The sequence below is a fragment of the Gossypium hirsutum genome, chromosome A02 (assembly GCF_007990345.1).
Source record: "Gossypium hirsutum isolate 1008001.06 chromosome A02, Gossypium_hirsutum_v2.1, whole genome shotgun sequence".
Classification (NCBI taxonomy): domain Eukaryota; kingdom Viridiplantae; phylum Streptophyta; class Magnoliopsida; order Malvales; family Malvaceae; genus Gossypium; species Gossypium hirsutum.
The window spans coordinates 66,065,207-66,137,295 of record NC_053425.1 but is presented as its reverse complement, the minus strand read 5'-3'; the positions used below and the strand labels follow the sequence as shown (position 1 = coordinate 66,137,295).

Here is a 72,089-nt window from a genome sequence, read left to right as displayed (position 1 = left end):
CGAACACGAGGTGTTAATAGACTTAATTCATTACTTAAACAGCTCATACAATTCATTTTAAAATTTCCAGACAAGCTGGCTAACTGCATCACAGTCACTTTAAAAATCATATCTCGAGTTACGTAACTCGAAATCCAATTCCGTAAATTTTTCCTGAAACTAGACTCATATATCTATCTACTAATTTTTTTCTATAATTTTTGGTCAGGCCAAATAGTACAGTTTATTAGTTAAAGTCTCCCCTGTTTTAGGGTTTGACTACTCTGAACTCTGTGTATTACGAATCAGATATCTCCCTCTAAAGAGCTTCAATGAGTATGCCATTTGTCTCTAATAAAACTAGACTCAATAAGGAATCTGTACATATAAAGCATGACTTCTAATTACCTTTGTAAAATTTATGGTGAATTTACAAAGTCAGAACAGGGGATCTAGAAATCCCTCTGGCCCTGTTTCACAAAAATTTAAACATCTCATAAAATATAACTCATATACCTGTTTTGTTCCATCCATATAAAAATAGACTCATAATTCTTAAATTCCATATATTATTCATCATATAATTGTATCTCTACTATTTTTAGTGATTTTTCAAACTCACATCACTGGTGCTGTCTGAATCTATTTTATGGTAAATTTTACCTATTTCATGGTTTCCATGGATTAGCTAGCAATTTAGCATACATAACACCAAATATGATCATGATTAGCCATTCCAATGGCTAATCATTACCAAGCATTTCCATACCACTCAATAACCATATCATAAGACCATATATACAAAATGATTATAACGCTATACATGCCATACTCAAAATATACAAGCCATTATGCCAAGATGGTATACAGATAGTGTGAGCGAGCCTCCGACCGTTCCCGATTTCCGAGCTGGCTTGTCAAAACTACAAGGAATGAAAAGGAGGGAGTAAGCATAAATGCTTAATAAGTTCACATGCAAATAGCAAGTAACATAACCATATAAGAAAACATAAAACATCATTTGCATAATCATCACCAAGACATTCATATCACATTTTCATTTATCATCTTACCATATTGTTGTTATATCGATTTTTCAACCCGAGGGTTAAGTACATACCTGTTCAAAGTATCCATTTCACAACACTTACCAATACGTTCCTTTCATCTTGAGTATTCCTCCATTTCAGTAGAACTTTACCCGTTGAACACATCGGAATATAATTCGGATACATGGAAAGTTTGCACATAAGTGCCACATATGTAGCCAAGCTACCATGTAACCCGCCCATAAGTGAACTCGGACTCAACTCAACGAGCTCGGGCGTTCGCATCCATAAGTGAAATCGAACTCAACTCAACGAGCTCAGATGCCTAGTTACATCTCTCGAACTCGGACTCAACTCAACGAGTTCGGACATTCGCATCCATAAGTGAACTCGGACTCAACTCAATGAGTTCGGATGCTCAACCATCCTAGTGACATGTCACTTGTATCCTAATCTATTCCTAAGGTTCAAACGGGCTTTTTTCCTCAATCTCACATCTTTGCCGTCTTCCACGGAATATCGGAACCGATACTCGGTGATAGTTCATACTCATCAAGTAATTCACATAATTACATATTATTCAACAATAACCACAAAACATAACGTTTCATGATAATAATAAGCATCATATCATATAAACAACATTAAATTCCTTAAAACAACAATTATGTTACTACATTTACATATGAACTTACCTCGTATGCGAAAATGGCTACTTTTACCATTTCGTCCACAACTTGGTATTTTCCCCATTTTAGCCCGAATTTCAGTTTTCCTTACTCTATCATTTAAAATATAGTCTAATTAGGACTCATATTATTCAAATTGACCCAAAATCATATTTTGGAAAATTACAATTTTACCCCTAAAATTTTGCATATTTACACTTTTTCCCCTAGGCTCGGGAATTAAACTTTATTCCTTATTCTTATGTTTTATAACATGATGATCATTTTTCCCTTCTATGGCAACATCAAATTCTCACTCTAACATGTACTTATGACTATTAGGTATTTTTACCGATTAAGCCCTTTTGCTCGTTTTCACTTAAAACCGAGTAGCACAAGTTGTCTAACATAATTTAAAACCTCATATTCCATCATAAAACACCAAAATACACAAATTTCACCTATGGGTATTTTTCCAAATATGAACCCTAGGTTGAGTTATTGCTAGCATAAGCTTAATTGAGTTACCGGGACTCCAAAAACGTAAAAATCATTAAAAACGGGGCTTGGAATCACTTACTATGGAGCTTGGAAGCTTGAAACAAACCCTAGCTATGGAGAACCCTTGAAATTTCGGCCTAATGAAGAAGCTGGACAAAAATTGGCTTTTAATTTTGTTTTTAGTTCATTTTAATAACTAAATGACCAAAATACGCTTACTACTAAACTTTCCAAAAATTCCTTCCATGTCCTAATTTTGTCCATGAACGTAAAATTGGTCAAATTTCTATTTAAGACCTCCTCATTAATATTCCAAAACAATTTCATACTAAAAACTTCTAGAATGCAAGTTTTGCAACTTATTCGATTTAGTCCCTACTTTCAATTTAAGCACTTTAGGCATAGAATTTCATCACGAAATTTTCACACAATCATGCAATCATATCATAGACCTTATAATAATCATAAAATAATTATTTATATCTCGGATTTTGTGGTCACGAAACCACTATTCCGACTAGGCCCAAAATCAGGATATTACATGCTCATCATGTTTTGCCTCCGTTTCAGAGTATACCAGGATATCATCGATAAAGACGACTACGAACCGATCCAAGTAAGGTTGGAATACTCGATTCATTAGATCCATAAAAGCTGCAGGTGCGTTTTTCAGCCCAAACGGCATGACCACAAACTCATAATGTCCATATCGAGTTCGAAATGCTGTTTTATGAATATCCCCTTCTTTTACCCTTCGCTGATGGTATCCAGAACGAAGATCGATTTTGGAGAATACCGAAGCTCCCCCAGTTGATCGAACAGATCGTCAATCCTTGGTAGTGGATACTTATTCTTAATCGTCAGTTTGTTCAACTGGCGATAATCGATGCACATGCGCATCGTTCCGTCCTTTTTCTTCACAAACAGGACCGGTGCCCCCTAAGGAGACACACTAGGCCTAATGAAGCCTCTATCTAACAACTCTTGAATTTGAGCCTTCAGTTCTACTAACTCCTTCGGTGCCATCCTATAGGGTGCAATAGATACTGGAGCTGTTCCAGGCAACAAATCGATTCCAAACTCGACTTCCCGATTCGGAGGTAATCCAGGAAGCTTCTCCAAAAAAACATCCCGGAATTCCCTAACAGTTCTGATGGTCTCCCCAGTCAGATCCTCAGTTTCAGCTTGGCTTACCAAAGCCAGATATGCCTCGCACCTCTTGCGCATCAGTTTCTCAGCCCTCAACGCCGATACTACATTGGATAAGTAATCCCTTCGTTCTCCAATAATCATTACCTCCTCATCATTGACAGTCCTTAACACCATCCTCTTAGCTGCACAATCTAAAGTTGCCTTATGCTTGGTCAACCAATCCATCCCTAGTATCGAATCGAATTCTTCAAGCGGTAACTCCATCAAATCCCCACAGAAAACCCCGCCTTGAATCTCCAAAGGCACCTCCTTGAAGAGTCTCTCCACCTTAATCGAATGACCTAAAGGACTTATCATAGACACCCCACATACAGTCTCCTCGAAGTGCACACCCAGTGCCCCAGAAATGTTATATGCCACATATGAATGGGTTGATCCCACATCAATCAGAGCAGTATGAGGTACACCATATATAAAAAATGTACCAGTTATGACATCAGGTGCGTCACCCTCCTCACGGCGACGAGCAGCATACACCAAAGCTGGCTGGCGAGCATCCGCGTTACCAATACCCCTGCCAGGTGCCCCACGTCCACGGCCATTACCACCGCGACCTTGTCCATGACCTCTTGGCAGCGATGGTCCATCCCTCACAGGTTGAGCCGGTCGCACAGCCCCTTGTTCGGCCACCTGAGCCTGAGTGGCCCTCCTAGGACAATCCTTAATGCTATGCTCCTTAGACCCACAACGAAGACAAGCCCCAGAACGCTTCCAGGACTCTCCTTGATGCATTCTGCCGCAATCCCCACAAGCTTGCGGTCTACCTGTGTTCATCGGAACTGCTTGAACCAGTTCCTCCATCCTAGCTCTCTTAGCATTTCGATTTGCAACACCCGCTGGTCCAGCATCCCTCCTGAACCGATTCTGATCCCTATCACGATCCTTCCATTCGGTTTGTTTCACCTCCTCAGCTATCTTAGCCTTCTCTACTAGTGCAGTGAAATCTCGCTCTCTCTGCGGAGCTATGAGCACCCTTAACTCATCTCTGAGGCCATCCTCAAAACGAACGCTGCGTTCGTATTCGGTGGAAACGATGCCATTAGCATACCGACTCAATCGTAGAAACTCTGCCTCATATTCAGCAATGGTCTTATTTCCCTGAGTCAGATTCAAGAACTCCTTTCTGCGTGCATCCACATAGCTAGCTCCAACATATTTTGCCTTAAAGGTCTGTTTGAACAGCTCCCATGTTACCCTCTCAGCTGGGGTACCCTCTCTCACAGTAATCCACCACTGATACGCTTCATCCCGCAGCAACGACACCGCCCCTTTCAGCTTCTGGTCTACTGAGCAGTCCAGGTCATCCATGATCCGCTCTGTGGCTTCCAACCAGTACTCAGCCACATTTGGGGCCACTCCAGATACGCCCCTAAAAATCTCAGCTCCGTTGGCCCGAAGTCGTTCAAAAATGGACCCCCTATTCATGGGTCCGATGTTAGCTCCGGCCACCCTTTCCAAAACCCTCAACATGGCTTGAGACAAGCGTCATCCCCTACGGCCCGGTCATACGGCCCATTTTCATTAACCGGTGGTGGACGTGCCTCGCTAGTTGGTATGTGTTCAGATGACGCAGATCCAGCTTGAGTGCTACCTCGGCCTCGACCACGGCCTCTTCCCCGAGTAACCCTTGTACTCATAACGATTTATCTGATTACAAATTTTATGACATTAGTTTACTGGTTTCACTGTTTATTACAGAATCTCTAAGGCTCAGTACTATCTACAGTGTTATTTCCAGTCCAGTTCCATATAAATATTTAAAGCAGAAATGAACGCTTACAGACTTGGTACCGGGGATTCAGTGTGCCACTTCCTTATCAGTCCATAAAAAAACCCATGTTTTTGTTTACCGAAAATAAAAAGATTTCATTTGAAAACACTTTTATTTTAAAACTATTGATTTAACCTCGTTCAATAGAAAAACTTTGAACATCTTTGAAAAACTTATAGAAAAAAACCCTTTTTTTTTTGAAAAGATTTTCGGACCCGATCCAGAGCCGAGTTGTTGGAACCTGGCTCTGATACCACTAAATGTAACACTCCAAACCCGGCCTAGACGTTATGACCGGATCTGATGCGCCACATCGAAGCGTTCAAAACATTCTGTATTACTTAGTTGGAAAACTTAATTGGTGTTGTAAAAGACACTTTTAAAAGTAGGTTAAACTGAATGGAAGCTGTGCACCAGGTAGGAAACCAGGAAGAAGAGGAGGTGAGTCCGTCGGACTGCTTAAGTACCAAGCTCCCTTTGGATCCAATCCTAGACATGCACACCGCCATTGCCACACTCTAACATCTCGTATAATTTTGAGAAAACCGTTTGGTTATGTCCATCTTAAGAAAATGATTAAGGTTGAAAACGTTTGCTTAGCGGAAGTCTTGTATTCGTGTTATTTTGAAATCACTTAATGCTTTTGAAAACGCGTCCTAGAGCTAATCTATTTCGTTAGTTATCACAGTTCAGTTTTATCATAATAGAATTAAATAATAAAGAAACAACCCAAACCATAAAAATAATTAGCGGCCTTATTACAAAAAAAACCCAAAACCATAAACAAAAAATATGGAAAATCTAGTTCACCAGAAGAAAACGAATTTGCAGAAAATGTGTGGCCACTCCGAATCCCGCCCAGCTCCATGTCCACCAACTAGGGCTCACCTACAAGGATGGAAGAAAGAAGGGGTGAGTTTGAGAAAACTCAGTGTATACAAAAACCCATCCAGAGCCCAAATCAACTCGAGCCCATTAGGCCTAAGCCCCATTAAGATCACAGTACACAATGGACCGAAGCCTTTTTCAGAATACAGTAGCAAGGCCTTAGCCCCTTTCACATAACAGTGTGACCCATAGGCCCAGTTCAGTAACATAAGTAACAATAGTACTAATGAATGCAAGCCCCACTGGGGAGACTACTCAACCCACCAACCGCTACACTGCCCCGTACCAGCCCTACACTCCATGTAGGGAATATCTCAACCCACCCAGCCCTACACTCCACAGTTGCAGCAACGCTGCTCAAATATCAGTAAGTTGAGGCAAAGCCTCCAGTACGTGGATGAATCACTTTCAATACTTCCTCCATCAATACCCCAATCCCATGCAACAGATATTAATACAAGCATATCATGTAAAATACAGTATTAATCAATCATGCAGTTTAGCCAATTTAAACTCTAGGGGTATTTCGGTAATTATACTCTTTAGGTGTAATTTCGTAACTTACGCAACTACACAAGCTACTTCAGTAATGTTTAGCAGTTTTATGCAATTTGGTTCCACCATCTAACTAACAGGGTAATTTGCCCATCTCTTACCCACATTGGTCCGTAAGCCCATTGAGCCCAATTTTGGCCCATCGAGACCCTTTTTTTAAAGTACGCTAAAATGTCGGACGAACTTACTTACCACCTTGCGGTGCTAGATCTAACAATTTCTCTATGTCTTGAGAGCATTCGCATACTCACAAGCCCATGAAATGCCAGAATTTTGGCATTTCGGCTTTTGCCGAATTGAACTAAGGAAGGGTGTTTGGTACACACCTGATTCGCGACGACTGCTACCGAGATCCCTTTCGATGTCCTAGAATTGATTAGTATAGTTCTTATTTACAAACCGTAATCACTAAACCCAAAACTTGCTCAACCAAAGTCGAACCATGTTCTTAAAAAGCCTTTGAACCCTTACCTTTTTGCCAAAATTGATAGCTAGCTTCGAATCCGATTGTTCCAATGATTCACGCTTTGATCCAACACTTAAGAAGACTCTAATCACCGAAAGAAAAAATCAGTTACAAACCCTTAAAGCCTTATGCTCAAATCGATAGCCTCCCTAACTTTTAGGGATTTCGGCTTTTCCTAACATCGTAAAATAAGAACAGATCTGAGATGATAAGTACTTACCCCTTACTCCTACTTGATTTCCATGCAATCTGGTGCAGATTTATCCTTAGAACAATGGTAAAACCCGAATCCAAGGGTTGAAGAAGTTTTGGCTATAAGCCCCTAAACCAATGGTACTTTCGGCTTTTGGGTGGTGAAGGAGATGACGATATGAGGCTATGACATAGAAAGACCTGGCTTTGAAGAAATCGGCAGAAGCAATGATCACAGGATTTCGGCTTTTGCGACTTCGGCAAAGGGTGCTGATGAATAGCAGGTTTGATGGACGGCTTTGGAGAAGGAAGTAGAGAAAGAAGAACAGGATAGGTGAAAGTTTCGGCTAGAGAGGAAAAGAGAGAAAAAGAAAACCCTTGTGGTCCTGAGCAGAAGAAAAATGGCACCTCACAAAGCCCTAGGTGCCGAAATATTAACCTAAATCCTCTGCCGAATTTTCCCTCTTCAATTCCCTAAATTCGGCCAACTCCCAGTCTCTCACCCAATTCCTTAAATCTCTCCCCTTATCACTCCTTAATTCAAGCATTTGGACTGATTCAAACTTTCCTTTAGCAGAATCCACTTGGACTCCAACACTTACCCCTCCTGCACTTAAAAAAAATGCATCTATTTGTCAACATAGGGAATCGATCCCATGCCTTCCCCAATGCTCCACACGCCACCTTTTTAGGAGCCTAGTGGCGTCACCCTTGCCACTTTACTAAGGCTCTTTTTGTGATGCAATTTACCCATCACTCCACTTAAGGGCCACTTAGCCAGAACCCCTAACTCCTAAGTCCAAAAATTCAAAAATTCAACCAGGTTTTGGCTAACACATGGGCCTTCTATAAGCCCATTTACCTACTCAAAATATTAATTCCACATCCAAATACAAAATTTTAAAATCTTTACAAAATATTGAAAACCGCGAATAAATCCGAAAATTAGGATGTTACATTCCAGGATCATCGAAGTTGGTCATGACGGTCTGAAGATGGAACGTCGAGCAGAGCTCCAATGTGAACTCGAGATACGTTGGCTCGACAATCTCAAAGAAGAGCCCCCATGGGTCAGTCGTCAAGAGGGCTAGGACCACGTCAGCTAAATGAATATGTTCTAGTGTGGCCCAGTCAATGCAGTGGCCACACCTAGGGGTCGGGCCGTAATATCTGATACAATTTCTCTTGGGGTCCCAAGGGAACCTGGACGAACGGGTGCCTAATCTCTGTGGTAGGACCCGAGGATGATGCTGCTCCTTTCCTCTTCTACGAGGTGGGAATAGTGGTCTTCTTACCATGTGAGGATGACTTTGTACCTGCATTGAAAAATTGAAGGTCAACCAATACGTCCCAAAAATAGCACGGAAGCACAAAACTAAATAGGAATATTTCTTGAGACTTACGTAATGGATGAAATAAACAAAACTACTAAATATATCAAGTTATAGGACTATGGGAATAATGTAACGGGAATATAAATGAATGCATGTGGTAAGCATAAATTTCATGGAACAAGGAAAAATGAAAAAGTATAGCATAATGGAGTAACTAAAATGACAAAATTTTTATAAACAATCATGAGTATTTTAATATTCTAACTATGAATATTCATTAAAATAATTCAATAGAGCTGACAAAACATGAAATAAGCAACATATTTAAAGAAGATAGAGAGAAAAGAGTAAACAAATGCAAAAGGAAGGAGCTTAGGGTGTCGGAATCGGTGTTGTAGGCGGCGGACGGGCGTGGGGGGTAGAGCATGTGAAGTTGCAGCGGCTAGGGTTAGGGTTTTTTTTGGGGAGGGAGATGGTGAATAGTGAGGGGTTTATATAGATTTTGGGGCACATGGCTGTGGGACACGCTCGTGTGCCTAATTTTTGCCCATGTGTTTCGCGAATTTTGAATTTGGGCGCGTCTGACATTCGGCCCACGCTCGTGTTCTTTAGGCTTGTGGGTGCACACGGCTGTGTCGCACAGTCGTGTCTTGCTTTGTTCGCTTCTCCTACGCTCGTATACATAGGTCCACACCCGTGTTGGTTTTGATAGTGTTGACGACGAGTGGATGGCACGGGCGTGTCGCATGCTCATGTTACATTCTCAATTTCAACCACGGTTTTGAGGCACGGGCGTGCCTCACACCCATGTTGTTCTAACAGTTTCACCCCTATCTATATCGCACGACCGTGGCAACTTATCGCACCCTGTGTTGGGAAAAAAATCTTCCTTGTTTTTACACGGCCTAATGCACGCCCATGTGCCTGGCCGTGTGGTCTTTAGAAAGCCTGCGTTCCATGATTCGGTTAGTATGTTAGATGTTAAAAACTAAAATTTTAAAGAAATTAACACTGTTAGTGCTCGGGTTGGCTCTCAAGAAATGCTTATTTATAGTCTAAGCTCGACTTACCTCTCTTCTGTATGGTTGAGGTGGAGCGAGGAGTTTACACTCCTTATCCCTACTATAAACTTTATCAACATAAGGTTTAAGACGAGTATTGTTTACCTTAAATGTGCCGAATTTAGGATGATTTACCTCGACTGTACCATATGGGAAAATACTGAGTACCATAAGAGGAATTTTTTCATTAGGTTCAGAAGTGGTTATGCGAGGATCTTCTACATCTAGTAGTACGTTGTCTCCAACCTTAGTTGATTTGGTGAGGTATTGAGCTCGTCCTGGCTCGGTTTCGGCTTATCGGCTATTTTCAATTTCTGTGTCCACCATTCATTTAGCTCCTCAATTTGTAGCCTTCGTTCTTCATAGACAGGTCCATTGTTGTTGTTTGAACACGGCTCATATGCGTTCTTTGTAACTGTTTCCTGCACAGAAGGTTTCACCACATGATCAATACTAGTAGAATAATTTATACAACCACCTTCAATTTTTGATGTGTTACTCGAATTACGAGCTTGAAGGGTGATTGTGTCGTCTCCCACTCGAAATGTGAGTTCACGTGTACCAACATCAATAATGGTTCTACAAGTCACTAGAAAGGGTCGTCCTAAAATTAAAGGTGCGTTACTATCCTCTTCCATGTCTAGAACAACAAAGTCTACTGGGTATTTAAATTTATCAATCTTAAGAAGAACATCTTCAATGATACCCCTAGGAAATCTAATGGTTTTATTAGACAATTGAATGCTCATCCTAGTTTGTTTGGGTTTCCCAAGACCTAGCTGTTTAAACATTTTATAAGGCATAACATTAATGCTTACCCCTAATTCAGCCAATGCATGATGAACATCTAAACTACCAATTAAACAAGGAATCATAAAACTCCCTGGATCCTTCAATTTGTTAGGTAGCTTATTCTGTAATATGGCTGAGCAAACTGCATTCAACTCCACATGCGACGCCTCATCCAACTTTCGTTTATTTGTTAAAAGCTCCTTTAAAAACTGGACTGCGTTTAGCATCTGCGAAAGGGTTTCAATAAATGGTAAGTTAATATGTAGTTTCTTCAAAAGTTTAAGGAATTTACCAAATTGTTCATCTGATCGGTCTTTCCTTGTCGCGTTGGGGCATGGCACACGAGGTTTATATTTTGTACTAATCGGCTTTGGATCATTTTGGCCTACCTCATTCTTACATTTGTTTACCACTGTTTCTGATCTTGGTTTTGCAACTAACCCTTCCTCATCTGGAATGGCAATCGCATTGAGTTGCTCCATTGGGTTAGATTCAGTGTTGCTAGGCAGGTTTCTTGGTGGTCTTTCAAAAATCAACTTGGTGAGCTGGCCAATCTGAGTTTCGTGCCCCTGGATTGGTGCTTGTTGATTTTTGAGTGCCGTCTTGATATTTTGAAAATAAGTTTCTAACACCGAGATGAATTTGGTTAGCATCTTCTCAAGTTTCAGCTTTTTCTCCTGCTGGTACGGTGGTTGCTGAAAGCCTGGAAGGCATGGTTCCTCCAACCTGCATTGTAAGTGTTACTATAAGGATTATTTTGAGATCGAGGATTGCATGTTGTTGTCATAAGGTGGGTATTCTGAACTGCTTGATCTACCTCCACGTGCTTCGCACTGCATTACTGGGTGAACCTGTGAAGTACTAAGAAAACCATCAATTTTCTTATTCAAGAGTTCTACCTGATTAGAGAGCATGGTGACCGAATCAATTTTATAAACGCTGACTGCTTTTGCTGGCTTTGTCCTCATGACTTGCCACTAATAATTATTTAGTGACATCTCTTTTATAAATTCATAGGCATCTCCAGGTGTCTTATTATTGATGGTTTCGCCAACAGCTGCGTCAACCATCTGCCGAGTCAAAGGATTCAGGCCATTATGAAAGGTTTGAACCTGTAACCAGAGTGGTAACCCATGGTGAGGGCATCTTCTCAAGAGGTCCTTGTATCTCTCCCATGTGCTGTAGAGTGTTTCTAAATCCATCTGTACAAAAGAAAAGATATCATTACGTAATTTGTCTGTTTTAGCTGGTGAAAAATATTTTATTAAAAACTTTTCGGTCATTTGTTCCCAAGTAGTGATTGACCCCCGTGGCAACAAGTTCAACCACTGTTTAGCTTTGTTTATCAATGAAAAAGGGAATAACCAAAGGCGAATGGCGTCATCAGAAACACCATTAATTTTAAATGCATCACATAGTTCCAAAAAGCTTGCTAAGTGAGCGTTGGGATCTTCGTCCTACAAACCATCAAACTGAACAAATTGCTGTATCATTTGAGTTGTGTTAAGTTTCAGTTCAAAAGTATTTGCAGCTACAACAAGTCTAACTATGCTCGATTCAGTTCCTGTTAAAGAAGGATTAGCATTATGATACACAGTGCGCAGAGCAGATTCTGATTAACAGCAATCGGAGGAGGTAGCGGATTTTCTTGGTTTTCAAGCATCTCCTCGGTTGTGGTTGAAGTATCGTCCTCTTGCTCTTCCTTTGTGTATCATAAGCTACGCCTTTTTTCTCTTCAGTTTCTGTGAACTGTGTGATCGATCTCACTATCGAACAATAATGGTCCTGACGGGTTTCTTCTGGTCATAAACTAGAAAAACTTGTCAGAAGAAAATAAATGAAGAATTAGAAAAGAAAATAAAAATTTAAATTGTAACAAAAGTAAAATGGCTAAAGTAATAAAAATCAAGTGTTCCTAGTATCCTAGTTCCCCGGAAACGGTGCTTTGATTTGTGGTATTCGTAATAGGTTTTAAAGATTTACAAATGAATCGTTCTTGAGACTAACTTATTATCACGATTAACGCAAGTGTACCTATCAAACAATAGTATAGTTCGGCAAGACCGGATTGTCGAACCCAAAGGAACTACGAGTACTAGTAATTATTTCCTTTTTACCATCTAGCCTAAAAATTAAGAGGTTTGGTTATCTAAACTAATTATTAACTAAGAATGCACAGAAAGAAATTTTGGGAAAATATTTTTGGGAAAATTCGATTGATTAAGACAATACCTAAGGAAAAATCCACCTAGACTTCACTTGTTATTTGACTCTGAATCAGATGATTTATTCATTTGACATGATCCGTAGAAATCCCTAAGTTATATTAATATCTCTCTCGAGACTAATAACATCTAACCCTAGGTTGAATAATTGAAATCTCTTTCTAATTAACACCCTAGAATTGCATTAACTCGATCTATGGATTCCTTTATTAGGTTTCACCCTAATTTGGCAAAATCTTATCACCCTATCTCTAGGTGTGCAATCAACTCCGCTTAATTATGACAAATTTACTCTTAGACAGGGTCTATTCCTCCTCTGAATAAAAGCTTAACTTGAATCAATATCCTGGAATATCAAAACAAGAACTAAGAACACATAATTAAGAACAAGTCAAATATTTATCATACAATTCAGATAATAATAACAATACCCATTTTAGGTCTCATTCCCTTAGGTATTTAGGGGGTTTAGTTCATACTTATGAAAGAAAACATCTCAAAAGCATAAAGATAACAAAACATAAGAAAACCGAAAACTCCTAAAGGAACTTGAAGGGAGATCTTTAGTCTTGATGATGAATCCGGCTTCTGAGATGGATCAATTGACTTTCCTTGTGTAATTCCTTGCTTCCTACTCTGCGTCCCCCTTTTAAGTGCCTCCTCAGGTGTTTAAATAGCCTTTAGAATGCCTAAGAGCCCTCAAGATTGGCCTTTTCCGAATTGGACTAAACTTGGGCTTGGTAGGGACACGCCCGTGTGCGATTACTTAAGGCCGTGGCCAAGGCTGTTAAATGGGCACGGGCATGTGATCTACCTGTGTAAGTCATGCTACGATCTTACCAAATGGACATGACCGTGTGACACGTCCGTGTGAGGAAGTCCAGACCGTGTTGATTTCCCACGTGGGTCCATTTTCTCCATTTTCGGCCCGTTTCTTGCCCTTTTTACTCTCCTATGCTCATCTAAGTATAAAACATGAAATTAAAGGATTAGGAGCATCGAATTCACCAATTCTAAAGAGAAACCATCTATAAATGCGCTAAGCATGGGGTAAATATATATAAATTATGGTTTATCAATGACATCATGATTTAGATGAGTAAGAGCATAGTTGAAGGACACTATGACATCTTATCGAAAATGAATAAGAGCATAGTTGAATGACACAATGACATCATATCAGAAAATGAATGAGACCATGGTTGAAAGACACAATGGTATCAAATAAAAATTTAAGACCATGGTTGAAAGACACTATGACGCCATATTGGAAAATGAATACGACCATGGTTGAAAGACATGATGGAATCATATTGGAAAATGAATAAGACCATGGTTGAAATGCACTGTGGCATCATACCAGAAAATAAATAAGACCATGGTTGAAAGACACTACGACAACATATCAGAAAGTGAATAAGACCATGGTTGAAAGACATCAGGGCATCCTTCAATAATAACTAACCAGGTAACATGTTTCAGGTAAGATTTGTATCACTAGTATGAATATGAGATGAATGTTTTTAGCAGTATGATTTGATAGTGAATATTAATGTTTTGGTGTGATTATATGTTTCATATGTCTACAAATGAGTTAAATTATGATGTTGTGGTGTGTTTAGGGAATTTAGTGGTTATATGAGAATTTTTTTTAGTATTCAATGTTATTTCATTTGAATCAACAGGTGATTAAATTTTAACGAACACGTATATAAATTGAACTATGTTATGGGAACATGAAATAAAAAATGTTGGTACATGAATATGAAGTGAAAAGGGAACCAATTGAGAAATAGATTGAGGAATTATGTATTGAACTTTATATTAATATGTTTCATGTTCAATTGGTTGGATATGTTGATTAATACACCTACTAATCGTGTAGTGTGTTGTGATTAGGAAGGAAAGGTGTGCCTAATTTTAAATGAGTAATGCTTTAACAGTTTCATCATTTATGTTCCAGAAATCTAAGTTTCTTTATTCGAGCTTACTAAGCACTAGTTGCTTACGTAATTTTTTTCTATGTTTTGCAGATCATCGGAAAGCTAAAATGGTTGGAATCGACGTCAGAGGACGATCACACTATCCATTGATCTATTTTGGTTGTTTTTAAATATATGGAATTAGTTACAAATGGCATGTCTAGGGTCGTATGTTATTTTGGTAACTTGAGATGTTTTGATATTATGCCAAGCTTTTAATGCGCTTTAATATCCTACGATGATATTTGGTACATGATGAGGTAAATATATGTTTTGGTTATTTATGAATGTCTTGTGATTAGGTAATTTTTTGGTATATTGAAGTGTGAATGAAATGGTTGAATGGTAGGTAGTGATGTATTTTTGGGATATGAAACCATGACATTGAGATTGAATTTTTTAGATGTTTAATTATGGTACCAATGAGGGTACATTGGATGAGCTTTTGAATTGTATGATTTATGTGTGATTTTGGCATGTTTTTTTCTTGTTTAGGTGTGTTTTGAGTAGGTAAATTGGTTGGTAAATGGTAGGTTTGTGTCTCAAGTAAGCATATTTGGTAAACTAGAATTTTCAAGTCTGTTTTGGTGCACACGGCCTGGGACACGGGCTGCCACACAACCTACGACATAACAGTGCGTATCCAGTTAGTGAATCACATTGTCTGTCACTTGGTTTGCGACACGACTGTGTGCATCAAGTCAGAGAGTTACGTGGCCTAACACACAGCCTACAACACAATCGTGTGATCTAAGTCAGTAGGTTATAGGTTTAAGACACTGGCTCGGACACAACCGTGTGTCTCATTGTTCGAACACTACATGGTCTGGGTTATGTCACATGGCTTGGCCACAAGGCTGTGTGACCCTTGTTTTAAAAAATTTTACAACTTTTTCTCAAACTTTCTGAATTGATTTAAATTAGTCCCGAATTGTTTCTGAACTATTTTTAGGGCCTGAAAGGCTTGATTTTAGGCCCAAATGTATATGTATGATAGGTTTGTAATGAGTTTTAGGTAATTATTATTAAATGATGTTATTGATCTGTTTTGAAGTTAATTGTTCTATTATGTATGGTAACACTTTATAACCCTAATCCGACAAAAAATACAGGTTAGAGGTCTTACAACAGCCAAATTTCTCTTCACCTAAAGGTAGGCCATTTCGTTTCTTAGTTGGTTGATTGGAATATCCAAAATTTTCAGAGTTTGTCTCAGGTAATTGGAGGTTTGATGGTGACATACCGGGTACACTGAATCATTTTACTGAAAGGTTCAAGGATTGGAATAAATATGACTTTGGACATATAAATACCCGTAATAGACAGTTGATTCAAAAGTTGTCTAGTATTCAATGAGCAATGATTTTTTTGGTTCAAATAGTCTGGAAAAGAAAGAGTTAGAGACTCGAGAGGAGCTGGAGTAAGTTCTTTACCATGAGGAATAGCTTTAGAAGTAGAAATTGAGATGCAACCAGTTGAGTGTGGGTGATTGCAACACTAAGTACTTTCATAGACACACGATTCAAAGGCAAAAACATAATAATATAACGGCTTTGCGCAACTCTGAAGGTGAATGGATTTTTGAACTTGAAGTTTTAAAATCAGAGGTTGTTGCATTCTTTCAAAAGTTGTATGGTGAGGTTTCTGGTCAAATGAGGAGTTTACCTATGAGTAGTTTTCCACAACTTGAACCTAAAGACATCGAATTTCTTAGAAGATTTGTTTTAGATGATGATGTTAAGTGTGCTCTTTTTGACATGGCCCCTTTTGAGGTACCAAGCGGTGATGGTTTTCATCCTTGTTCTTTTAGAGACAGTAGGAAACAATTGAAAATGAAATCTGCGAATGGGTAAGGAAGATTTTTCAAGGTAGTGCTATTTTCCCATAATTTAACAACACTCTCATTATTTTAATTCCTAAAGTTTTGGCTCTAAAGAACTTCTCCTAATTACGGCATATTAGTCTCTGTTCTATTTTATACAAGTTGGTTATGAAGGTGATGGTGAACCTTTTCAAGATTGTTTTTCCCAAAATCATTGGCCAAGATCAAGTGGCGTTTATTATAGGCAAGAATATTATCGACAATGTGGTCATTGCGCAAGAAGTGTTGCACACCATGAGAACTAAAAGAATAGTGCAATGGATTGTCGTTAAGATAGACTTGGAGAAAGCCTATGACAAAGTGTGTTAGGACATTGTGGAAGCATCTCTAAAAGTGGAAAATATTCCTAACTTCCTGATATAGGCCATCTCAATGTCAACAATGTAGGTCTTGTGGAATCAAGTTCCGATATGGAAGCCTCTCTAAAAGCGGAAAATATTCCTAACTTTCTAACAATCCATTTGATTATCTCAAAGGGGACCTGATCTATTGCATTTTTGACGCATAGTAACCTTCTTAAAGAATTCCTTGGGAACTTTTCTGACTTCTCGGGACATAAGGTTACTACACAAAATATTAATCTTTTCTTTTCTGTAGGAGTTGAGGAGGATTTAGTGAAGGAGATTACTAACATACTTGGTTTCCAACATGTCCACAATCTTGGACAATATTTGGGAGTTCCTCTTTTGCACCAAAGAATTACCAAAGGTACGTTGAGGTTTTTGGTGGATAGAGTTTGAAGAAAGTTATCTAGTTGGGAAGCTAAGAAATTATCTTTCGCTGGAAGGGTTACTCTTTCACAATTAGTACTTCTTTCAATTCCAGGTTATCTAATGCACTCCTTAATGGTTTCAAAAGGTGTGTGCGATGAAATTGAAGGAATGCTACGATAATTTAGTTGGGGATCTTGTAGTGGTAAAAGAAAAATGGCATTATTGGGTTGGAAAGCTATCTGATAGCCTAGTTCGTGCGGAGAATTTGGGATACGATACCTTAGTGATTAGAACACTGCCTTTATGATGAAGCTTGGATTTCATTTTGTCACCAAAACTGAAGCTTTTTGGGTTCACCTATTGAGAGCAAAGTATGGCATTACTGATAGATTATTCAAGTGTATTTCACAAAGAAAAAGTTTCTTTTAATGGTATGGCCTTTGCTTTTTGATAATCCGATATGGTCAGCGGGTAATGGTAGTAATGTAAGTTGTTGGGAGGATACTTGGGTTCCAAATTTGGGACCATTAAAAATACTTGTTTCAGCAAATGCGAACATAAGCCCAGAACACAAGCTCAGTGAGGTGGTCATGGAGAATCGTATTTAAAGATAATTTGGCACTTAAGTTGTGAAACATAGAAGTGGAATCTATCACCCCACATTGAATACACAAATCTCCAACACACTAATTGACTTATAGAGTCGAACATATCCCAAAAAGTGAAGCATAAAGCTAACACTCTCCAACATACAAAACATGTCCCATTGAATGGCATGCTAACTATATCCAATGGTGTTAAAGATCACAAGGCCAAAATATCCATTATTAACACACACATTTACTTACCATTCACTGTACTTATTCACTGCAAATATCACATTATAAACACAACGCTATGTTTGTCATTTAGCATGTATAACATGCCTACATTTACACTTTAACAACAATAATCATGAACACATAACACATGCTATAGCATCTTGTGCAGTTCACATTTTCACAATCAAACTAGCACATATTTTACATATTAGATCAAGAGTACGAGAAAGCTTACACTTGGTATTTAGAGTAAGGGTTTAGGCTACTTCTAAATTCCCAATTAACGCAATGAATTGTGTCCACAAGCAGCGACTCTAAACACTCACCAACTACGCTTTCGTCGAAATGCCGAAAGCTCAAACTAGCCTTCAAAAACATAATGAATCCGAAGCTTCAACAACATAAATCACACAACAACTCAATCACAACCAACTAAGGACTCACTTCAAGCAATCAAAAACATAAGCCAAAGCTAAGTTCTCAAGTAACCGAAACCTTCAACAAAGAAAACTTAAATTTAAAATATCTCAGACTATACTTAATCATTTTGCCTAAAATAAATTCCATTCATCTAATTATTCACCTACAATAGACTCTCAACCTTTAAACTAAGCAAAACTACTTAATTCATGGTATCAAAATTTTTGACATGTTTATGGTAATTTTCATGAAAGTTCTTTAAATCCTTAGAAATCTTTAACAAAACTTCAAACCAAGTTTAAAAAACTTTTAATCTCCTCAAAACTAATTGAAAAAACACTTTGAAACCATGTTTTTGCTCAAAATCCTGAAATTCATCATTAATGACCCAATTTTCAACTTTTATTGAAAACATGTGATTCAATGGCTAAAAACTTAGGTTTAAAGACTAACTAACATTTAAAACTAATGGGTTGATGAATGGTTCCCTTTGAGGGAAGAAAAATGAGCTTTTTATTGAAAACTCAGAAAAACCACAAACTTGACAATGAAGAAATCTATGGTGTTTTGGACATTTTTCTTGAAATTTTATAGAGGTTTATGGCTTGGGTGTTGATAGAAATCAAAGGAATATAGTTTTGTAAATCAAAATTTGATGAACTAAGGTTTGATCATACTCTAATAGACATGAAACTACCTTCATTTCCTGGGTATTTTTGCTTCAAAGTTTGGTGTTGTGACACCACTATGTAACACCCCTTACCCATATCTGACATCGAGACAGGGTTCGAGGCATTACCAAACTTAAACATGAACATTCATACAAAATTGGGCCATAAAATTTTGTCTGAATTAAAAACTTTTCAATCACATGCAAATTGTCCCTTATAAGGCCTACGAGGCCCAAAACATACATCGGAAGTGGTTCAGACTAATTTGAGAACTTTTAGGACCTCAGGATAACTTAGAAAAATTTTCTTGTTTTAAAGAGTCACACGCCCATGGGGTTGGCTGTGTGATCACACATGCTCGTGTGGCTCAGGACACGCCCCTGTCCTTAACCTGTGTAACTCTTTGACTATGACGCCATCAACATTATAAGGTCACACGGCCAAGTCACACGCTCGTGTCCTTAGACCGTGTGGCAAATTAAATTCCAAAAATTAAGTACAGACTTCACACGGCCTGTGCACACGCCCAAGTCCTAAGGCCGTGTCCTTAACATGGCTGAGACACACGGCTGTGTTTCTGCCCGTATGTTTACTACTGGACATTTTGTTTGGCATAATCAGGATGCAGGGGACGCACGGCCGGACCACATGCCCATGGGGCAGACCGTGTGTCATACATGGCCTAGACACATGCCTATGTGTCTAACCGTATGGACAATTTCTAGGATTTTTTCCAGGCCATTTGCCACCCTTAAGCACTCACATACTTAAATCCACTTGCACATAAAAACTTACTTTCGTGTCTTGATGCAATCGTTATGATTACTCATTGAACTTTCTTTAGGACTACCCGTTGAAAACTCAGAATACTATCGGATACATCAAAAGTTTGCACCTAAGTGCCTTATTTGTAGCCAATGCTACTTCATATCTCAAATCACATGTTGCTCATTTATGAGCTACTCATGGGTCTACTCGTACAGACTGTCAGGTATCCGCAACACATGCCGGACTACCTCACCATCAATAAAATATACAAGACAAGTACCCAGATCCCAAAACATGTGTCATATATATCACGAACTCAGACCAAAACTCAATGAGTTCAGATTTCATAATCTCTAGTGACATGTCAATAGTATCCTAAAATATTACTAAGGTTCGAACAGGATTCACCACAATTCTGTTGAGCTTGCTCGTAGTGTCGAATCAATACTCATAGCACCAATCACATACTCATGAAATAATTAAGGTATAATTCATAATAAAAATGTAAGCACTTAAACACATGGTACAACATCTCATTAATAATATACATACTTAGCATACATGCGATATCAAGCATTTAAAGAATGGTATATGTTGCATTATTTGCAAATGAACTTACGTTGGTACAAAATGATAGAAACGAGTCTAATCCTTGTAAACTTTGTTTTTCTATCGATCAAGACCCAAATCATGTTTTTCTTGATCTATAATGTCAAATTTAACTTGTTTAAACTTACTCTATTCATATCGACCCGTAATACATACTTTGGTAAAATTACCTTTTTACCCCTAACTTTTCACTTATTTACATTTTAGTCCTTAGGCTCGTAAAATGAAATGCATGCAATTTCTTGGCTATCCAAGCCTAGCTGACTCATATTCTAACTCATATCAGCCTATATTTCTCATTAAAACACATTTCTACTACTCATTTTTACACCTTTTTCAAACAAGTCGTTTGTAACCATTTTCATTAAAAATCACTTAGTAAAAGGTGTTTATCACACATCAAACATTCATATTCCTCCATTAATCATCAAAATAAAACCATGCCACACGTGGGTAAAATTTCATACATGAACCCTAGCTCAAAATAATGGTAGAAATGGAAAGATCATGCTTCAAGTACTTAAAAAATACAAAGAGCATTAAAAATGGGACTTGGGAGCACTTACAATCAAGCTTGGAAGTTGAAGAAAAACCCTAGCTATGTCTTTAGAAATTTTGGCACTCCTTGAAGAAGATGGACAAGATTTTCACTTCATTTTCCCTTTTTTTATTCATTTATTTACCAAAAGACAAAAATGCCCTCGAGGCCTTTCTTTAAACTTTTACCCATGCATGCCCATTTTTGTCCAAAAGTTTAGAACTTGGTCAAATTGCTATTTAAGGACCTCTAATTAATAATCCAATGCAATTTCATGCTTAAATCTTGTAAAAAACAAGTTTTGTAACTTATTCAATTTGGTCCCTAAATTCAAATTGGACACTTCAGGCATAGAATTTCTTCATGCAAATTTCACACAAGCATGCAATCATGTCATGGACCATCAAATAATCATAAAATAATTATTTCTATTTGGAATTTTTGGTCTTCAAACCACTGTTCTGATTAGACCCTAATTTGGGATGTTACAACTCACCCCCTTCAAGGATTTTCATCCTTGAAAATCTTACTGATGAAAAGGTTTGGGTACTGTTTCCTCATGGCCTCCTCCGGTTCTCATGTAGCCTCTTCAACCCCATGTCTTTGCCATAACATTTTCACCAAGGCAATGCTTTTATTTCTCAACTGTTTGACCTCTCGAGCCAAAATCATAATTGGTTCTTTGCTATAAGTTATATCCAATTGAATCTCGACCTTTATCGATGAAATCACATGCGAAGGATCAGATCGGTATCAGCACAACGTAGACACATGGAACACATCATGAATCTTTTCCAATCCTGATGGTAAAGCCAACCGATAGGCAACCGGCCATATTCTCTCGGTGATCTCATACGGTCCTATAAACTGAAGACTCAAGTTGCCTTTCTTGCCAAATCTCAAAACCTTTTTCCATTGTGATACTTTCAAGAATACTTTATCATCGACTTGATACTCAATTTCTTTCTGTTTCAAATCCGCATAAAATTTCTGTCAATCCGAGGTAGTTTTCAAACAATCATGAATCACCTTCACTTTCACTTTGGTTTCCTTGACTAGATCAATTCCGTGAATCTAATTTTTTCTCTGCTCGGTCCAATACAAAGGTGTCGGTACTTATGTCTGTAAAGTGCATCATAAGGTGCCATTCTTAAACTCGACTGATAACTGTTGTTGTAGGAAAATTCCACCAACACACAGCATCAGAGCATTCTTCCAAGATCTGAATTATTCGCTCGGACTAACCATCAGTCTATGGATGAAAAGAAGTACTAAAATTCAGTTTTGTACCCAAAGCTTCTTGTAACTTTTTTCCAAAACTGTGGTGTGAACCTTGGATCTCTATCCGATATGATTGATATAGGTACTCCATGAAGTCTCACAATTTCACCAATGTACAATTCGGCTAACTTATCAAGTGAGAAATAGATATGTACTGGGATAAAGTGAGCCGATTTAGTCAGTCTATCGACAATAACCCAAATGGCATCTTTCTTTTTTGGATTTAAAGGAAACCCTGTCACAAAATCCATAGTAATCCGGTCCCATTTCCATTCGGGGACCATGATGAGCTGAAGTAAAACTGAAGGTACTTGGCATTTAGCCTTTACTTGCTGACAAACTAAGCACTTCGATACAAACTCTGAGATATCTCTTTTCATACCATTCCACCAATACATTTTCTTCAAGTCATTATACATCTTTTTGCTGCCCGGGTGAACTCATAAACAACTATTGTACGCTTCATGTAAAATATTCTGAATCAACTCAGTGTCTTTCGAAACACAAACCCTACCAAAACATTTCAAACAACCATCGGAGTCACTCAGAAAATCCAGTTCACTATTGGACATACGCTGAATTCTCTTAGCTTGTAACTCTTTATTAACTTTCTGAGCATCACAAAGAAAAGTGGGTCTAGCTCTCAACTCGGCTAGAATCAAACCATCATCGTACCAGGTCAGCCGTGTATTCATAGCCCTTAAGGTAAACAATGACTTCCTACTCAAAGCGTCGGTGACCACATTCGCCTTACCCGGATTGTAATTGATCACAAACTCATAATCTTTTAGTAGTTCCAACCATCTTCGTTGTCGCAAGTTCAAATCCTTTTGTTTCATCAAATACATAAGACTTTTATGATCAGTATAGACATGACACTTCTCACCAAATAAATAATGTCGCCAAATCTTCAAAGCAAACACTATGGCAGCCAACTCTAAGTCATGTGTCGTTTAGCTCTTTTCGTGAGGCTTCAACTATCTCGAAGCGTAAGCTACGGCTTTACCCTCTTGCATAAGTACACATCCCAAACCATTCAAGGAAGCATCATTATAAATCACAAATTCATTACCTGACTTGGGTTGTACCAACATCGGACCTCAGTCAACAATGCCTTTAATTTCTCAAAACTTTGTTGACACTTTTCTATCCATTCGAACTTGACATCTTTCTGTAACAACTCCTTTATTGGAGTAGAAATCATGGAGAATCCTTTAACAAACCGTCTATAATAATCGGCCAAGCGTAGAAAGCGTCTAACCTTAGTTACATTCCTCGGCGGCTTCCATTCAACAATAGCAGAGATCTTACCCGGGTCTACTCTAATACCATCACCCAGAATAATGTGGCCCAAGAATCTAACTTCTCGAAGCCAAAACTCACTTTTACTAAACTTAGCATACAACCGTTTGTCTCTTAAGGTTTTCAAAATAGTCCTCAAGTGCTAGGCATTCTCGAATTCATTGTGAGAATAAATCAATACGTCATCAATAAAAATGACAACAAATTTATTCAAATATGGTCGAAAAATACGGTTCATCAAATCATAAATGCCGCAGGAGCAGTTGTTAAACCAAAAGGCATGACAAGAAATTCATAATGACCATACCTCATCCGAAAAGTAGTTTTCGGCACATCCGAGTCTTTCACTCTCAACTGGTAGTAACCGAACCTCAAGTCTATCTTTGGAAACCATGTCACTCCTTTCAACTGGTCAAACAAGTCGTTAATCCTTGGCAAAGGTTATTTGTTCTTAATTGTTACTTTATTGAGCTACCGGTAATCTATGCATAACCTCATAGATCTGTCTTTCTTTTTCACGAATAATACTGGGGCATCCCACAGTGAAAAGCTCAGTATCACGAAACCCTTTTTCAGTCTATTCTTGCAACCGTGACTTCAGTTCTTTCAAATCAGTCTGGGTCATTCTATTTGGAGCAATTGAGATAGGTGCTGTACCAGGGACTAACTCAATGCAAAACTAAACTTCCCTAATAGAAGGTATTCTAGGTAGCTATTCCAGGAATGTAACACCCCGAATTTGGGCCTAGAAGTATTAGGCCTTGAGTATGGGTCCATAAGGATATTGTATATAAGTATTTAATTGTGCAAGGAAATGAAAGTGGTTAAGTGTTCTAAGTGTTCTGGGAGTGTCTGAGAAATCTTGAGTTCAAGCCTCGGCTTTAGAAAAAAATTTATTTTATTAGGAAATCCCTAGCTTTGGGCCAATAGGCTTATAGTTAAATTTGGGTAGACCATGACACAAAAATCCTAGTGGTCTATTGGTAAATGGTGTGTGGAGTGTACATGGGGCATGAGGTTCAAGTCTTGGCATAGGCAGAATTTTCGTTTTATTTATTTAAGTGAACTCAGACTTTGGCTTGTGGGCTTTATAAATAATTGTAGGAGGAAGGTGACACATGTGAGCTTGTGGCCTAGTGGTGGTGGAGTGACGTGGCTATTGTGAGAGCTTGGGCTCGAATCCCATGTAATACAAAGGGATATTTCATTTTATTTCTTTGTGGTGAGAGAGGTGGAGTTTGATTGAAACTCTGCTGAGGGAAGTTTGAGCTGGTCAAGGAGTGGATCATGGAGAAAATCATGGAGGAGATAAAGGAAGATTTTTAGGAGGAAAAAGTGGAGTTTGAGTTGGTGTGGTATTGTGCTAAATTTGCATAGAAGTACTCAAAATTTCGGCTGAGTGTTGCTCCTCAAGTTTCGGTCTTGTGTGTCTTTCTTTTGGCATTTGGTTTTTATGCTTTTTGGAGCTGAATTCTTCTATTGCCTCCTTCTTCTGGTCGTTTTCTTTATTTTTCCTTCCCTATCTCGAATCACTACTTCCTTGGCCGATTAGACACTTAATTTTTGTGCCGAAATCAAACTTTGCTTCTTCCCTTGTGGCTTAATAGGGATTGGGCATTTCGAAAGACATCATGCTTTATGAAAAACATTTCAATGTGACATTGCCAGATTCAGCCATAACGTCTAGGCCGATTTGAGGTGTTATATTTAGTGGTATCAGAGTCAAGTTGCAAAACTCAGTTGTGGATTTGGGTCTTTCTAAATTTGAGATTTCGAAAAAAGACTGTGTTAAATGATTTGAAAAACTTGGAAATATTTTATTGAATGTGTGGTACACTGAGTGTCTGGCGCCGATTCTGTAAGTTCTTTGAAACTTCTATCTGTTTAAATTGAAATACTGAGACCGTTATAGGTAGTAGACTGTACTGAAATATTCTATTTAGGGTAAACTGAAACTGTAGTAAGACCGCGATTTGTGAAAACAAACTCTGAATTAACAAAAATATTGTTCATAAGATATCTGTAATAAACACTAGAACGATAAACTAAATGGCATAAAACTATTAAAACAGACTAAGCGCATTCGATAATAAGCACCAGAGGTACTCGTGGAAGGGGTAGAAGAAGCCGCGGTGGAGGCCATGGAGGTGCTCGGGCTGGACCTTCAGCATCGGGTCATATGCCTAACAATGAAGCTAGAGAGGCTCTGGCTTCACCTTTGACTGGCTGGGTCACACGATCGTGCAGCTAGGGACAACGTACTATCCCAAGCTATGTTGCGAATTCTAGAAAGGGTCACTAGGCCTAATACTAGTATCATGGGCCGTGGGTCAGTTACAGAGCAACTCCAGTCCAATGGGCTGAGATTTTTAAGGGTATCATTGGAGTTGCCCCTAATGTGGCTAAATATTGGATTGAGGCCACGAAGAGGATAATAAATGACCTCAACTGCGCCCCCGAGCAGAAACTAAAAGGTGCGGTGTCATTGTGACGAGATGAAGCCTATCAGTGGTGGGTTACAGTTAAAGAGGGTACCCAACCTGACCGGTTGACCTGGGAATTTTTCAAGACAGCATTCCAAGGAAAATATGTGGGCGCTAGTTATGTGGATGCCTGGAGGAGAGAGTTTCAGAATTTGACTCAAGGGGATAAATCTGTGGCTGAATACGAAGCTGAATTTTTACGACTTAGCCGCTATGCTCGTGAGATGGTGGCAACTGAATATAAGTGCTGTGTTTGCTTCAAGGATGGCCTCAGAGATAATCTACGAGTTCTGATAGCTCCACAATGAGATGGAGATTTTGCTATGTTAGTTGAAAAGGCAAAGATCGTCAAGGATGTGAAGCGCGCTGAGTACCAAAATCGTGAAAAGGAAAAGGTAGGAACAAGAGGGATTTAGAGCCCTCTATCCCATTTTTGAGGCCTAGAAAAAGCCCAGAGTTGATGGGTCGGCCAAAGTTGAGATTCCTATTGCTGTTACTAGACCGCAACTTTGTACTGATTGTGGGAGGCGCCATCAAGGCAAGTACTGGAGAAGGATTGGGGCATGTTTTAGGTGCGGATCTTTGGAGCACCGATCAGATATTGTCTACGGAGGCCCAATTAGATCAACCTACTGGTATGGATACTATTCAGCTGCAGAGAGGTGTTCAGCAGCCACCGAGAGACCGTGGTTAGGCCAGGGGTGGAAATGGTATGGGCCGTGGCTGGGGATTAGAGGACAGAGGTACTGGTTATACCAAGGCAAGGCAGCTAGCACTAGTTTATGCTGCACGTCACCAAAAGGACGGAGATGCCCCAAATGTTGATACGGGTACGTTCTTTATCCATAGTGTACCTTATGCTGCACTGATTGATGTTGGACTTGTGCATTTCTATGTGTAGCATGTACTATGCCTGAGACCTTGGGTTTAATGGTAGAAAGCACATGAGTGAGGTTACTAAGTCTACTAGTGGCAGGTTTCCCTTTGGAGGACCAAGGAGTTATCTTCTTGGAAGATTTGATGGAACTCCCTTTTGGAGAATTTGACCTAATAATGGGCATGGACCAGTTGGTTAAGCATCAAGTGAATTTGGATTGTGCTAACACTCAGGTTAAAGGTGGTAGAGTTTTGGAATTAGAGTGCACAGCAGGAGCGTAGTGGTGTAGTCTGTATGTACGACTGTTTTGATAGTTGGAAATTTTGGGGACAAAATTTCTTTAAAGAGGGGTGAGTTGGAACACCCCGAATTTTGGGCCTAGAAGTGTTAAGTCTTGAGTGGGTGTAGTTAGGAGACTGCACATAAATGTTTAGTCGTGCAAGAAAGTGACACAAATGCATGTTTGTTTCAGTGGTTAAGTGCTCTGGGAAGTGTCTAAAAAGTCTTGAGTTCAAGCCTTGGCTTTTGCAAAATTTTGATTTTACTTGATTAAAACCCTGTCTCTAGTCAGTGGGCTGTTTAAATAAATGTGGTTATTTCTTGTCATAAAAAACTTGCTAGTCTAGTGGTAAGTGGCGTGTGGAGTGTGTAAAGTGCCTGAGGTTCGAATCCCTGCTTGTGCAAATAGAGATTATTTTTGCTGGTGGCCATGGGAGGAGGTTGTGTTTAACCAAAACACCAAAAGATTGAACAGATTTATTGTTAGCCGAATCTGAGGAGAGAATCATGTGGGATTTCAATTGTTTGAATTGGTGACCAAGAGGGTATTAAGGAGAAAATCGAGCAAGTTTGAATTTGAAGGAGAGTTGTGTTAGGTTTAAACTTTGGCATTCAGTGTTTTGGTTGTGTAGGAATGTTGGGGAAGTGTTTAGTGTGTAGAAGGCCAACCGAATCAGAGGAGTTCATTTGGTCAAAATTCGGCTATGGTAATTAGTGCCGAAATTGGTTCTACTTTCGGTGCCAATTTGGGGTTTAGCTAACTGAGTGTCGACTTCGTTCTCAATACCTCGAGTTGGCAACTTCCTTTCTTTTGTTTTGTTTGCTTTAGCCGAATACTGCTTTTTGTTTCTCCTTTCTTCTTCTTCTCTTTTCTCCATTAAGCCGAACGCCTTGACCAAGTTGCTGACCCTTTTCTTTTTCTTTCGGCTCTTCTTGGTTTCTTCACTCTTAGGCTGAGTCCTGTGTTGGTCGAATACCCATACTTTCCCTCTCTCAAAATCCTTTTTGTTCTTCTTTCTTTGGCCAAATCTCCTTGTTTGATTGTTGCCGAAATTCATTTGATTTATTGGTAAGTGTATGTTACAATCGCCTTATTATTAATTTTCTTAGCCAAACATCCCTTTCTCTTTTCACTCGATTCCTTTGGCTTTTATCGAGTTTTCCCTTACATTGATTAAAGGCAAATATTTTCTTCTCTTCCCTCTTCTACTTTCGATTTCTCTTAAAAGGGGGAATCAGCTTTGGTGTTCTTCTATTTCATTGGCCAAATATTTGGTGTTCCCATTCTTTCTCTCTCATCAGTTTTCCTTCTCCTAAGCAGTGGGTTCTGTCTAGCGCAAGTTGCTATCGATTGGTAAGTATTTTGGTTAAGGGCAGAAATTTGTCTCAAGAGTTGTAAGCATGTTGTTTTTAATCTATTAAGGTGCTAATAATTTGTATGTCAAATGTTATTATGACAGTGCCAAATCATGTTGGACTTGGTTGAGACAGTGGAACTAAGTATCTGTAACGAGTTCGTTTGGTGACTGTTGTGGTATTAAGAATGACTAACACTGGTCATGAATTTCTCAATTGTTGTAGGTGAAATTCATCTCAAGAGGGGTTACGTACCTAGAATCCTAACATGTGTGTAATCACACTACTATAAGCATAGATCGTCAAAAGCCAGAAAGGTATGACTGTTGCCGTTGCACGAGCGTACGCTCGTTCGTGTGGTAACTCGAATGTGTAAAATGTGGGCATTCGATTGTAAAGGCCACCATGAGCGATTTTATGGGCTTAGGCCATTTTGGGACATGTTGGGCCGAAATGGGATGTGTGGACCCTAGGGGCTTGTGGGCCTCACAGGGTAAACCAGGCGGGGTATGGAGATTATTGGGCCAGGCTGTGTAATTCACACGGCTAAAGCCAATTCTGGGCTATGTGAGTCATACGAGCGTGTATGCCTACCTGGGCCCGTAATATGGGTTGTGGGCCCATTATCACCAATTAACTGTTAAGGTTGCACGGGTCACCCAACACGACTGTAGACCTATTTTTGGGCCGGTAAGTGTACTCGGACCCTTAATTTTTTAAATGACTGATATACCCCTATGTGATGTATGATTGTTTGAGCATGCCATTTTTACTGTATATACATTTATATTATGTTGCATTACATGGGGTGGGGTATATGATATTGGAGGAAGTGTACTGAAAGGCTATAAGCCTATTACTGACAGCTCTGCTGCATATACTATTTTAGGGCCGCAATCGATGCTACTTGGTGTGTATAGATGGGTGGGTTGATTTTATCCCCACATGGTGTGTAGGGTTGGTACGGATATGGTGTGTAGAGGCTGGATTGGGTAGGATTTTCTGATTGCATACTGTACTGATTCTGTAATGGGCTTAGGCCCTACTAATACTGTTAATGGAATGGGCTCAGGCCTACACTGCTTCTGATTTTGAAATGGGCTAATGCCCTAACTGAAACCGGAAGGGCTTAGGCCCAAATTGTGTTTACTCTGATTGTTTGCTTATATGGGATTACACACTGAGTTTTCGTAAACTCACCCTTCTGTGTATCTGCACAGGTAATCCTTAGGCAGATCGGTGCTGCAAGGGACTCGAAGGTGGCCACACAATCGCTTACGTTTTCGTATTTATCTTTTAAATTATAAGTAGTTTAATTTGGGTATTTTTTAAGGCCTCTCTGTATTTTATTTTACTTTAGGGATTTATATTTGATTGCTTTAATACTGCTAGCAATAGGAAAAACACGCGGGTTTCCAAAAAGATAAATGATTTTCAAAAATACCACGATTACGTAAATGGTTTTAAGAAGCTACTGCAAGAAAACAATGTTTTGCAAGTAAACGCTAGAATGGAACTGTTTTAAAAAGCTTCTACTACAAATGAGATTTTGAAATTAATAACGTTTCAAAGTAAATACTTTTGATAGTGACGTAAGTTTTAAATCATCTTTTAGAGCACACAAAGAGGCTTAATAAGGATTGGGTTTGCGAACGACATCATGCTTTACGAAAAACACTTCAATGTGACATTGCCAGATTCGGCCATAACGTCTAGCCGGGTTTGGGGTGCTACATTCGTGCAATTTAGAAGCTTGTTGGAGAACCATCATACTATCCATTAGTTATATCGGTATATTTTTAAAATTTTGAATCATGGTTATAATGGCATGTATAGGTGCCTTATTTAATGAATTTAGCCATTATGTTTGGCTTGTATATATGTTATTTTGGTTGATAAATTAGTTGGTATGTTATTAAGATTATATGGTATTTTGTGTGGCTGTTAAATTGATGTTAAGTTGGTTAAGATAATGGTAAGGAAATGTTGATAGGACTGATATAATAGCAATTAATGGTTGATGTGGAATGAATGTGGCATAATGTTGAAAATGGTTAGTTTTTGGTGTTTTGAAGGTAAGCATCTTTGGCCATATTCGTATGGTGCATGTTAGGTGAGAAATGGTCACTTTTGCATTGGTTGTTTATGAACTTTCTGTATAAGATCATTATGATAAATGTGTTAGTGAATTTGTTTGATTAGTAGTTAGTTGTGGATTGAATTGGTTAGGTGTTCAAGTAAAATTGTTTTGTTCAATTGAGGTGCAATTTTGGCATATTGTTTGAATGGTTAAATTTTAGGTTGATTTAGTTTGGATATTCATACGCAAAGTGAGTTTTGAATGATTGATTTTAGGTACAATTGGCTTGTGCATGAGTTGTGAGTTTAGGTGAGAAAAATGACTTGGAAATGGCCTATTTTTCATCCACATGGGTAGAGACATAGGCTTGTGTCGCAGTCGTGCGACGCAACTATATGTCCCCTATAGCTTTAAAAGGGTTGCAAGTCAGGCAATTACACGGTCTGCCACATGGGCATGTGGGGTTATTTCGAAGGGTACACGGCCTGGCACATGGGCTTGTGGCTTGGCCGTGTGGCCCAAGTTAGTGAGTTACATGGGTACGGACATTGGCAAGGACACAGTCATGTGTCCCTATTTGTAATGCCCACATGACCACATGGCCGTGTGACCCCTATTGTTTGAAAAATTTTGACTTTTTCTGAAAAATATCATATGTTTCCAATATAGTTCCGAATAGTTTCTGATGTCTGTTTTGGGCCTTGAGGGCTCATATAAGGGACTATATGTATGTTTTGGTTTGATATTGTTATGTTTTACCTTGTGATATTTATGAATTAAATTGTTTATTGTATGATGTTATGCTTCGGTAATGCTCCGCAGCCCTAATCCAGCGACGGATATGGGCTAGGGGTGTTACATTTATTAGTATCAAGGCCATGGTTTCGTTGATTCTTGGACTAAACTTATCGTATTTGAGTCTAGATATACATACCATTATATGACCTTTAATAGTGTGATAACTCTTGACATGTTTTGAATTATATTTTCATATAGTAATGGATTCCAACCGAGCAAACTTCGATAATGTAGAAAGTAACGCGCAAGCCTCCATTCATGGATTAGTGTCATCTACATCGAGGCCCATATTTGACAGTTAGAGAGGAGAGGCTCAAGAAGCCTTCTTCCAAATGATGAACAAGTGGTTCACAGAGTTTTTCTGAACTAATTAAGCTACCTCCACCCCCACTTATTCCCAAACTGGTTCCTGTATTTACTCAAGGTCTGGAACCTTAAGCGTGAGTAAGCCACCTGTTGATAAAATTAGCAAATATGAGGTCGAAGAATTTAAGGCTATAGTTGATGATGATCCTGAGAGAGTGACTTTTGGTTAGAAAATACGATCTGAGTCTTTCATGAGTTATCTTGTTCACCGATCGAATGTGCCAAATGTGCTGTATCTCTATTGAAAGATTTTGGATATCAGTGGTAGAACACGTTGATTTCAGTAGTACCGAGAGAGCGAATCACTTGGGAATTCTTTCAAACCGAGTTAAAAAAAGAAATATATAAGTTAAAGGCTCCTCGATTGAAAGCGAAAAGAATTTTTAAAGCTTAAACAGGGTCGTATGATAGTATCTGAATATGAAAGAGAGTTTGTCAGATTGAGTAAGTATGCCTGAGAGTACATTCCAACCGAAGTTGCTATGTGTAAATGGTTTGAAGACTGGTTGAATGAAGACATCAAGCTTTTAGTCTGAATTCTCGAGTTGAAAGAATTTGTTTTTTTTGGTTGATAGAGCACACAAAGCTGAGGAGCTTAGTAAAGTAAACAGAAAAGATAATTTGGAAGCTAAAGATTCTAGAAAGAGATCAACGGGGGAATCGTATCATTCATCGTAAAATAAATTGAAGGATTACCATAGTCATTCGACTGTTTTAGTGGGATATCCTAGCAAAGATCATCGTAAGTAATAAGCAAGTTCTAAAGCTCAAGCTACACCAGTAGCAAGCGTTGGTAGTGTTAAGGCCAACAAACATGATTGTTAACAATGTGGAAGATAACACTTTGGTGAATGTCAAATGAATGACAGAGCTTGTTCCGAATGTGGTTCGCACAAGCATTTTATTCGAGATTGTCTTGAGTTACCTAGAAAAGATAAATTTAGATTGTTCAACTGAGCAATACAGCTGTGAGAGAGAGACCGTCGAGGAGTCCTAGAAATGTGAGCAATAGTCGAAGTGCAACTAAGAATTTGGCTGTGAGGTCTAAGGTACTAGCACTAGCAAAAGCTTATGCGATTCGTGTGCGTGAGGAAGCTTCTGCTCCAGATGTTATTATTGGTACTTTTTCTATCTTTGACACTAAAGTTACTGATTTGATTGATCCTGGATCAACTCATTCATACATATGCACAAATCTAGTGTTAAGTAAAAATTTACCTATTGAGTTCACTGAATTTGTGGTTAACGTATTGAACCCCCTAGGTCAGTATGTGTTAGTTGATAAAGTCTACAAGAACTGTCCTTTGATGATTCAGGGTTATAACTTTCCGTCCAATTTAATTCTATTACCATTTTATGAGTTTGATGTGATTCTGGGTATGGATTGGCTGACTCTGCATGATGTTGTGGTGAATTGTAGATGAAAGCTTATTGTACTTAAATGTCAGAATGGTGAGACACTTCAGATTGAATCTAATGAATCAAGTGAGTTGCCTATTGGTATTTCAGCTATGGCGGTGTAGAAATATGTGAGAAAAGGTTATAATGCATACCTTGCTTATGTTCTGGATTCAAAAGTGTTTGAGTTGAAACTTGAATCAGAACCCGTAGCCTATGAATATCCAGATGTGTTTCCAAAAGAGTTACTTGGGTTACCGTCAATCAGAAAGGTCAAATTTGCTATTGAGTTAGTATCGGCAACATCACTGATATCGATAGCTCCGTGCAGAATGGCTCCTACAGAGTTGAAAGAGTTGAGAGCTCAGTTGCAAGAGTTAACATATAAAGGTTTTGTACGTTCTCGCCTTGGGGTGCATCGATTCTGTTCATTAAGAAAAAGAATGGATTAATGAGATTGTGTATCGATTATTGACAACTCAACAAAGTTACGATCAAGAATAAGTATCCATTTCCATGAATTGATGATTTGTTTGATCAATTGAAAGGTGCCACAACATTTTTGAAGATTGATTTACGTTCTGGTTATTATCAGTTGCGGGCTAAAGATTCGAATGCGTCAAAAACTGCGTTTAGGACCAGGTATGGACACTATGAATTTCTTGTGATGCTGTTTGAGTTAACTAACACACTTGCAGTATTTATGGATTTAATGAACAGAATTTTTAGATCGTATTTAGACCGATTCGTCATGATGATATTCTGATTTATTCTCGAGACTAGACTGAGCATGCCTAGCATTTGAGACTTGTATTACAGACCCTACGTGAGAAGAATTTGTTTGCCAAATTTAGTAAATGTGAATTTTGGGTTTGGGAAGTCAGTTTTATAGGACATGTAGTATCAGCTGAAGGCATCAGAGTGGATCCAAGTAAAATTTCAGCAGTTGTTGATTTGAAACCTCTGAAAAACATATCGGAAGTTAAAATTTTTTTGGGATTAGCTGGTTATTACAGAAGATTTGTCAAAGGATTCTTGAAGATGCTACTCCGATGACACGTTTATTATAGAAAGATGTAAAGTTCGAATGGTCTGAGAAATGTCAACAAACTTTCAATCAGTTGAAAGCACTATTGACCGAGGCACCAGTTTTAGTTCAGCCTGAGTCGGGTAAACAATTTGTAATTTTTAGTGATGCATCTATGAATGGTTTAGGTTGTGTTTGATGCAGGAAGGTAAAGTGATAGCTTATGCTTCCAAACAGTTAAAGCTGCATGAAAAGAACTATCTGACACATGATATAAATTGGCAGCAATTTTGTTTGCATTGAAGATTTGGCAACACTATTTGTATGGCGAAAAATGTCACATTTATACCGATCATAAGAGTTTGAAGCATTTAATGTCGTAGAAATACTTGAATCTGAGATAGCGCAGATGGCTTGAGTTGCTGAAAGATTATGATCTGATTATTGGTTATCATCTGGGTAAAGCAAACATAGTGGCTGATTCTCTGAGTAGAAAATCTCTGTTTGCTTTGCGAGTGTTGAATACGCAGTTGTCATTTTTCGTTGATGGTTCGGTTTTAGCTGAGTTAAAAGCTAAACTGTTATTTCTACAACAGATTTTTGAAGCTTAGAAATACGATGATGCATTGATAGCTAAACGAAAATTATGTGAGACGACTCTTGGTTCAGATTTTCAAATAGGGTCTAATGTTTGCTTACTATTTAGAGGCAGAGTTTGTGTACCAAGAGATTCAGAGTTGATTCGAAAGATTTTGTACGAAGCTCATTGTGATAGATTGTCCATTCATCTGAGTAGCACTAAAATGTACAATGATTTGAAACAGATGTATTGGTGGCTGGGAATGAAGCATGAGATTTTAGATTTCGTATCGAGATGTTTAGTATGTCAGCAAGTAAAAGTTGAACATCAGGTACCTTCTGGTTTGTTATAGCCAGTGATGATACCGAAGTGGAAATGGGAGCGTGTTACTATGGATTTCGTATCGGGTTTACCCCTATCTCCAAGAAAGAAAGATGTTGTTTGGGTTGTTGTTGATCGTCTAACGAAGTCAACACATTTTATTCTAGTATGTGCAAATTACTCTTTTGAGAAATTAGCTGAGTTAACATCTCTAAGATTATCAGATTGCACGGGGTGCAAGTTTTAATTATTTGTTATAGAGATCCTTGGTTTATATTGCATTTTTGGAGTAAATTGTAGGAAGCTTTAGGTTAACGGTTACATTTTAGTACTGCATTTTGTCCTCAGACAGATGGCAATTAGAGCGAGTAATTCAGATACTCAAAGATATACTTCGTTGTTGCATATTAGAATTTAAAGGTAACTGGGAGAAATATTTACCGTTGGTTGAATTCGCATACAATAATAGTTATCAGTTAAGTATAAAAGTGGCACCAGACGAAGCTTTATATGGTTATAAAACTGGGAGAAAAAGATTCACGGAGTTGATTTGATTCGAGAGACTGAGGAAAAAGTGGAAGTAATCCGTGACAGTTTGAAAGCAACTTCAAATCGACAGAAATCGTATACAGATTTGAAATGAAAAGATATTGAATTTTAGATCAGCGATAAAGTATTTTTGAAAGTATAGCATTGGAAGAGGATTCTTTGTTTTGGTCGAAAAGGGAAGCTTAGTCTGCGATTTGTTAGGCCATACGAGATTATCGAAATAATAGGACCAGTGGCATATCGGCTAGCTTTACCGTCAGAGTTAGAAAAGATTCATAATGTGTTTCATGTATCCATGATATGATGATACCGATTAGACCCTTCACATAAAATTTCTCCGACAGATGTTGAGATTCAGCCTGACATGTCGTATAATGAAGAACCGGTAGTAATTTTGGTACTGGAGATTAAAGAGTTAAGAAACAAAAGCATAGTTTTAGTAAAGGTTCTTTGGAAACGTCATGGGATAGAGGAGGCCACCTGGGAACCAGAAGAAGCTATGAGAAAGTAATATCCAAATCTATTTTCTGGTAAGATTTTCGGAGATAAAAATTTCTTGGGAGGAGAGTTATAACAACCTGTTTTCAGTGAAATTAGAACAATAGTTTTGGGATCATAAATCCGACGTTAAAAAATTTATTTTATTATTATTTTAATGTTTACAGCATGTTAGTAGTGTCATATAAAAGTTTTGTGAAGAAATTTTATCGTTTGCATTTTAATTTGATAAAAAGGACTAAATTGCATAAAGTGCAAAACTTGTGTTCCATTAGAAAAGGTGACAATTTAATATGGAATTTGAATGTGAGTAGCCTTAAGTGGTAATTAGACCATTAATATTAATGGTGGGCATGAACATTATTTTTGTATGTTTGAATGTATAAGGAAGGGTAAATAGGTAATTAATAAAATAAACTAAAATTAAAGTAAGAAAAAGAGAAGTTTCATCTTTTCTTCTTCATTCTCCAACCGAATATAGCAAAAAAGAAGCCATTAAAGAACACCAAGCATTCGTCCAACATTCCCTAGTGCATGTAAGTACATTTTTGTTCGATTTTTAATGATTTCTATGTTTTTGGAGTCGTTATAGCTTAATCCATCTAGCCCAGGAACTAATTTGTAAAACTATTAAAAGTCTAGGGTTCGACCATGAACTTATGTTAGTGGTTTTTGATGTTTGATGGATGAAAATGAATGCTTGATGATAGTTGAATAACTCTAATAAAGGAAATTTTGATGAATTCATTTAATGGTTAAATTGAATAATAGAAAAATATTCATGGTTAAATTCTGAAATAAAGGAAATGTATGGATAGCTATGGACTAAGTTAATATTTGGCTGGCATGGGTATGGACAAAATTGCATGAATTTACATTTTTATGAGCTAGGGACTAAATTGTATTGAATTTAATATTTAAGGGGCAAAAGTGTAATTTTTTCAAAACATGATTTTTGGATTAAATTGGATAGAATAAATTTTAAATGAGTTAAATTTGATTATATAGATTAAGAAAAGCTGTAACACTCCACAGCAATACCCTACGCTGGAACAGAATACGAGGTATTACCTAACTCGGTCACAAACATTTACACGTTTCTTAGTCACCAAAATTTGGTCAAATTTAAAAATTTTCCACTCTAAATCAAAAAATCCATAATAAAGGCCTACCAGGCTCTAAATGTTCATTTAAAACCATTTGGGAATGATTCAGGTCTTACCACGAACCCTGAAAAATGTTACTAGCCATAGGGGCGCACGCCCGTGTGACTCACACGGCTTAAGCAATATAGGGACACACCCGTGTCCCTCACATGTGTGGAATTAATTCTAAATTCACACTTACAGGGGTTTTCACACGACCTGGCAAACGCCCGTGTCCCTGGCCTGTGCCCTTCACACGACCATGCCACGCCCGTGTCCTAGGCCATGTGCAAAAACCTGGACATTTTGTTTCTGACGTCAGCAATTCTTAAGGGTCACACAACCAAGGCACAAGCCTGTATGCTAGGTCGTGCTTTGCACACGGCTAAGACACATGGCCGTGTCTCTGCCCGTGCATTTACTACCATGCATACTGACTTGTAAATTTGACATGCAAGGGACACACGGCCAGATCACAAGCGCATTTGGCGAGCCGTGTGTCACACACGGCCTAGACACGGGCTCTTGTGCCTATCCGTGTGGACAAAATAAGGCTATTTACCAAGCCTCTTTGCCACCCTTATTTACATAACCTACATAAAATCAATCTATACCAAAACAAGGGCACATCACATAGCCAAACTAACCACGATGGACAACATTTTATTTGTGCGTTTTACTCATCCATGAAAATAATATCTTCTATATAAATATCAAAATAAGTATTGACCATTATCCATGTCCTTATACAAAATAAATGTATTTATCCCAAGCCAACACATTTGGCTATTTCTTAATGACACAAAACATTAAATTCTAGCCCCATACATGCCATACACAAAAACAAGAAATCTAACTATACCGAGTGCTTTGAATGATAGTGTGATCGTGGCCTCTGATGTCTATTGATCCTCGAGCTATTTAGGCGACACTATAAGAAAATAGAGAAGAAAGGGAGTAAGCATAAAGCTTACTAAGAAGTATACAAACACATAGCAACAACTATACCATTCATCAACATGCTCTTGATATAAATAGGCATAAACACAACTTACTCATAACAATTACTCATCATATAATATATATATGGAACTCACGCCTCACACAGACTGAATAGGTACCTGTATCACTCACAACACAATTATACTTTTCTCTTGATTTTAAACCATAACTCTCACCGTTGAACCATTCGAAACACTACCAGATATTCAATGAGCCTCAACATGGGGTAGGATGTTGATGCCATGTCCTAGACATGGTCTTACACTAGCTCAACTCGTAGTCGATACATGTCCCAGACATGTCTTACACTGGCTTACATCTTAAGGTTGATGCATGTCCCAGACATTTCTTACACTAGCTCTCGTCTCAATGCTGATGCCATGTCCCAGACATAGTCTTACACTGGCTCTCGTAATGTGGCCGATGCATGTGCCAGACATGTCTTACACTAGCTCACAGTAACCCATACATCATGCCATGAATATTCCACTTATTTCTAATGGTTCAAACGAGAATTCTACTATCTAAATTATCATCATGCATTCTCATTTCCAAAATCAATTAATTTATGCTAAATTAACTCATCACATATAATGACAATGTAGTTGTATTATTTGCATACAACTTACCTCGGTTACAAAATATGGTGTCTAGTCGGTCTAATCAATTTGCTTGGCCTTCCCCCGGTCTAAGTTCGGAGTTTAAATTTCTTGATTTGCTCGATGTTGAATTTGTGGTCTCGAAACCACTGTTCCAACTAAGCCCAAAATCAGGTTGTTACAAAAGTAACGTACGAATTTAGATCGGGGAAAAGAAAAAGTACTAGATTAATCGATCGTTTTTCTCTGTACGTGTTTGAGGTAAGTTCGTATATTTAATTAGCATTAAATTATGTTTGATTTAAATGCTTTTATGTTATATTCTTGATATTATGACTCTACGAAAATATCCAATGAAGTTTTGGCAACTTTCGAATCCCATTTGAACCTTAGAAATATATAGGATACAAATGACATGTCATTAGGGGTTACCGTGTTTTGGTAGTTGGTGTCATACTTCCTATCGGTGGCTGAGTTTTCAGCATGTGTTGCGGTTCTTGACAGCTTGTGTGAGCAGCACCGTGTAGCTATGACTTAGCTGACAACTTGTGTGAGCAGACCCATTTATGGCTCGAAAGAGAGCATAGATATGAGATATGAGTTAGTAGTGGTTCAAACACATGTGGGCAGTTAGTGTGTGAAATTCTCACGTATCTGATAATATTCTAGTGGTTCAACGGGTATACGAAAAGTGAAGGGTTGGTATAAGCATCGACTTATAATGTCATGAAAGCATGAGAAAGGTATGATAAGATGTTGATTAAAGATTTTTAGCATGTTCATAATAAAATGAATGTTTACATTGAAAAACTTAATAAAGCTCTTTGTTGTATAATTAGTTTGGTTAATTTATATGCTAATTATACTTGAGAATTGTTTTTGGGGCTTAGGCTTGTGGCAAGAAATGTTGGATATGTTTACTATTTTGTTTTTTTAAGATTTTATAATGAAATGGTAAGTAATGTTAATGATTTACAAACTTACTAAGCATTTTATGCTTACTAATGTGATTTTCTCTTATGATTCTAGTTAATCAAAGGTTTGTGCAGTTTGGAAGCTTGTTAGAGAACCATCACACTATCCATCGGTTATATCTGTATATTTTGAAGATTTTGAATCATAGTTATAATGGCATGTATAGGTGTCTTGTTTAAGGAATTTAGCCATTATGTGTGGCTTGTATATATGTTATTTTAGTTGATAAATTAGTTGGTATGTTATTACGATTATATGGTATTTTGTGTGGTTGTTAAATTGATGTTGTGTTGGTTAAGATAATGGTAAGGAAATGTTGATGGGAATGATATACTAGCAATTAGTTATTAATATTGAATGAATGTGGCATAATGTTGAAAATGGTTAGTTTTTAGTATTTTGGAGGTAAGCATCTTTGGTCATATTCATATGGTGCATGTTAGGTGAGAAATGGTCATTTTTGCATTGCTTGTTTGTGAACTTTTGGTATAAGATCATTATGACAATTGTGTTAGTGAATTTGTTTAATTAGTAATTTAGTTGTGGATTGAATTGATTAGGTGTTTAAGTAAAATTATTTTTTTGAATTGAGGTGCCATTTTGGCATATTGGTTGAATGGTTAAATTTTAGGTTGATTTAGCTTGGATATGCATATGCAAAGTGAGTTTTGAATGATTGATTTTAGGTGCAATTGGCTTGTGCATGAGTTGTGAACTTGGATGTGAAAAATGACATGGAAATGGCCTATTTTTCGTCCACACAGGCAGAGACACAGGCGTGTGTCTTAGCCGTGTGTGACACGTGGCCAAGCGACATGGCTATGTGTTTCTCCTGTGGCTTTAAAAGGGTTGCAAGTTAGGTTGTTACACCGCCTAGAACGCGGCTTGGTACATGGGCGTGTGGGGTTATTTCAAAGGGTACATAGCCTAGCACATGGGCGTATGGCTTAGCCGTGTGGCCCAAGTCAGTAAGTTACACAGGTCCAGACATGAGGAGGGACATGGTCGTGTGTCCCTATTTCAAATGCCCACATAATTGTATGACCCCTGTAGTTTGAAAAATGTCGACTTTTTTCAAAAAATTTCATATGTTTCCGATTTAGTCACGAATAGTTTCCAATGTTTATTTTGGGCCTTGAGCACTCGTATAAGGGACCGTATGTATGTTTTGGTTTGATATTGTTATGTTTTACCTTGTGATTTTATGAATTAAATTGTTCATTGTATGATGTTAAGCTTTGGTAATGCTTCGTAGGCCCTAATCAAGCGACGAATACAAGCTAGGGGTGTTATAGGTATCGTTTTTAAAGCTCGAATATCGATACCTCTGTTCTAGACCTTAAAGATATAACATGTGTCAGCACATTGATCATTCTCGATTAGTCTTAAACATCATGCATCAAATACCTTATAAAATACGCACAAAAATACCTCAAATGGTAGTCCCAAACATCATATTTTCAAGTCTACAAAATACCAATCATAATAGGCATGCAATCAAATGAAAATTCATAGTAAAATCACATAACATCTACCACATTGCCTTTTATTCCCAAAACCCAATTAAATAAATAACACCCACTAATAGCAACTAAGTTCCTGGCTTGGATCACTCCTCGAGACCACACCACTCACTCCGGCACTACTTATCTACAATGGTTTAAAAGGAATGGGTGAGCTTAACAAGCTCGGTGAATGCTCAGAATAACCACTATGCAAACAAGTCATCATGCATCAACCAAAAACTTATAGCTTTTTTCCAAAATGTCTTTAACTTAGTGTCATAATCTACATATTTAATCATCTTTTATGTATCCCTTTTACACGTTTACATATTGATCACATATAGTCACATATAATCCCATTTAAACGCAATTTATAATAATTTGCATAGCATCTACATACTCATTTAGGCATACATCATATTACACATATATATACTTTTTAAGATAATTTGGCACTTGAGCTATGAAACATAAAAGTGAGCTCTATCATCACTCATTGGATACAAGGATCTCTAACACACCATACATAGACTCGTAGAGTCAAACATATCCCATAAGTATAGCTTATAGCTAACACTATCCAACACACCAAACACACATATCTCGGTGAATGGAGCTTAGCTCGCATTCCCTTGTCTCTCCAAAAACTGTCATTGGGCCTTAACGCCCCAAATATAACAACACATATAAGTGAGTACTCACAATCCTATGGCATGCCAACTATATCCAATTGTCTCATTAAGTCACACGGCCAAAATATCCATACTATCATCAAATATTACTTTACGAATTATTCATACATATTCTCTGCATAACCATATCATTAGCACATTATACACACTATCACATGGAATGAATAACATACCCTCATATTTTCTGTCACAATAGTCATCACAACATGTTCATATTTTGTCACATCATAACTCTCTTTATCACAATTCACAAACATATTTATCACATATTTAGCATAGGTAAAAGAACACTTACACTCGAAATTTAGAGAAGGGGTTTAGGCTACCTCAAAATTATAAAATAACACAATGAGTCGCTTATGATCAACTAATCCAAACATGTAACACCCTTAACCCAAATCCGTCGCCAGAACAGGGTTACAAGGCATTACTAAACAATTCACAGCTTAAGAGAGAGAGAGAGTCATTCATTACTATGTAATTTTTTTATTTTAAAAGAAATTAAGTTCAACTAAATAAAACATATATGTATCTCCTTTATAACATTCAAATATCTAATTTTAAATTAAATACTATCATGGAAAATCACATGTACCAAATATAATAGCATTCTAACTCTTATACGAATTCATATCTTTAAATCAATACAAATTGGCAATATCAAATATGACATTGTAAATCATTATATGAGCAAAATATACAAAATAAATTACAACTCAGTCACATACCAAAATTTATTTATAACTTGGTCTTACATAACTAATTACATAATATCATAATCCATCTAAATTATTATCATACAACCATAAGCTTATACTAAACACTATATACATATATATAGCATTCACATTATTAGCTAATGCTTTATACATGTCTACTCAAAATACATTTATCCTTTACACTTTTACCGAAACACAAGATTAAAAAACCACAAGATATATATATGTATATTTCTTGAGGTCACATACATGCATATATCAATATCACATTATGTACCAAAATATAATAATATGGGCAAGTACCAAATCGCAAGTCAATATTCACCTTACCTAAATTTCAACATGTAACACCTTAATCAACTTAAAAACCAATTCTTACATATATATTATATCATAGCACGAATTATAGTTGAATCAATCAAATACAATTATGAATATATATACCATAGCCGATTTTTCAACCTCATAAATATATATATACCATAATCATCAACCAGTCCCAAAGCAAACATCACATGATAGCAATAGCTGAATACCAAATTCACAAGTACTTTTATCCAAACATAACCATAGCCAAACCATACTTATATATATCTAAAGTTATCAACCACTCCAAGCATATAATACCTACCATAATTACTATGCATTCATAGTACATAACATTATAACCAAGATGTATATAAACTATAAGTAACATAACCAAATTCAAACATGAAGTTAAGCCATTTTCGCATGGCTTAGATTACACATAACCAAAAATCCAACATTACAAAACATAATCCAGCCTATACATGCCATAATACGAGTTCAAATTATAAAGGTACCGAATGCAGTCGATAGTGTAATTGACTTTGCTGACGATCCCCGAGCTCGTAACTTGAATCCAAAAATCTATAAAACAAAGATGCACATATACACAAAGTAAGATTTTATAGCTTAGTAAGTCATAAGCAAATAAAAAACCCAATAATATAATCAACTCATTTTAAACTAAACTGAATTACATTATCATTCAACTTCCAAAGCCATAATGTCTTTATACAACCTATTATACATATACTCATATTCTTAAACTCAAAGGAAAAAAATCATAATATAGTATCATGAACAAGTACTACTTATTTGGCCAAATATACATGGTCATATTTACACATATCAAATAATCAATCTCCATAATATTCATATCATTTTTCCATAAGGCCCAATATACATACCATAGTCACAAATATCATTCATTTGCATCACACATGTAACACCCCGAATTTGGGCTTAGAAGTATTGGGCCTTGAGTTGGGGTCCGTAAGGAGGTTGTATATAGGTATTTAATTGTGCAATGAAATGAAACAATTAAATGTTTGCTTTAGTGGTTAATGGCTTTGAGAAGTGTTGGAGAAATCTTGGGTTCAAACTTGGGCTTTAGCAAAAATTTTGGTATTAAGTGAAAAAAACCTGGATGCTTGGATGAGGGCCTTTTAAATTATTGTGTTAAATAAATGACACAAAAAGCCTTGTGGTCTAGTGGCAAAGTAGTACCACATAAGAGGCAGAAAGGTGCTGTCATAGAGTTGGCAAGGAGGTCCAGGGTTCGAAACTCATGGCAATCAAAGGGCATTTATTTTGCTAACAGGGGGCGGCAAGAGTTGGTGTTGAATTTAAACTCTGATGTTGGAAGGATCCCACATCAGGAAGCTAACATAAGAATGGATGCGAAGCTGGCTTTAAATAGAGAGAACCATGAGGAGAGTAAAGGTACATTTCTTGGCTGATCCCTTTCGCTGTATGGCGTGCTCGTTTGGGTTGGGCGTCGGCTAAGAGTGCTCAGAGCGTGGATTAACTCCAGTCTCCTAGCAGGTGTGTATTTCTCACTACTCTAGCTGTAGGATGGCTAATTCGGGCCGCGATGGGCTGAAAAGGGCCATGTGGGACTAATGGGCCTACGGGCCCAATGGGATAAGTTTGTTTGATTGTGTAGTAAATATTGGACTAGGCTAGGTGAATCTCATATTTGTGGCTAGATTTGGGCTAAAAGGGCCACACGAGCATGTGGGCCCATTTGGGCCGAGAATAGGCTTTAGGCCCATTCGTATTGTTATCCCTATTTAAAATACTTTAGTTTACCAAATTACTAAAATGTCCTCAATTTGTAAAATTACCAAAGTACCCTCGATTTACAGAATTACTGTTTTACCCTCGATTTATAGAATTACCATTTTACCCTCGATTTACAGAATTACCGTGTTACCCTCGATTTATAGAATTATCGTTTTACCCTCGATTTACAAAATTACTAAAATACTATTGGTTTACAAAATTACCAAAATACCCCTAGTTTGTAAAATTACCAAAATACCACTAGTTTGTGAAATAACTGAAATACCCTCAGTTTATAAAATTACCAAAATACCCCTGATTTACAAAATTACAAAAATACCCTTGACTTTCTAAAAATTATAGAAATACCATTGGTTTACAAAATTACTGAAATACCTTGGTTTGTAGATTTACCAAGACACCCTTGTAGGATGAAATGACTAAAATACCCCTAATAGGCAAAAAGACCATAAAGCCCCTATAGGGTAAAGTCACCGTAATACCCCTGTATGGTAAAATGACGAATATGCCGTTATGTTCCGTATGACTTATGTGCTTAGGATTTACATATATTGATATTGGATTAGTTAAGTTTGAGTGATAGGTGGTGGTTATCGTAGGTGATTGATTTTGGAAACGTTTCAACTTCAACCCATAACAGGTGTGTAATAACCCTCGCAGTAGCTTAGATTAATATTCGCCGAAAAGCCGAAATGCTAAAATTCCGGCATTTCGGGAACTTGTGATTTTGCCTTTGCTTAAAGATGCGATAGATACGATATGATCGGTGTTTGGATCGATGGAGCAGGTAAGAGCACAATTTTGTGCACGAGGTAAGTTGGGCCTCAATGGGCTGGAATCGGGCCCAATGGGCTTTCGGGCCCATTTGGGTAAAACTGATAGAAAATGGAATCTGGAAAAGTTGCATGTTAACACGGTTAGTACTGTTGTAAAATTTGGATTAAGCAGGCTTAGTGGGCTAAATCAGCATTCGTAGGGCCCATTAGGGGTTTTGGGCCGAAAAGCTCGAATTTGATAAAGTGGGTTAAAGATCATTGTTTAAACACTCAGAAATATTGATAATTGTTAATGAACATGGAAATCCCTGATATTTGGTAAAATTACAAAATTACCCTTATAATATGAAAAATGACTGTTTTGCCCTTGTGGGCAAATGACTGACTTGGACTGTGTGGTTGATGGATTTGATTGTGAATATATGTTGGTGATATGAATGACTTGGCTGTGATTGTTTGATTCAAATATGGGCATGACATTCTGCATACATGACATGTTGCATGGGTTGGGTTTTATAAATGGAGGAAGTGCTAAAAGGGCTATGCCCCAGTTTACCAAAAAGGGCTTTGCCCCAGTTTGTCAAAAAGGGCTTTGCCCCAGTTATTAAAAGAGGCTAGGCCTCCAGTTATATGATAAAGCATCTATGCTGCCAGTGGTGTGTTGGTTGGGTGGGTTGAGTCATTCCCCACATGGTGTGTTGGTTGGTATGGGTGGAGAGTAGCGGATGGTGGGTCGAGTAGTCTCCCCAAATGGGCTTGCATACATTCGTTGATATTACTTGTGATATTGAAATGGGCCTATGGGCCATACCGCTTACAGTAAAGGCTTCGGCCAGTGATATGATTTATGAAAAGGCTTCGGTCCAGTGATATGATTTATGAAAAGGCTTCGGCCCAGTATATGTCGAGACTGAATTAGGGCTTAGGCCCATACTGCTACTGTTTAAGGGCTAAGGCCCAGACTGTACTGTTACTGAATAGGGCTTTGGCCCAGATTGTACTGACACTGTGTTATTCACTGTTTGTTTGTTGTTGGGGATGACAAACTGAGTTTTCGTAAACTCACCCCGTTTCTAACTGTGCAGGTAATCCTTAAGCTTAGATGGTTTGGAGCTGCGAGGGACTCGGAGATGGCCACACTACTGTTTCTGTTTCTTTTAATTGCAATAAGTAACCGATTTATTTTTTTATATAAGTTTTATCTTAATTAATATTATTATTTGGTTTTGGGTTGTAATAAGGCCATTTTAATTATTTTTCTGGGATTATTTTATTTTATACCCTATATTTTACTGATAACAATCCAAAATGGGTTAGACTTAGGGCGCGTTTCTAAAATGATAATTGTTTTCAAAATAACGCAACGGTTTATCAAAAATATATACTTAAATAAATTCCAACTCGTTTTTCTCAAAACCTAACCTCGCACCAAAGTGCGGCAATGGTTGTGGGCATGTCTAGGATTAGATCCAATCAAGAGCTTGGTACTTAAGCAACCTTCATGGCTCACCTCCTCTGTTTCGGATACCTACCTGGTGCACAGCTTCCATTCACTTTATTAACTTAGCAAAGACTATCTTTTAAAACGCTAAGAATGATGTCGAAAAGGCATGGGTATTCTTAAAAACTTCAATGTGACACGTCGGATCTGGCAATAACGTCTGGGCCAAGTTTGGTGTGTTACAACACATGTTTTGTAACAAGTAATCAAGTCACATACTTACCTTATTTAAAGTAAACAACAAGTTAATTCATACTTGGCCATTTAGCTCTTTTCACACATTCGATCACAACTTATCATTGCCCGATGAACCATTCGGAAGTGGATATGACATGTATAAGGACTTGGTCTTTTTGTTTTATGTCATATTAGTTTATCCAAATGTGTTGGCTTATGATGATATTTGATTTATTTTGTATAATGTCATGAGATATGGCTTATAATGATTATTGGGTTGTAAGCCTATTTCTTCAGGCATACATGTGCCCATGCAATTGTGATGTGGTTAGTAGTCGTGTGTATGTGATGAGATGTGCTGTGGCTATGAATGCTTGTAGATTTAATTGGGATTTGCTTAATATGATGATAACCATGATTTAATGAGAATTGGTAAGATGGGCTTGATAAAGTATGGTGTCTTGTGCATGTATAAGCTACCATGATAATGCCATAATTATGTTTTGTTGGTATATGTTTAAGTGCTCAATTATGCCATGTCAAGTTCCCTTAAAGTTATGTATGTGTTTGCGCAAATAGGGATGGCAATTGGCTTGGAAAATAGCCTCAAAGTTGTCCACACGAGTAGACACATGGGCATTTGTCTAGGCTGTGTGTGGCACACGGTCTGCCCCATGGGCGTGTGATCTGGCCGTATGTCCCCTACACCCTAATTAGGTAAAACAGAATGCCCAGTAGTAAACACACGGGCAGAGACACGGCCGTATGCCTCAGCCGTGTGAAGGACACGGCTTCAGGACATAGGCATGTGCCCTGGCCGTGTAAAGTCTGCACCTGATTTTTGGAATTTAATTCGCCACGCAGCCAAAGCACACGAGCATGTGACTTGGCCGTGTGACCCTATTTTGTTGGCCTAAGTTCTCAGTTTAGTCCCGAACCACACCCAATGTAACAATTCAATTTTAGTTAAATCGAAACACTAGTTTCGGGACCACAAATCTGAGATCATAAAATTATTTTAATATTATTTTTGGTGTTTACAGCAAGTGAATATATATGTGTGAAAATTTCGCAAGCTAATTTATTCGTTTAATAGCTCAATTTGAGAAAATGGACTTACTCGCGTAAAATGCAGAAGTTTCATTCTATATGTTAAAAGTGTCAAATTGTTATGGCTTATTAAATAGGAGGTCCTTATGTTGTAATTAGACCATGATTAGTGAGATTTGATATAAATGGCCTTATATTTGATGATTAAATAGTTTAATGACCAAGGATAAATTGGTAAATTGGTTAATAAGTTAATATTAATTAAAAACAACATAAAATGGTGGCCATTATTCATCATTCTTCCATCAAAAATCAAAAGAAAATAAAGCTTGGAGAACATTTTAGGGTTCAGCCATTTGTGTTATTGATTGAGGTATGTTTTGAGCTCGATTCTTTTATGATTTTTATGTTTTTGCGATCGTTGCTTTGAGCATTAGCTAGCCTGTATCCTAATTTTTGAAATTGTTGATGAACTTGTGAGTTACCATTGATGAATGCTCGAGCTTTTGGATGTTTGATGATGAATTATGAAAGCTTGGTGCTTCATGTACATGTTTTGTAAAGTGATTTTGAGAAAAATGCATATTAGGGGTTAAATTGAGAAAAGTGTAAATTGAGGGGTTAAATTGTGAAATAAGTGAAAGTTTTGGGCTACTACGGGTCCCTAAGAAATTCGGCTAGGCTTGGGTTTAATTAAATTTTGTATAATTTGTGTTTTTATGAAATAGGGACTAAATTGAATAATGAGGAACTTTAAAGGCTAAAGTACGTTGTGGGTGCACAGGAAAACTTAATATTGTAAATAAAATGCGAGACTTCCTTTGATCATATCATCCCATCTCATGCAATGCAATGCGACTTGTATAATACAAATCACATATGTTAGCGTTTAATTTACTAACACATAGCAAATCAATAAAAACATCACGATTTTCAAGTATTCAGATTAACTGTAGTATAGGGCATGTCGTTCATACGATTGCAAGTATATAGATACAATAGTCATAGACACTATTCATAATTCATGCATTTATATATATTATTTTGATTTAATCTATCAAGGCATGTATTCTAACATGTTCATATTATCAGGGACTTACTTGCACAAATTACATATTAAAATAGTTCAGTCATCTACCAAGGACTAATCTAAACAAATTACAAAAATTTTGGGGCAAATTTGTAATTTTTGAGTACGCGGTCATTAAACAAGGATCATGTGACTAGACCGTGTGGAGGGGGTATACGGTCGTGCGGGTAGTCCGTGTAAGAGACTGTGGCCATGTAGCATTCGAAATTTCAACTTACAATAGAGACACGACCGTGTGGCAAACATTGTGAAGGGTACTAGGCCATGTGAGAAGTGAAAATCCTAGGGTATCAGGGGGACACAGCTGAAAAACCGTAATTTATACATTTTTCTATCCCATGCTTAGCACATTTTATGGATGATTTTTCCTTAGATTTGGTGAATTCGATGCTCCTAATGCCTTAATTTCATATTTTATACTTAGGTGAGCATAGGAGAGTGAAAGGAACAAGAAATGGGCCAAAAACAAAGAAAATGGGCCAATGTACGGAATCAACACGACCTGGACCTTCTCACACGGGCAGACCACACGGCCATGTCAATTTGGCAGAATTGAAGCACGACTCACACGGGTGGACCACACGCTCGTGCATATTTAACGGGCTTGACCACGGCTTGAAGTAATCGCACAAGGGCGTGTTCCTACCTAGCCCAAGTTTAATCCAATTCAAAAAAGGCCAATTTTGAGGGTTCTTAGGCATTCTAAAGCCTATAAATATGCCCTAGAGGACGAGGAAAAGTACACACAGAGAGGGAAGCAAGGAACTACTCAAGGAAAGCCGATTGATCCATCTCAGAAGTCGGATTCATCATCAAGACTAAAGATCTCCCCTCAATTTCCCTTCAGGAGTTTTGGGTTTTTCTTTATGTTCTATATTCATTATTCTTCTGAGATGTTTACCTTTTTAGTTATGAACTAAAATCCCTAAATACCTAAGGGGGATGAAACCTACGACAGATCTTGTTATTATTATATGAATTGTATGATATTTGACTTGTCCTTAATTATGTGTTCTTAATTCTTGTTTTGATATTCCAGGATATTGATTCAAGTTAAGCTCTTATTTAGAGGAGGAATAGACCCGGTATAAGATTACATTTGTTATAATTAAGCGGATTTGGTTGCGCGCCTAGAGATAGGGTGACAAGATTTTTCCGGATTAGTGAAATCTAATAAGGGGATCCATAGATCGAGTTAATGCAACCTTAGGGAGTTAATTAGAAAGAGATTTCAATTATTCAGCCTAGGGTTAGATGTTATTAATCTCGAGAGAGATAATAATATAACTTAGGGATTTCTACGGATCAAGTCAAATGAACAAATCGTCCCATTCAGAGTCAAATAACAAGTGAAGCCTAGGTGGATTTTTCCTTAGGTATTGTCTCAATAAATCGAGTTTTTTCCAAAAGTAATTCCCCAATTTTATTTTCTATGAATTCTTAGTTTAGTTAATTAGTTAGTTAAAACAATCCCCATTATTCTTAGGCTAGCTAATAAAAAGACAGTCATTACTAGTACTTTTAGTTCCTTTGGGTTTGACAATCCGGTCTTGCTAAAGCTATACTACTGTTCGATAGGTACACCTGCCTTCATCGTGATAATAGTTAGTTTCAAGAACGATTCATTATAAATATTTAAAACCTGTCACGAATATCACGTATCAAGTTTTTGGCACTGTTCCCGGGGAACTAAGATATTAGGAACACTCAATTTTTATTACTTTAGCCATTTACTTTTACTGCAATTTAAATGTTATTCTAATTTTTATCACTAATTCTTATTTTTCCCTTTTTCTGGCAGGTTCTTATAATTTATGACTAGAATAAACCTGTCAGGACCATTACTTTTTGACAGTGAGATTGACTGCACAGTTCGCAGAAACCAAAGAGAAACAAGGCGAAGCTTAAGATACACAGAAAATGAGCAAGAGGACGATATTCAAACCACAGCCAAGGAGATGGCTGAAGACGAAGAAAATCCGCTACCTTCTGCAATTGCTGTTAATCAAAATCCTGCTCCACGCATTATGTATGATTATGCTAAACCTAATTTAATAGGAAATGAGTCAAGTATAGTTAGACTTGCTATTGCTACAAATAATTTTGAACTGAAACCTAACACAATTCAAATGATACAACAGTTTGTTCAGTTTGATGGTTTGTAGGACGAGGATCCCAACGCTCACTTGGCAAATTTCCTAGAATTTTACGATACCTTCAAAATTAATGGCGTTTCTGAAGACGCCATTCGCCATCGATTGTTTCCCTTTTCGTTAAGAAATAAGGCTAAACAATGGTTGACCTCGTTACCACGAGGGTCAATCACTACTTGGGAACAAATGACTGAAAATTTTTATTAAAATATTTTCCATCGGCTGAAATAGCCAAATTACGTAATGATATCTCTTCTTTTGCACAGATGGATTTAGAAACATTCTACGATGCATGGGAGAGATATAAGGACCTTTTACGAAGATGCCTTCACTATGGGTTATCGCTTTGGCTATAGGTTCAAACGTTCCATAATGGCCTGAATCCTTCAACTCGGCAGATGATTGATGCAGTCGCTGGAGGAACCATCAATAATAAGACACCTGAGGCAGCTTACGAATTTATTGAGGAGATGTCACTAAATAACTATCAGTGGCAAGTTATGAGAACAAAGCTGACGAAAGCAGCTGGTGTTTTCAACCTCGACGCGGTTACTATGCTATCTAACCAAGTAGAACTCTTATATAAAAAGATTGACAGATTGTGTTGTTCTACTCAGGTACATCGTCATGAGGTGTGATTCGAATAGAGGAGGAGCATGCACAGAATATCAACCTTTCAACCCTAGCATCAAGGAGGAACAAGTCCAATATATGGGTAACAATAACTCTAGATCCCAAAATAACCTATATAGCAATACTTACAATGCAGGTTAGAGGAACCACCCGGATTTTTCATGGGGAGGCCAAGGAAATTAGAGACCACCTCCAGGCTACCAACAACCACCCTACCAACAGGAAAAGATGTCGAACCTTGAAGAGATGCTCTCAAAGTTTATATCGGTGTCAGAAACTCATTTTTAGAATACCGAGATAGCACTTAAGAATCAACAAGCATTGATCCAAGGGCTCGAAACTCAGATTAGACAGCTTGCCAAGTTGATTTCTGAACAACCACAGGTAGCTTGCCAAGCAACACAGAATTTAACCCAAGGGAGCAACTCAACGCAATTACTAGTCAAGATGAGGAAGGGTTAGTCACACCTGAACTAGAACCAAGGCAAGAATGTGACAGCCCAAAGTTGACCCTAGTCGGGAAGTGGTTTCGGGACCGCTAAACCGAGTCACCGAAATGTTTGAATGTGATACTTATTGTGTAGAATATGTAATTATGAATGTGTGAAAATTTCAAGCTTCAATTTGGTTGATTTCATGTGAATTTAGTCAATAGGACTTATGTGAGAAAATTCTAAAATGTGATAGGTCAATGTGTGAGGACCTACTAGTGCATGTGGACAAAGGGGGGACTTGCATGTCAAATTCCCCCCTAATGAGTAGTGGCCGGCCATGACAAGGAAGGATGGGCAAAACATGTCATGAAACATGTTTTGTTAGTGGAAGAATAAAATAAGGAGTATGGGTAATAAAGAAATGGAAAACAAAAGAAAAAAAAATGTGTGTGTGGTGTTTGTCCCCCCATTGCCGTGAGCTAAACAAGAGAAAGGGGGAATTTTGTTCATCCTTTTCTCATCTTCATGCTTGCCAAAAACTAGAAAGAAAAACAAAGAAAAATTTTCTCATCCTTTGGTTCATCCTTGGCCAAAAATTTTAAGGAGGAAAGAAGAAGAAAGGTGAAGAGATTCGGCCATGCATGTAGCTAGGCTAAGGTATGTTTGATGATGTTCCATGAGAGGCATGCATGTTTTAGTTGTTAGCTTGAGTTCTACCTAACCCATGGTCTAAATCTTGCTATGTGATGGAAATGGCACTTGACCATGGATGAATCATTCTTGGTTGATGTTTGATGTTGTGGTGATGAGGCATGAGGATGAGTTAAGATTCGGCCTAGGTGGAGGTTGTGTTAATGCCATTGCATGCAAAATATGAAGCTTGTTAATGATGCATGTGATGATGGCTTGATGATTCTTGAACCTCCTTTTTAGCATTTTTTGTTGTGTGAGCACATATGTGCATTGGTTGCTAAATGGAGAAGAATCGGCTAGCAAGATGTGTGCTAAGGCCGAATGTAACTTTGCATGTTAATGAGCAATGCATGTGTTAAATTGATGAAAAGGGGGAGGATGCTTTACTAGTGTGTACATGTGTGTATTAAGTGTTGAAATCGACCCCAAAAATGGACATGCATATTCGGTCAAGGGCAAGAAATTAGCTAATATGTGGTGTTGATGCATGATTTTTGCATGTATGAGACTTTAATGTCTAATGTATAAATATGGGCTAAGTGCCTTGTGTTCATCTTTTGATGCCTAAAATGATGAAATCAATTTATTTGTTTGATTAAGCTCAAGAGCAAAGGGGAAATAAAACCGATAAAGGGAAGGAAAAAGTGGTTGAATAGCTAGCGGAATCGTTCGACAACACCCGAGGTAAGTTCTTGAGTAAGAGAGCTTAAATTTCGATGTGATTAAATCATGCTCTATGTGTGGCTATTGAGTCGAATGTGCAAGGACAATATGTGCCTTGTGTTTGAGTTTCGTAAACGAAAATGAAATATGAATGTGCTATGAATTATTGTTAGATGTGCATGATTATTGAATGCTGTCCGGGCTAAGTCCCGAAGGCTTTGTGCTAAGTGAATATATCCGGATTAAGATCTGAAGGCCTTTGTGCGAGATACTAAATCCGAGTTAAGTCCCGAAGGCATTCGTGCGAGTTATTAAATCCGGGTTAAGTCCCGAAGGCATTCGTGCGAGTTATTAAATCCGGGTTAAGTCCCGAAGGCATTCGTGCGAGTTGTTAAATCCGGGTTATGTCCCGAAGGCATTGTGTGAGTTACTAAAACCGGGCTATGTCCCGAAGGCATTTGAACGAGGAGCTATATCCGGTTAAATCCCGAAGGTACGTGATTTGGTAATGAATGAGCTTGCTGTAAAATTCCAGCGAATACTCGAAAAACATCCCAATATGGGGATATGTTACGTATGTGTTGAATTTAATCGAGCCCTTACAAATAAATGTTCGCTCAGTTGATAAACGAGCTACCGGCCTTCGGCCAAGTTAGTTTATTGTGTATGTACATAATGGTTGTTAATGTTGTGAAGCAAGTTTGATATCGGTAAATTGCGTATTATGAAATATTCCGTTTAGCTAAATGTGTGCTATTCTTTGTGCATGCTGGAATTCCTTGCTCAAACTTACTAAGCATAAATTGCTTACTCGTTACATTGCTCCTCTGTTTTATAGATTTTTGGTTCTCCAGCTATCGGACTCGGGATCTTGAAGTCGAAGTCGCCCACACTATCAAAGGCTCTTTTGGGTACTATTTTGGTTGAATTTTGTTATGGCATGTATAGGACTACCCATTGTTGTCTTTCGAGTACTTTATGAAATGTATAAGTGTACAGCCATGCGAAGATGGCTTGTAGAAGTGGAGTATGGCATTAGACCATTCGTATTTATGAATGTATAGATGGTTTCATGATGTAACTATGTTGGAATGGAAGTGTTGAGCAAATGATCAGCCACTAGAATGGCTAAGTATGATCATATGTGGGCTTATGTATGACAAGGCCCTAGTTGGTCCATGAAACCCCAAATTAGGTAAGGTTCACTTTGAAAACAGAAGCTGATAGCAGCAGTGGTGTGGATTGGAAAAATCACAAGAATTCGTAGGAGTGGAATTAAATAGTGAATAAATTATTTAATCGAACCTTGATGAATCTACTTTCATATGGAAGTAACGAAACAATTATAGGAACAGTACAGAAAGAGATATTCGGGTTCTTGTGGAACAGGGCCAGAACAGTTTCTGGATTCACTGTTCCGCCTTTGGAAATTCACTATAAATTGACCAGAGATAATTAGGGGTCATACCATATATGTATGGATTCCTCTCTGAGTCTAGTTTCCATAGAAACAAACGGCATCAGTATTGAAGCTCTGTGCAGAGAGATATCCCAGTCGTAATGGGAAAAGGTCAGTGTAGTCGACCCCTGTAACATGGGAGACTTTGACTAATAAACTGTACTAGTTGGCCCGACCAAAAATTCTAGAAAAAAATCCATAGGTGGGAACATGAGTCTAGTTTCAGGGAAAAATCACAAAACTGATTTTTGAGTTGTGAAACTCAAGATATGATTTTTGAAGCGACTAGTACTCAGACTGGGCAGTGTCTGGAAAAATTTTTCAAAGTTTGTTAACATCTCGTGTCCGACTCCGGTGTCGGTCTCGGGTTCGGGGTATTACATTTTATTGGTATCGGAGCTACGGTTTAGTCGATTCTAGGACTACCGTAATGTTTTGGGTCTAGCTATACATGCCATTTTATGTGATTACTTGATAGTGTGGTGATTTCCGACAATTGTAAATGTGTTTATTTATAGTAATGGATCCCGATCGTGACCGAGAGGTAGCTGATGATCTTGAGAGTGTAGCGCCTGCTCCCGCACAAGGGACAGTGCCGGCAAACTCTCAACCTAATGCTAGTAATCAGAATGATGAAGCTAGACAAGCATTCTATAGCGTGATGAATGATTGGTTTAACCAATACATTCGAACTAATATGGCTGTTCCACAACCTCCATTCCCGAACAAATACTACCCCCGCACCTACAATACCGCCGGTAACGGACCAAATAAGGTCACATAAGCCCCAGTTGACAGAATCCGAAAACATGGGGCTACTGAATTTAAGGCTATGGATAGCGATGATGCCGAGCAAGCTGAATTTTGGCTGGACAACACTATCCGGGTACTCGATGAGCTATCTTGTACACCCGATGAATGCCTAAAGTGTGCTATCTCCTTGCTACGTGATTCTGCCTACTATTGGTGGAGTACTCTGACTTCTATTGTGCCCCGAGAGCAAGTAACTTGGGAGTTTTTCCAAACTGAGTTTCGGAAAAAGTATATCAGTCAGAGATTTGTTGATCAAAAATGGAAGGAATTTCTTGAGCTTAAGCAAGGCTCCATGTCGGTTACTGATTACGAGCGAAAATTTGTTAGACTTAGCAAATACGCTCGGGAATGTGTTTCGTCCGAAGCTGTTATGTGTAAACGCTTCGAGGATGGGCTGAATGAAGATATAAAAATGTTCGTTGGCGTTCTTGAAATACAAGAGTTCGTGGTACTTGTTGAACGAGCTTGTAAAGCCGAAGAGCTTAGAAAAGAAAAGCAAAGAGTTGATGAGGGAACTGGAGAGTTTCGTAAAACATCCTCAGGGAGGTCTCTTCAACAGACATCGAAGAGATTTCGAGATGATGCGGGCCAGTTTAGAGGCACTTCGGGCCTTTTTGGACGAGATCGTGATCGACCCCCTGTGGGTACACGAGGCACTTCGGTCGCCAGTGTTGGGAATGAACGTCGAGACAGGACGAAATGCCGATATTGCGGTAAATGGCATTCGAGGAGTTGTAGATTTCCTGACCGCTCCTGTTACAAATGCGGATCAGTGGACCACTTCATTAAAGATTGCCCGAGGTTGTCGGGACAGAATGCAAATCAGAGTGGGAGACCGGGTGCTACCACTGCTCGAGGTAGACCATCTGGAAATATGGGCAATGCTGGTGGTGGTCAGAGAGGATCTAGAGATGATATAACCAGATCCGAAGCCCGTGCGCCTGCTAGAGCTTATGCTATACGTGCCTGCGAGGATGCTTCTTCGCCTGATGTTATTACCGGTACATTCACCCTCTTTGATACTAATGTAATTGCTTTGATTGACCCCGGTTCTACTCATTCTTACATATGTGAAACCTTAGCATCCAGTAAGACTTTACCTATTGAGTCTACTGAGTTCGTAATTCGGGTGTCAAATCCCTTGGGTCGTTACGTGCTTGTCGACAAAGTGTGTAAGAAATGTCCCCTGGAAATTCGAGGTTCCTGTTTTCCAGCGGACTTGATGCTTTTTCCGTTTGATGAATTTGATGTTATCCTTGGGTTGGATTGGTTGACCGCGCATGATGCGATTGTGAATTGCAAGAGCAAGACTATTGATTTGAGGTGCGCAAATAACGAAGTAGTCCGAATTGAGTCTGCGGACTTGGAGGGGATGCCAGCTGTAATATCAGCAATGTTGGCACAGAAATATGTAAGAAAAGGGTGCGAAGCATACCTTGCATATGTGCTTGATGACAAAGAATTAGAAAAGAAACCCGAATCTGTGCCGGTGGTTTGTGAATACCCGGATGTTTTTCCGGAAGAATTACCGGGTTTACCACCTGTTCGGGAGGTAGAGTTTGGTATTGAGCTTGTACCTGGGACTACGCTGATTTCGATAGCTCCGTATCGTATGGCACCAACTGAGTTAAAGGAGTTGAAAGCTCAGTTGCAAGAACTGAAAGATAGAGGTTTCGCTCGACCAAGTTTCTCACCTTGGGGTGCACCAGTATTGTTCGTGAAAAAGAAGGACGGAACCATGAGGTTGTGCATTGACTATCGTCAGCTGAATAAAGTGACGATAAAGAACAAATATCCGTTGCCGTGCATCGATGATTTGTTCGACCAACTGAAGGGAGCCTCAGTGTTCTCAAAAATAGATTTGAGATCGGGCTATTATCAGTTGCGAATTCGAGATCCAGATATTCCCAAAACTGCCTTCAGAACGAGATATGGTCACTACGAATTCTTAGTGATGCCGTTTGGGCTCACTAATGCCCCTGCGGTATTTATGGATTTGATGAATCGGATCTTCAGACCGTATTTGGATCAGTTCGTAGTTGTGTTCATTGATGACATTTTGGTCTATTCAAGAGATGAGACCGAACATGCTGGGCATCTGAGGCTAGTGCTGCAAATTTTGCGGGATAAGCAGTTATATGCTAAGTTCAGTAAGTGTGAGTTCTGGTTAAGAGAGGTTAGCTTCTTGGGTCATGTGGTATCCGCGTCGGGTATTCGAGTTGACCCGAACAAAATTTCAGCCATACTTGACTGGAAACCTCTGAGAAATATTACTGAAGTTCGGAGCTTTTTGGGGCTCGCCGGTTATTACCGACGATTTGTGAAAGGTTTCTCGATGATAGCCACACCAGTGACGAAGCTACTTCAAAAGGATGTTAAGTTCGAGTGGACGGAGAAATGTCAGAAAAGTTTCAACCAACTGAAAACTCATTTGACTGAAGCTCCAATTTTGGTGCAACCCGAATCAGGTAAAGAGTTTGTCATTTATAGTGACGCATCCCTACTTGGGTTGGGTTGCGTATTGATGCAAGAAGGTCGAGTCGTGGCCTATGCGTCGAGACAATTGAAGCCACACGAGAGGAATTATCCGACCCATGATCTCGAACTAGCTGCCATCGTGTTTGCTTTAAAAATATGGCGACATTATCTGTTTGGTGAGAAGTGCCATGTATTTTCGGATCACAAAAGTCTCAAATATTTGATGACTCAACGAGACTTGAATCTGCGACAAAGACGTTGGCTTGAGTTGTTGAAAGATTACGAGCTTGTCATTGATTACCACCCGGGAAAGGCTAACGTGGTTGCGGACGCCTTAAGCCGGAAGTCATTGTTTGCTTTACGAGCGATGAACGTGCATTTGTCTGTTCTACCAGACAGTGTGTTAGTAGCTGAATTAAAAGCTAAACCATTATTGACTCACCAAATTCGTGAAGCTCAGAAAGTCGATGATGAATTGGTTGCAAAACGGGCTAAGTGTTTTCCGAACGAGGAATCGGAGTTTCAAATTGATGATGATGATTGTTTGAGGATCAGAAATCGTTTGTGTGTTCCAAGGAATTCGGAACTCATTTCGATGATTCTGAACGAAGCCCATTGTAGCCGAATGTCAATTCACCCGGGGAGTACGAAAATGTACAACGATTTGAAACGTCAATTTTGGTGGCATGGTATGAAACGGGACATCTCCGACTTTGTTTCGAGATGTTTAATATGTCAACAAGTGAAAGCGGAACATCAAGTGCTTTCAGGATTACTCCAGCCGATCATGATACCCGAGTGGAAATGGGATCGAAACACAATGGACTTTGTGTCCGGACTGCCCTTGTCAGCAAGTAAGAGGGTTGCGATATGGGTTATTGTTGATAGACTGACTAAGTCGGCTCATTTCATCCCCGTACGTACAGATTTTTCATTGGATAAACTAGCTGAATTGTACGTTTATCAAATTGTGAGATTACACGGGGTACCTGTTTCTATCGTGTCGGATAGAGATCCGAGATTCACCTCACGATTTTGGAAGAAATTGCAAGAAGCTCTGGGTACTAAGCTGCATTTTAGCACTGCTTTTCACCCCCAAATCGATGGTCAATCCGAGCGGATAATTCAGATACTTGAGGATATGTTGAGATGTTGCATCCTCGAGTTCAGTAGTTCATGGGAACGGTATTTACCTTTGATTGAATTCGCTTACAACAATAGTTTTCAATCAAGTATTAAGATGGCACCTTATGAGGCTTTGTACGGTCGTAAATGCCGTACACCATTGTTTTGGACCGAGCTCGGTGAAAGCAAAATTTTCGGAGTTGATTTGATTAGAGATGCTGAACAGAAAGTAAAGGTAATCCGTGAAAGTCTGAAGGTATCCACGGATCGTCAGAAATCGTACGCAGATTTGAAACGAAAAGACATCGAGTATCAGGTGGGAGACAAAGTGTTCCTTAAGGTTTCACCTTGGAAAAAGATACTCAGGTTCGGCCGTAAGGGCAAGTTGAGCCCAAGATTCATTGGGCCGTACGAAATCTCCGAACGAGTTGGTCCGGTTGCGTATAGATTGATTTTGCCCCCGGAGCTTGAAAAGATTCATGACGTCTTTCATGTTTCGATGCTTCGACGCTATCGATCTGATCCATCGCACATAATTAGCCCATCGGAGGTTGAAATTCAAGTCGACATGAGCTATGAAGAAGAACCGATGCGTATCCTAGCTCGTGAAGTGAAGGAGTTGCGAAACAAAAGAGTTCCGCTAGTAAAGGTGTTATGGCTCAAACTCGGGATCGAGGAAGCTACTTGGGAGACCGAGAGCTCGATGAAAGAACGATACCCAAACCTATTTACCGGTAAGATTTTCGGGGACGAAAATTTCTTAAGTGGGGGAGAGTTGTGACAGCCCAAAGTTGACCCTAGTCGGGAAGTGGTTTCGGGACCGCTAAACCGAGTCACCGAAATGTTTGAATGTGATACTTATTGTGTAGAATATGTAATTATGAATGTGTGAAAATTTCAAGCTTCAATTTGGTTGATTTCATGTGAATTTAGTCAATAGGACTTATGTGAGAAAATTCTAAAATGTGATAGGTCAATGTGTGAGGACCTACAAGTGCATGTGGACAAAGGGGGGACTTGCATGTCAAATTCCCCCCCTAATGAGTAGTGGCCGGCCATGACAAGGAAGGATGGGCAAAACATGTCATGAAACATGTTTTGTTAGTGGAAGAATAAAATAAGGAGTATGGGTAATAAAGAAATGGAAAACAAAAGAAAAAAAAATGTGTGTGTGGTGTTTGTCCCCCCATTGCCGTGAGCTAAACAAGAGAAAGGGGGAATTTTGTTCATCCTTTTCTCATCTTCATGCTTGCCAAAAACTAGAAAGAAAAACAAAGAAAAATTTTCTCATCCTTTGGTTCATCCTTGGCCAAAAATTTTAAGGAGGAAAGAAGAAGAAAGGTGAAGAGATTCGGCCATGCATGTAGCTAGGCTAAGGTATGTTTGATGATGTTCCATGAGAGGCATGCATGTTTTAGTTGTTAGCTTGAGTTCTACCTAACCCATGGTCTAAATCTTGCTATGTGATGGAAATGGCACTTGACCATGGATGAATCATTCTTGGTTGATGTTTGATGTTGTGGTGATGAGGCATGAGGATGAGTTAAGATTCGGCCTAGGTGGAGGTTGTGTTAATGCCATTGCATGCAAAATATGAAGCTTGTTAATGATGCATGTGATGATGGCTTGATGATTCTTGAACCTCCTTTTTAGCATTTTTTTGTTGTGTGAGCACATATGTGCATTGGTTGCTAAATGGAGAAGAATCGGCTAGCAAGATGTGTGCTAAGGCCGAATGTAACCTTGCATGTTAATGAGCAATGCATGTGTTAAATTGATGAAAAGGGGGAGGATGCTTTACTAGTGTGTACATGTGTCTATTAAGTGTTGAAATCGACCCCAAAAATGGACATGCATATTCGGTCAAGGGCAAGAAATTAGCTAATATGTGGTGTTGATGCATGATTTTTGCATGTATGAGACTTTAATGTCTAATGTATAAATATGGGCTAAGTGCCTTGTGTTCATCTTTTGATGCCTAAAATGATGAAATCAATTTATTTGTTTGATTAAGCTCAAGAGCAAAGGGGAAATAAAACCGATAAAGGGAAGGAAAAAGTGGTTGAATAGCTAGCGGAATCGTTCGACAACACCCGAGGTAAGTTCTTGAGTAAGAGAGCTTAAATTTCGATGTGATTAAATCATGCTCTATGTGTGGCTATTGAGCCGAATGTGCAAGGACAATATGTGCCTTGTGTTTGAGTTTCGTAAACGAAAATGAAATATGAATGTGCTATGAATTATTGTTAGATGTGCATGATTAATTGAATGCTGTCCGGGCTAAGTCTCGAAGGCTTTGTGCTAAGTGAATATATCCGGATTAAGATCCGAAGGCCTTTGTGCGAGATACTAAATCCGGGTTAAGTCCCGAAGGCATTCGTGCGAGTTATTAAATCCGGGTTAAGTCCCGAAGGCATTCGTGCGAGTTATTAAATCCGGGTTAAGTCCCGAAGGCATTCGTGCGAGTTATTAAATCCGGGTTAAGTCCCGAAGGCATTCGTGCGAGTTATTAAATCCGGGTTAAGTCCCGAAGGCATTCGTGCGAGTTGTTAAATCCGGGTTATGTCCCGAAGGCATTGTGTGAGTTACTAAAACCGGGCTATGTCCCGAAGGCATTTGAACGAGGAGCTATATCCGGTTAAATCCCGAAGGTACGTGATTTGGTAATGAATGAGCTTGCTGTAAAATTCCAGCGAATACTCGAAAAACATCCCAATATGGGGATATGTTACGTATGTGTTGAATTTAATCGAGCCCTTACAAATAAATGTTCGCTCAGTTGATAAACGAGCTACCGGCCTTCGGCCAAGTTAGTTTATTGTGTATGTACATAAGGGTTGTTAATGTTGTGAAGCAAGTTTGATATCGGTAAATTGCGTATTATGAAATATTCCGTTTAGCTAAATGTGTGCTATTCTTTGTGCATGCTGGAATTCCTTGCTCAAACTTACTAAGCATAAATTGCTTACTCGTTACATTGCTCCTCTGTTTTATAGATTTTTGGTTCTCCAGCTATCGGACTCGGGATCTTGAAGTCGAAGTCGCCCACACTATCAAAGGCTCTTTTGGGTACTATTTTGGTTGAATTTTGTTATGGCATGTATAGGACTACCCATTGTTGTCTTTCGAGTACTTTATGAAATGTATAAGTGTACAGCCATGCGAAGATGGCTTGTAGAAGTGGAGTATGGCATTAGACCATTCGTATTTATGAATGTATAGATGGTTTCATGATGTAACTATGTTGGAATTGAAGTGTTGAGCAAATGATCAGCCACTAGAATGGCTAAGTATGATCATATGTGGGCTTATGTATGACAAGGCCCTAGTTGGTCCATGAAACCCCAAATTAGGTAAGGTTCACTTTGAAAACAGAAGCTGATAGCAGCAGTGGTGTGGATTGGAAAAATCACAAGAATTCGTAGGAGTGGAATTAAATAGTGAATAAATTATGTAATCGAACCTTGATGAATCTACTTTCATATGGAAGTAACGAAACAATTATAGGAACAGTACAGAAAGAGATATTCGGGTTCTTGTGGAACAGGGCCAGAACAGTTTCTGGATTCACTGTTCCGCCTTTGGAAATTCACTATAAATTGACCAGAGATAATTAGGGGTCATACCATATATGTATGGATTCCTCTCTGAGTCTAGTTTCCATAGAAACAAACGGCATCAGTATTGAAGCTCTGTGCAGAGAGATATCCCAGTCGTAATGGGAAAAGGTCAGTGTAGTCGACCCCTGTAACATGGGAGACTTTGACTAATAAACTGTACTAGTTGGCCCGACTAAAAATTCTAGAAAAAAATCCATAGGTGGGGACATGAGTCTAGTTTCAGGGAAAAATCACAAAACTGATTTTTGAGTTGTGAAACTCAAGATATGATTTTTGAAGCGACTAGTACTCAGACTGGGCAGTGTCTGGAAAAATTTTTCAAAGTTTGTTAACATCTCGTGTCCGACTCCGGTGTCGGTCTCGGGTTCGGGGTATTACAAAGAAACTGAGACAAGCAAAGGTAAATGTGAGGTAGACCACAATGAGCAGAAACTGGTAAGTACAGAATACAAACCTCGTGTGCCATACCCTAATGCGACAAGGAAAGACCGCTCAGATGAACAATTTGGTAAATTCCTTAAACTCTTAAAAAAATTACATATTAACGTACTGTTTATTGAAGCTCTATCGTAGATGCCAAACGTAATGAAGTTTTTAAAGGAGCTTTTAGAAAATAAGCAGAAGTTGGACGAGGCTTCGCATGTGAAGCTAAACGCAGTTTGCTCAGCTATTCTACAGCATAAACTACCCAACAAACTAAAAGATCCAGGGAGTTTTACGATTCTTTGCTCAATTGGTAGTTTAGATGTTAATAATGCATTAGCTGATTTAGGGGCTAGTGTTAACGTCATGCCTTACAAAATGTTTAAACAACTAGGTCTTGGGAAACCCAAACAAACTAGATGAGCATTCAATTAGCAGATAAAACTATTAGATTTCCTAGGGGTATTATTGAAGATGTGCTAGATAAAATCGATAAATTTATATTTCCCGTTGACTTCATTGGTCTGGACATAGAGGAGGATAGCAACACTCCTTTGATTTTAGGAAGGCCTTTTTTAGCAACTGCTAGAATGGTTATTGATGTTGGCACAGGTGGGCTCACACTTCGTGTGGGAGACAAAACAATCACCCTTCAAGCTCCCAATTCTAGCAACACATCGAAAATTGAAGGTGATTGTCTAAACCATTCTACTAAAACTAATAATATGGTGCAACCTACTTTGCAGGAAATGAGTTTGAAGGAAGTACATGAGCCATTTTCAAGCAATAGTAGAGGACCTATTCATGAAGAACGAAGGCTACAAATCGAGGAGCTAGATGAATGGTAGACACATAAACTGAGAACACACGATAAACCAAAACTACGCCAGAAGAAGCTCCATACCTTTCCAAATCAACTTAAGGTTGGGGATAAAGTTTTATTAGATACCGCAGATCCTCACATTGTCACTACTAAACCGAATGAAGAAATTTCTCTTACGATACTTAGCATTTTCCCATTCGGCACAGTCGAGGTAAGTCATCCCAAGTTCGGCACTTTTATGGTAAACAATACCCGCTTAAAATTTTACCAACCTTATTTTGATGAGATTCATAGCAGGAATGAGGAGTATAAACTCCTCGAACCACCATGACCATTCAATGAAGAGGTAAGTCGAGCCTAGACTATAAATAAGCGCTTCTCGGGAGGCAATCCAAGCACTAACTATATTAACTTCTTTAAATTTTAGTGTTTAACACCTAACTTACTAACAAAGCTCTTGAATACAGGTTTACCACACAGACACGGCGAAGCACACGGGCGTGCTTAGGGCTGTGTGGAAACAAGGCAAAGATTTTCTGTAACACCCCTTTAATAATTAAAGCCATCTCCGCTGTCGCAGATTCAAATCCTTTTGATTCATCAAATACTTCAAACTTTTGTGATCAGTAAAAATTTGGCATTTTTCACCATACAAATAATGTCGCCAAATCTTCAAGGCAAAGACAATAGCGGCCAATTCCAAATCATGTGTAGGATAGTTCTTCTCATGCGGTTTTAACTGTCTCGAAGCATAAGCTACCACTTTACCCTCTTGCATCAACACACATCCAAGGCCTGTCAATGATGCATCACTATAAATTACGAACTCCTTTCCTGGCTCGGGCTGTACTAAAATTGGTGCTTCAGTCAATCGTGCTTTTAACTTTTCAAAACTCTGCTGACATTTATCAGTCCATTCAAACTTAACATTCTTTTGCAACAACTTAGCCATAGGAGAGGCAATCATCGAAAATCCCTCAACAAAACGTCTATAATACCCGGCCAAGCCTAAAAAGCTTCTAACCTCGGATACATCCTTTGGTGGTTTCCAATCAACGATCATAAAAATCTTGCTTGGATCCACCCGAATACCATCACCTGAGACTATATGTCCCAAAAATCCGACTTCACGAAGCCAGAACTCACTTTTACTAAACTTAGCAAACAGTTTCTTTTCTCTCAAGATCTGCAATATGGTTCTCAAGTGTTCGATATGTTCAGACTCATCCCGAGAATAAATTAGAATGTCATCTATAAACACTACTACAAACTTATCCAAATATGGCCGAAAGATCCGGTTCATTAAGTCCATAAATATAGTTGGAGCATTTGTTAAGCCGAAAGGCATCACAAGAAACTCATAATGTCCATACCTTGTCCTAAAGGCGGTTTTTGGCACATCCGACTCCTTAACTCTCAACTGGTAGTAACCAGACCTCAAATCGATCTTTGAAAACACTGTGGCCGCCTTTAACTAATCGAATAAATCATCAATCCTCGGCAATGGGTACTTGTTCTTTATAGTCACCTTATTAAGCTGACGGTAATCAATGCAAAGTCTCATTGAACCATCCTTCTTCTTTACGAACAATACAAGAGCACCCCAGGGAGAGAAACTCGGTCTCACAAATCCCTTATCTGTTAACTCTTGCAACTGAGCCTTCAATTCTTTTAATTTAGTCGGAGCCATTCTATATGGAGCAATCGAGATCGGTGCAGTACCCGGCAACAAATCAATGGCAAACTCTATCTCTCTGTTTGGAGGCAACCCAGACAATTCCTCTGGAAATACATCTGGAAACTCACAGACTATCGGTACTGATTCAAACTTCAGTTGAGGCAACTCAGTATTCATTACATAAGCCAGATAAGCTTCACACCCTTTCCTCATGTATTTCTGTGCAGACATGTGCGAAATCACCATAGGCAATTTATTTGATTCATCTGTTTCAACCCACAGAATTTCTCCATTTTCACATTTCAACTCTAGTGTTTTTCATTTACAATCTACCTTGGCATCATACAATGTCAACCAGTCCATTCCCAAGATAACGTCAAACTAGCACATATTGGCCTAAGGGGTTCGACACTTTAATCGTAAACTCAGTAAACTCAACAGGAAACTTTTTATTAGATACTAAATTCATGCAAATATAGGAGTGAGTGGACCCGGGATCAATCAATGCAATAACAATAGTATCATAGAGAGAAAATGTAACAGTAATGACATCGGGAGATGATGCATCTTCTCGGGCACTATAGCATAAGCTCTAGCAGGTGCTCTAGCTTCTGATCTCGACGCTGAATTTTTCATCGCAGTTTTACTGCTAGTTCCACCTCCAGGATTTCTCGGTGGTCTACCTCTACTAGCGGTGGTATTCTGTCTAGCACTCTGAAATCTTTCTTTTTTAACTTTCTTCGGACAATCTCTAATAAAATGCTCGCGAGAACCGCACCTGAAACAAGCTCGCTCGTTTCCCCAACACTCACCATAATGTTTCCTGCCACATTGCTGACACTCGGGCTTTCTAGGTCGCACATTACCCACACTTGCCACTGATGTAGCTTGAGCTTTAGACCCCGAATATGCTCTACCACGATCTCTGTGTGAATCCCCAGTTGAAACTGTCATTCGAGGGTTTTTCTCTTTGGACCTCTTTGATTGAGATTGAAATGACTTGCTTATCGGCCTTTTTCTAGCATCTCAAGCCTCAATAGCAGCTTTTCTTCTTTCTTTGTTCAATTCTTCGCTTTAAGAGCTCGGTCAACCAATACTACAAATTCTTTCCACTCCAAAATTCCTACAAGCACTTTAATGTCCTCATTTAGCCCATCCTCAAACCTTCTGCACATAATGGCCTCGGTGGACACACATTCCTGGGCATACTTGCTGAGTCTTACAAATTCACGTTCATACTCTACCACAGACATCTTGCCCTGCTTCAATTCAAGGAACTCCTTCTATTTTTGATAAATAAATCGCTGACTTATGTATTTCTTTCTGAATTCTTCCTGGAAGAATTCCCAAGTAACTCTTTCTTTTGGCACCACTGCTACCAAAGTCTTCCACCAGTGGTAGGCCGAATCTCTCAAAAGTGATACAACATACTTTAAGCACTCCTCGGGTGTACATGAGAGCTCATCAAATACACGGGTAGAATTTTCAAGCCAGAACTCCGCTTTCTCAGGATCATCATTGATCTTTGCTCTAAACTCTTTGGCCCCTTATTTTCGAATCTTGTCAACCGAAGGCTTGTTCGTTCTTACCAAATCTATGCCTTGAGCAGCTACAGGAATCGTCTGAGGTATGGGAGGGGTAGAGGAGGTTGAGCATTTGGATTTGCTTGAATAAATTCAGTATACCAATTGTTCATCATTTGGAGAAAGGTATCCCGAGCCTCATCTCCCTGTCTCAATGTCTCAGGTCTACTTTCCACAAGAGCGGTCCCTTGTGCGGGAGCCGGCGCATTACTAGCAGCATCATCAGCCGCAGTTCCTTTAGGATCCATTACTATATTAAAACAAAACATAGTTTAGAATAATCAGGAGTCACCACACTATCACAATATTTTTATGGCATGTATAGCTAGACTTTTACACACACTTTATTAGTCCGAGAATCGACTAAACCATAGCTCTGATACCACTAAATGTAACACCCCTTACCCGTATCCGTCGCCGGAATAGGGTACGAGGTATTAACAAATTATAGTATATACTATTAAATAAAACCCAACAAAAATATGGCGTGCAATTTGATCATGAATCATTATAACATATGCCATTAACAATACAAACCAATTTCAAAGGCTTCGTACAAAATGATTAGTTTGATACTATAAGTAGTATTTTAAACCTAGACAATTATGACACGTAACAAAATAACTAAGTCTGCTATACATGCCATATTTCAAAATGTTGAGTTCAGATACCAAGAGTATTGATAGTGCGGGCGGATCTTCAACGATCTCTAACTCCTGTGCTAGCTGGATGACACTATAAGACAAAGGAGAGAAAAGAAAGTAAGCTTATAGCTTAGTAAGTAAGTATATAAATAACAGATAAGGAATCTAATATGTTTACAACATAACTCAATTATATCATATTTTTAATTTTTTTTACTATTTACTCCGGTTTGATCAAGCTGTCCCTCCTGCGTCATGATCACTAAATAAATCATAACTCAAGTTACGAAACTCAAAATTCAAATCCATAAAATTTCCCTGTAGACTCATAAAACTTCTTACTAATTTTTTTCTAGAATTTTTGGTTCAGCCAATTAGTACAGTTTATTAGTTAAAGTTTCCCCTGTTACACAGCTCAACAGATCTGACCTCTGTTCAATACGAATTGAATTTCTCTTAGTACACAATTCAAATAACCATGAAACCTATTTCATTTAAAACTAGACTCAATAATGAATTTATGCATATAAACTATATTTCTTAATTTGTTTTGTACAATTTATAATGATTTTTCAAAGTTGAAACAGGGGATCACATAGTCATTCTGAGCAAGTCACACACAATTGTAAATATCTCAAAATATAGAATTCGTTTGCTTACTCTGTTTATTTTATATGAAAATAGACTCATTAAGCTTTAATTTCACATCTCATTAAACCTCTAATTAAATTCCTTCTATTTTTGGTGATTTTTAAAAATCACGTCACTAATACTGTCCAAAACAGTTTTATTGCTAATTTCACTCTTTCACACATTCTTTGTACTAACCTAATTTTAACTTATATATATATCACAAATAATTTTCAATACATTTCATACATCACAAGTATAGGTCCATGACTACAATGTCACCACAAAGCCATCCCGTTGAACAATTCGGATTAATCCTCGATACTTGATGGTTTCAGCACACAGCCCCACCATCATATTTCATTTAATTCGGCTCTCTTGTACACATGGTGAACACTTAGTACCACTCATGAACCTAGCTGATTTGCCTCATAGCTCTCTTGTCTACATGGTGTCCTTCACTTGGAATCACGCATGCAACCTAGCTACATTTATCTCTCACGTAGCTCTCTTGTCTACATGGGATACATCCCGTATCACACATGTGACCTAGCTACTACATAGTATCTCGTAGCTTTCTCGTACACATGATGTGCACTCGGCACCATACATGTGACCTAGCTACGCCCCCTCTATTTTATTCGATCTTTCCGAATGTTCAACCGGGATCTCTCTCTATTACTTATTTCCATTCTTCCAATTGTCGATTTATACTTCAACATCATCTAATATATATAATAGGCTGAAATACAAGAATGTAAATGAAATTAATGTATTATTTACATAGAAACTTACCTCGGTGCAAAATATGAGAATTTTGCAATTTAGTCCAAAACTTTCTCCTTCCCCCGTTCGAGGTCGATTCCACGCTTTTCTTGATCTATAACAACATATTTAGTTCATTTAACACTCAAACTATTTATTTTAATCCAAAAATCACATTATACAAAAATTACATTTTTGCCCCCTAACTTTTACAAAATTACGATTTTTCCCCAAGGCTCAAAATTTAATTTCAGCCCTTATTCTTATGTTTAATGACCTACTGATCATTTTTCTCTTCTATGGAAACATCAAATTCTCACTCTAACACATAGTTATGAACAATAGGTATTTTTATCGATTATGCCGTTTTGCTCGTTTTCGTTAAAAATCGCTTAGAAAAGATCGTTCTCCTAACTTCAAACATTCATATTCTACCATCAAAAAACACAATACATGCCTATCATTCATGGGTAAATTTTAAACATACACCCTAACTCGAAATAATGGTAGAAATAAGTAAACCGAGCTACGAGGATTTCAAAAATGTGAAGAACATTAAAAACGGGGCTTGAAATCACTTACTATGAAGCTTGAAAATTGAAGAAACCCTAGCTATGGAGGAGAGCAAAATTTCGGCTGCAACTAGTGAAGATGATGACCAATTTTGTGCTATTTTTCCCATTTTATTTCATTTAATATACAAATGACCAAAATGCCCTTACTACTAAACTTTCCAAAAATTCCCTCCATGTCCAACTTTTGTCCATAACTTAGGAATGGGTGAAATTGCTATTTAAGACCTCCTAGTTAATATCCCAAAGCAATTTCATACTAAAAACTTCTAAAACACGAGTTTTACAATTTATTCGGTTTAGTCCCTAATCTCAACTTAAGCGCTCAATGCATAGAATTTCATCATGAAATTTTCACAAAATCATGAAATCATATCATAAACCCCAAAATAATTATAAAACAATTATTTCTATCTCAGATTTGTGGTCACGAAACCACTATTTCGATTAGGCCCTAATTCGGGTTGTCACATTTTCCCCAGCACGAGCTACGATAAATCGCCACGGCTGTGCGACATGGCCGTGGGCGAACCTGCTAAAACAACACGGGCGTGCGGCACGCCCGTGCTTGGAAACTATGGTTGAACCTGTCAAATTAACATGGGCGTGCGACACGCCCGTGCCAAGCAACCGTGGATGAACTTGCCTAAACAACACGGGCGTGCACCTTCATACACGGGCATGGGAGAAGCGAACAAAGACAGACACGGCCGTGTACACCAACACGCCCAAGGCACACGGGCTTAGGGAAATTGTCAAACGTGCCCCAATTCAAAATTCGCGAATCACACGGGAAAAATTAAGGAACACGGGCGTGTCCCCTGGCCGTGTGTCCTAAAATCTATAAATACCCTTCACTATTCATTATCTTCTTCACCCAAAATCCCTAACCTTAGCCACTGCAAGTCCACACGGCCTCCCTGCCATGCCCGTGCGCCGTCTCCAACTCCATTTTTGACGCCTATTCTCATCTTTTTAGCTTTTGTTTACTCTTTTCTCTTTTATTTTACTGATTTCTAATTCTATTTATCATAGTATTCTGCACTTTTCATGATATTCTCATCTTTCTATCACTCAAATTTTGTATCTAGAGTAGTTATCATCTTTTTCATGTTGAGGTTCTTACTCATTGCATGATCTATCTGCTCCATTTGACTAGTTTAAAGTGAATATTTGTGGTTAGGGTAATAGAAATACTCATACCTTTTGGGTTGACATTTTCCATCAATAAAATATGCTACATAGAATTATTTTCCATTTTTTAT

The 72,089-nt window shown here is 38.4% G+C and overlaps 2 non-coding genes across 2 annotated transcripts; one reads left to right on the top strand and one right to left on the bottom strand.

Moving 5' to 3' along the window:
• The first annotated feature begins 11,596 nt into the window (after window positions 1–11,596).
• On the top strand, window positions 11,597–11,703 carry LOC121216530 (small nucleolar RNA R71). Its single transcript, XR_005912715.1, has one exon. It is a non-coding gene; the product is annotated as a small nucleolar RNA R71 (small nucleolar RNA).
• Window positions 11,704–52,021: 40,318 nt separating this feature from the next.
• Window positions 52,022–52,128, bottom strand: LOC121217524 (small nucleolar RNA R71). Its single transcript, XR_005913618.1, has one exon. It is a non-coding gene; the product is annotated as a small nucleolar RNA R71 (small nucleolar RNA).
• Between the last annotated feature and the right edge of the window lie 19,961 nt (window positions 52,129–72,089).